Source organism: Lichenostomus cassidix, chromosome 5 (assembly GCF_008360975.1).
Source record: "Lichenostomus cassidix isolate B80296 chromosome 5, HeHo_3.0, whole genome shotgun sequence".
NCBI classification, from domain to species: Eukaryota; Metazoa; Chordata; class Aves; order Passeriformes; family Meliphagidae; genus Lichenostomus; species Lichenostomus cassidix.
The window spans coordinates 29,803,730-29,875,818 of NC_139486.1; the positions used below are offsets into that span (position 1 = coordinate 29,803,730).

The following is a 72,089-nucleotide window of genomic DNA, read 5'->3' on the forward strand; positions in this document are numbered from 1 at the left end:
GGCAAACTTATTCAGCAAATATAATGTTTTACAAGTCATATTTTTTATTTATATGTGTAGGTAATAACTTCTATTATGCAGTCTTCAACTTAGAAGCCTGTGTTTGCTGAGAAAAGTACTTTGAAACAGATTTAATTACATGGTGTGAGACTCCTTTTGGCAACAGCAAGAGGGAGAAAGTAACTTTTGTTTTAATGAAATGTTTTGAAGGAATAAAAAAAACTTTAGTTAAATACTCCACAAATTTCAAGATGTAGGAAGGGCATTTGGATTTCAGTTTGTTCTTCCTGACATACACCAGCATAAAAATGACTAAAAATATGCTATATTTACCACACTATGTAACATGACTGCACAATTTTTGTTTTCTCTATTCTTTGCTTCTCTTTTTGTTTTTTGTTATGGAAAGAGTAATGGCTTCCTGGAAGTGTGCTGCAGAGAGGAAAAGGTTCATTTTAAACAATCTCTACAATGCTTTTACAGCATTGTTAAACGAAGCAAGCGTAAGAGAACATAGGAACCTGAGACAAGGATGTAAGATGGACATATCCATCAGTATTTTGCCTTTTGTTAAAAAATTGACATAGTGCCCCATAAAGTGTGTGGAGAACAGCAGTGTCTGCATCCCTATCTCAACATTAATTATATTTGTTTTACAAATATGAGACTGATGAAGTCAGTATGTTGTTATCTTGGCTAAGGTCAACCTAATCTGGGTTTCTCAGGTAGTAATACTGGGGCTTGGCATCTGAAAACAATGTGATGGCTATAATATGAAAGGCTACAGTGAATTTCCTACAGTAGTGTCCATGCAGGATTCTACTCTCTCTTCTGTTGCTCACAGAAGAAGCTCGTAACAAGCCATATTGCTTCTCATTTCTAGCAGTCCTTTGCCCAAGTATCAGTTTCAGATGTTAAACACCTATGTTAATGAACTTTTGGAAGTAAAACCCATGTAAAAAAGTGTATTTGGTTTAGGATAGCAGGACCTTCCTCTATTGACTAACCACACCATCTTTCTTTTACTTTATATCAGCTTTAATTATCCTAAGAGATGTTGGAATAAGAGGCCTATTGTGAGGTAAGTGGGAGCAGCAGCAATATAAATTTTTTACACCATTCAAACCATCTGTTTCAATTCTGCTCTGACAACACCAGGCGATCAAGGGAAAGGTTAGTCCATTTTTCATGTCCTCCTATTTCTGAATGTTCTGCTATTTTATATGTTCTGAAATTTCAAATTTGTCATTTGGTGTTATCTCTGGAGGAAGCTCATGGTGTGGTGAGATGTGCAGTAGTAAATGCACCAACATCATCAGAAGATTTCATGAAACAACCAGAACAGATGGAAATAGTTTTCAATCACTACTTATTTATGCTGGCTTTGAACCACTGAGCTAAAAATAGGACCCCAGTTTCTGTAACTATTTAGTCTCCCTTAACATCCTTTTTTCCCATTTTTGCCTGTGTTTTTACTATGAAGAATAACTCAGTTTAAAAGTTTGTTGACTACAGCTGCCAATAAAAGTAGTTGTAAGAAGCTGGTTTAACTTTTTTTCTTCTTCCACCAGTACTTCTTTCTCCACTCACGTACTGTGCAGCCCTTCAGAAGGACCTTGACAGATTGGAGAGACGGGCAGAGAATCATAGAATGGTTTGGGTGGGAAAGGATCTCATCCAGTTCCAACCCATCTGCCATTGGTAGGGACACTTTTCACTAGACCAGGTTACTCAGAGCCTCATCCAGTCTGACTTTGAACATTCCCAGGGATGGAACATCAGCGACTTCTCTGGACAACCTATTCCAGTGCCTCACCACCCTCACAGCAAAGAACTCTGATCATCTTCAGGCCCTCCTCTGGACTCACTCCAACAGGTCCATGTCCTTCCTGTGCTGGGACCCCAGAGCTGGATGCAGCACTGCAGGAGGGATCTCACCAGCACAGAGCAGAGCAGAGCAGAGGTGCAGAATCCTCTCCATCTCCCTGCTGCCCACACGGCTTTGGATGCAGACCAGGACACATTTGGCTTTCTGGGCTGGGAGTGCACACTGACAGCTCATGTCCAGCCTCTCACTCAGCAGCACCCCCAAGTCCTTCTCCCCAGGCTGCTCTGATCTGCTCATCCCTAGTCTGTGCTGATACCAGGGATTGCCCCAACCCAGGTGTAGCACCTTGCCCTTGATCTTGTTAAACTTCAGGAGATTCCCATTCCTCCTCGAGCTTGTGCAGATCAGGAGACCCATATGCTCCCATATGGCAACAACAGCTGCTGAGGGGAAGCACAGGCTTCCCCAGTACTGAGTAGAGGGCATCTGCATCCTTCTCTCACAGGCCTCCTGTACAGCCCCAAACTTGGCCCTGCCTGTGGCCCTGACCTCCCATCCCAGAGTCGACCCTCAAGGCATGGCAGCAGCTCAGTCTCTCCGTAGAGGGGCAGCAGCTCACACAAACCAACCCTAACCTGCCCGCAGACCAGCAGGTGTGGAGAGCAGAGCTCATTGATATATAGCAAATAATGATGTCTTGGCTACCCAAACACATTTTGCATTTCATTTTTCGGCAGCTGACTTTTTTTTGTTTTTTAACAAATAAAACCAGTCTTAACATAAGAGAGAGGCAAGCCAATTAAACTATATGCTCACTTTAATCCTTTTCATTATTTCCAGGTAATTTTGGACTCATTTACTTCAGTTGGCCCATGAGAGAAATTTCTTGCAAAGCAGTTTATGTGGCCACCTCAGTTTCTTTTTCTTCTTTTTTTGTTCTCTGAGATTTTAAATGGTTTTAAATTAAGAATATCAGTTTTAAATTCATAGGAGTGGATTGCTGAATGTAGCCCAACATACCTGTATGCAATAGCTATTGAACATCATGCATGTATGCAACTATGTGCTATTAATTTCACTAAGGGTTCATTAGCTGTTGACTCTTCATTTGAAATACAGCCCTCACTAAAATTCTGTGGAAAAATGTGAAACTGTGTGGGCATGCACAAATGCTCACATGCACACACATGCATACACACATGCGGAGTGCCCATTTTGCATTTCTAGTATTTCATTTGTTCTCAGATCTCACTGCCATGCACTTTTGCATTAAGAAATAAACACTTTTTGAAGTTTCTTGGTTTCAGGTAAAAGAAACTTATTTTAAAATTACAAGGAAATGGTTGTGGCATTCCCATCTACTTTAAACATAGACTAAAAAGTGAAGATGTATGGGGGAAAATTTTCTGCTGGAAAAAGACCTACTGTGATTTTGCCAAGTTTTAACCCAGAGGAAATTTCTAGCCCTAAGTTATAAATTCCAGAAAATAGGGGCCTATAATAGAAACACTGACAGAACCTTAACTATAGCATTGCTAAAGGCAACACTGCAATAAAATGGAATGACCTGTGAGATAAAATGTTTAATCTTTTGAGTGAGATGTGGCCTAATAACTCAGAAGCAGAGATGGGGGATGATGCAGGCTCTTCCTCGCAGCCTCTTATATGCCCTTTATGAAATTCACTGTCACTCTCAGCTGCTTTTCCCTTTCAGGCTGAATCTTGTTTCACTTCATAGCCAAATGGACTAGAAGGGTCATAAAGAACCAATTTATGGTCCCTAACTTTTCAGCAAAAACTATTTTTCAAAATGTAAATTAATGGCAACAGAAGCGGAATGATCAGGAAAAACATCTTTGCACATGACACAAATAATAGAGAAATGGAAGGTACAGATATGGGTTTGCATTTCTGTACTATTTCTCAATAGTGTCTTTCCAAGAGAGAAAATCAGCATTTGAAGCTTTCTTTATTTCTCTGCAAACAGTTCTGTGAAGCTTTCTTCTCAAGATCTAACTCTTGTTTTTGTGCTATTTTTATATCACAGGAAGGGTAAACAAAACCCCTTCATACCAAAAGATTTTTGAATTACATGATTGATATTAATTTTATATGACATATTTGCCTGTGCTAGCAAGTGGAACTGGGCATAATGACTTAGGAGGTCTTTTCAAATGCTATGTCTCATCAAATAAAGAAAGATGTAATCACTGGGTCTGTAGTGATCTTTGTCTGGTCAAAAATCTCAAATTAGTTTGAATTTTGCTTATTCAAACAGTGCCCTAGGCCAGGATAAGGGAATGCCAGCCACATTACAGCATCAGAGTCAGATTTAAATTTTTTACTGTTCTAGAAGTAGGTAAAAGAAACCTACTCTGTCTTGGTTGCATCTTATTCACTGAATGCTTCTACCTGAAGAAGCAAGGTCATATGAAAGTAAATTCTTTGAAAGTTTGCGGGCAATGTTTCGGCTGAGTACATAAGGAATCATTATTATAATAATGATTCCATCCCATTAAGAACAGCTGGAATTATGTATGTAATTCCTTGCATACCACCCAGAACATTTACCCAGAGCCTCTAGTCACTTCTGTTCCCCAAACTTCCCTAAGGCTAAAATCACTCCGAAGAACATCTGGGATCTTTTCTTTGGGGATTTCTATTTTATTCTATCAATATTTTCCCTCATTTTAACAAATGAAAATTGTAATTAGATATTCCCATATTAGGTATATGGGAACATCCATTGCAGATGATGCTCCCAGAAAAATCTGGTTTGTGAATCTCCTGTGCTGGTCATTATTATATCTGTCATTTCTGATTCAGTAGCATTTTGCACCTGTCAGTCATAGCTAAATGAGGCACTACATGTTGAGGATTCATTTGGTTGCTGTCCGAATGCTTACATGTTGTTGGATTGCACTGGACTCCACAGGGGTGACTTAAAACTCCAAAAATATCTGACTCTCCAAATGCTCCCAAATATTTAAAACAAAAAAAAAAAAAAAGAACCCCAAAAAAACCAAACAAACCCAAACAAACAAATACAACAACAAAAAAACACCCCGTGGTATCTGTAAACGGGGAATGGAGTGAGGGTAAAGAGGTTAAAAACAAAGATTATATTAATGATTTTGTATTAACTGCAAGAGTAAATTTATAAAAAAGAATAACAAAGAGATGGAGGAAAAAATGGAGGATTCATCAGTAGTCAAAAAGAGTTGCTAAATATACATATACATGGAGGCATATATTTTATATATGTATTTGCAAGTATATATATGAAAATATGTTAAAATATATTTTCTTTATTTGAGCCCCTTTACTATAACTGACCTGTAATTAACTCTGATTGGAAATTGCTTTACTGCTATTATACTAATTTCTTCTGCTATTTGGTTAGACTCTACTGGACAGAATGTCAGTGGAAGGAGCCCAGGTTTTACCCTAAGCTCACTCAGAAAATAGAATTGGGTATTACTATACATAAGCAAAGGTAAGACTTCAGCTGTCTGAAAAGCAAATTTCTGCTGAAGGGAAAAGACAAATACATTGCAGCCAAACGTATGCTAACATTTGCCATTCTCTCAAATCTGCATAAGATAATTTCCAGTGTTGGAATTATGATTTAAAAGAAGTAGATGGACCTATTTTGGTCAGTATTCTGTGTTTTCTTGCTTTGTGAACTTAAAAATAAAGTAATGTCAAAAGCCAGTTCTAAGTATTGTCAATGTTTTTGTTTCGCAGTTATGCAGACCAGTGTGTTATTCATCTGTGAAGATCTGATTGGAAGTGATTTCCGATTTTACCTGATGCAAAGGCAAAAACACATAATTTATTTACTTTCAGATTACAGCTTTCAGATTGGTTATTGCTTTGCCTCTTGCTTTCATATTTAAAAAATACACATTTTGAAATTATGATTTAAAAGTATTCAAAATTTGTATCTAGAATTTCATCGCAGTTGACCTTGCAATAAAATGTAATCATTTTAAAACTAAACAGTTTACATTGATGGACATCTAATAACAAAATTCATTGTTGTCTGGAATAAGATTGGATGTCTTCAGTCAATCAATGTTGAATTATCATACCTGAACCTCAAAGTTCACCTCTAGTCTGACATGCCGTCCAAATTCTCTCAAAGTGTTGTACAGGTAAGTATAACATGTATACATACTGGTGCTATGTAAAAAGAGATTATTAGTATTGACTTCTACATCCAGTGACACTTTATTTGATATGCATGACTCTGAAATGAATACAGAAAAATACAGAACTATGGAAATAGATCATCACTGTAGCAGTCACAGCAGAAAATCTTGCAACCATATTTTGTAAAATTCCTCTGTTTAGCAAAGAGCTTGTGCAAGTGCAGCTCAATATATTCTCTACTTCAGAAAGCAGTTTTTATTAGGGTTACATGGAATCTTCTGAAATGAAGTGTGTATGTGTGTTTGCAGGTACAGTCATGTGCTACACAGACAGGTTTTTGTATGAGCTTGGCATATTGCTTGTGGCAAGCTGCTGAAACATGAATAAAGACAGTAGGAAAAAGGCAATGCACATCCTGCTGGTAATCTAGGGAAGGGATTGCTGCACATCTACCTTGTGCCAAATCTCAAGGTTCGCCCAGAAATTCCCAAGATCATTTCTCAGCTCCTAGATTTTCATGTTGAATTATCTGTCTTGTTTGCTAAATGAACCCACTTCTTATTTTATTTAAACCACATGAGGTAGGTGTATTTGACTTCCTAGTAGGGAATGCAATATTTAAGTAATTTTAGTATGCACAGCTGTGAAAAGGTGAAGTATATTTTGTGAACATAATTTGGGGGTAATTTTAAATGGCATACCTCTTCCTCCAACTCCTTTCCACAGCCTGGAGCTGGAAACATAAAGTGTAGCTCATATGCTCTCTACAATTTACTCCTGAGAAACACTGACCACAAAAGTCAGTAAACATTCATCATGAGCTTTAGGCTACTTTCCTTGGATTTGGCCTCAGGCTAAGCTGAGGGCTAAAAACATTTCATGAGGGGGTTACGGTTTTAAGAAAAATAAATATATTGCTAGTACAGCATGGTTACTCAGCTTGGTCTCATGCTGTAAAAATTCCTTCTCCTAATAAATACGCAAGATTTTATGTTATCCATCCACCACTTTATAACTGATACTGTGGTTTTAAATCACCAATATGCTAATCAACAGAGCTGTTGTGACCTACTTACCACATATTTCTGCCAGAGCTTCCCATAACATGTCACATTGAATCCTCTCTGAGAAGTACAAACCAAATCTACTTCAACCCATTTAGCACAAAGATTCTGGGGAAGGGAAGGAAAAAAAAAAGAAAAAAAAAGGAAAAAAAAAAAAGGAGCACAGCAAAGCAAAAAAAGCTGGGTCAAGTTCTCTTGTTTATCCTGGGTTTCTGTGACATAAAGCCATGTTTGCCACCATCTACTGTCATAAATAATGACATTATTTCTCATGAAAAGGGCTACAAATAGAGACGACAAAGCCCCCATTTAATACCATTTCCTGTATTGCAAGGCAAACTTGGAATATTCCTCACTAGGTGGTTGGCTGTCTTAGTGCAGTTACTGATCTCTTTCAGCTAAACAATGCTTGTAATAAAAGAATTGATGTTTTAAAAATATCATCTTCCTTGCAATATTTGTTTAATAAAAAAACCCCTATCTAAGGAAGGTCTTTTTTACCCCAATTTAAAAAAATAGGAAAAAAATATGTGAAAATATATACTTTTAACTTTTCTAGAGATTTTAATTATGTGTCCATAAGGTATTTTAATTGTTCTAGGGGGAGCTTAGCAATGCGTGTTTATTTTTAAGTCTAATATATTTTGGTTTCATAATGTATTATTAATATAGGAAAATAATGTCATTGAATATATTGATCAATACTAATTTTACTGTTAATATTCAATTTAGACAACAATGTCAGTACACTGACCTTGCATCATGAGGAAAATGAGATAAATTAAATTTTAACACCAAGTGTTACATCAGATCACCCAAATGATTTTGCTGGGGTATTTTTCTGTTTTCAATCACTGTCTAGGATATTACAGATGACTAGGATAGAATAACATTATCAGAGATGAAATGCAATGCCAGAACTTGAAAGTTTCTATCTGCAGGGAAGATTTCCTAGACCATTTTTACAGGACATGTCTTTAAACATGCTTCCCTAGACAAATTCTAACCTAGAGAATTACAGCCTCCTTTCCTGAGTTCTGAGTTTCCACTGTGCTCATGTAAGAAGTGCAGATTAGAATGTACTTACACAAAATTTTGTAGAACTGGAAATTCTGTTATTGGGTGAAGACTGCAGAAGAATATCTGAAAATACCAATTACAGCTTAAAGTTCACTATGTCTTGAAAAAGAGAACTAACTGATGCACAGTTCCTCTCCAAGTAATTTCTAGTTCTGGCCCTGATGGTCACCCTCAACATTGTGGGGTCAAATGCTGTTTTCCACGCAGACATGTGACTTCTAGTAAAAAGAAAGAGATATTTACTTAGGCAGCCAAAATGAAGAACTTATCTCTCTGTCTCAAATTGAGTGCTTTAAACTACACTGCAATAATCACAGATGCTCTGCTCTTGGCACAATGAGAAAAGCTTGATACAGATTCACAAAATAGCTCCATTAAGTAAAGACGCCATCAGTCTTTATTACCGCTATTATCATAAAGCAAATTTCACCTAACACAATATTGAATTAAACTTACAAAAAGACTGAGGAGGAAGCTATGAATTAATATAAAATGACTAAGGGCTGAGGCCCAGGGAGCTTAAACCCTAATCAACACCAAAGCAAAGAGTAGGAATCAAAGATGTAGAGCACTGTGGTAATTTGTTCCTGTGTTGACTAGAGCAGCAAATGTAACAGTCTATCATGTCAGCATGTGCTAGAGAGTTTAAATGCCTGTAAGCATAGTTTATAGTTGACATTTGTTCAAAGCAGCATTTTTTAAGGAGATAGTTTAATACTTCAACTTTGCCCTCCTAGCTTTATTTAATTTCACAGGTTATGTCCAACTTCATCATACCTTTTTCCCCCTCCACTTTAAAGACAAAACCGTATGGTATATTATTTTCAAAAACTCTAGTTATTTTTACAGGTAAAGAAAATTGCTGGTTTTTAGAAAGACCAATTTTTTCACTCCAATAGTCATAAGATAAATTACCATGTGACCTAAAAGAATGTTCTAGAATTTTCTGAACTATGGGACACTTGCCTATCTTGCCCTATTTTCTGAAAAGCAAGTAGCATGCCTTGTATCTGGTTTGATGGGGATTGGAAGATCCTTTGAAAGTGGAGGAAACACAAAACCAGTTGCGAAACACTGCCTTAAGATTCCATCATTTTCTGTTGCCATTAAAGAACCTCAAATAATAGAATTAAGTCATTGTAAGAATATAAACCTTCCCCCAGGACTTTGAATCCTAACTAACCTTTGTTATTTTTAAAAAATTAATTTATTTAAAACAGAGAAGAATAATTAACCTTTTTTTTTTTCCTGAAAGCAAAAGAAAAATATCATTTCCATTATCAAAGCACCATTTTACAGAGCATCAGCTGTGTCATACTTGGTATGGAGAGCAAGGATATATTTGAAATGTTGGATTAGCAAAGCCCTAGAACAACCCTGTTATGTGAAGTGCTTTCACTGCAGACAAGCTAGCCCAAGACAGTGAAATCTTCTGTCCTAAATCTGTGGCAGCCCCTTCGGCAAACTCAGCCCAGAGCTGTGGATCCTGAAAACCTGAAATCCTGGCTTTGGTTAAACCACAACACCTGCAAAATATGACAGGCAAACTGTAAAATCTAGATGTGACAGGATACCTTGAGGCTATGATATATTATTAAACCAAATCCTTAAACGACCATTCTCTGGCTTTTAAACCAAACACCAAACATGGCGTGGTGTGTGTTTATGAAACCAAACTCCCTGTCTTCTGCCTCAATAATTTGTCATCCACCACAGTGCCCAGCACACTCTGTGTTCCCTGGCCTAATGTGATTTTTGAACCTTGCCCAGATACTGACTAGGAAATTGCAGTTTACTTGGATTTCTGGATTATGTTCTTAATTAATTGTCTGACCTTAAAGAAGACCTAAACCATATGCACCAGCCTGGTGGCTCCTGGTAAAAGGACCAGGCTGGTTTCAAGGCTATTTAAACATTATCCAAAATCTTTAAAATTCTCAAACACTGCTGTTATCAGCCGGAAGGAAGGAAGGAAGGAAGGAAGGAAGGAAGGAAGGAAGGAAGGAAGGAAGGCAAAGGAAGGTGTCTCCCCTGTAAGCTGTCTCTCTGAGGAGAAAAGGCCTTTTCCCTAAGAGAAAATGTGTGGTTAATTTTTCCCAGTAGATCACTCCCAGAGCACGGAGGCGCCTGCAATATTGAGTACATACAACAGATTGGTTTCCCAACCAGCAGTGTTATCATATCATAGTCCAATGCTAGAAAGTACCTACAGTGATAATTTAGCTCATGCCCCAAGGGCAATAAACATCACCACAGGGAACACACACTGCAAGAAAAGTATTGCAGGTATTCCAGGACATAACGCTGAGAACAAACACAACTGTGAGAGCAAAGAAATCAACATTGTAACCAACATTGGTCTATTAAATCAACATTTATAACAAATCTGTTTCAACACACTCTAGTCAGATCTGTAGTTATCTCAACCCTTTTGCCAGCTAAGAACTACACAGCTGCTCACTGAGCTCAAACTCCACATCCCCTCTCAGTGGAATGGGGAGGAGAAGCAAAAGTAAAACTTGTAGGTTGAGATGACAGTTAAATAATTGAAACAAAGAAAAAAATATTATAATAGTAAAGTAAAAGAAAGATAACATTCAAGAAAAACAACTTAAGTGATGTACAATATAGTCGCTCACCACTTGCTGACTGATGCCAAACACTGATTGATTTATTACTCATTTCCATGCACCAAAGCTTTAAATAGACAACTCCCATTGAGTATAAAAGTTTTCCTAAGGTTTTGAAGGAGATCTCGGCTTTTGAGAACAAGGTTGGACAGACTGCAGTTCCATGGAACCTGTCAATCAAAGGGGCCAACACCTCTATTTTAGAAACCCTTTAACATTTTCACTGTCCAATTATAACAAGGAACTAAAGCTGTTGTTGTGAAGTGATTTGTGACAAATAACTGAAGTACTGCTGTGTTCTTTGGTTGTGACAATTGTTATTTTTAGGACTAAAGGAAGGAAGAGAAGGCGTTGCAGTTATTTTAAGACAGATTTAGTTTAAACAGTGAAGCTGTAGTTATATATGGATAATCCATTTTGCAGGTCTAAAAATAGCAAGGTCACATTAACCAGATATTTTTAATTAATGTACTTTAGTACAAAGAGCAGAAATTTATGGACAATTCCATTCTTTATAGAATGAAGGGGTCATTCAAAGAATGTGTGCATACATGTGCACACACTTCTTTTTAAGCTGTTCCCAGACTGGCCTAGGATTGCAGCACAGCCTTGAGAAATTTGAAAAATGTGTGTTTTGTTCGTCAAGATTAATAGACTGTTTTGAGAGATTTACACCATGGTACTGTGACACTTGATGTTGAATTTCCCTCCTTCAGGGATGCTAAAAAACAGGAGGAAGAACAGAGGTGTGCTTTTTGGTTTGGTTTGTTCTTCTTTAAAGAAACTCTTTTTCTGCACTTAGTGACATTATCTCTGTAATTCAGGGAAGAACATTTACTTTCATGTATCAGCCCAGCTGTAGAAATTCCCTGACTATGATCTGTTGCCTGCTGTACTTCTGCCTTTCAAGGAAGAAGATTTTCCAGGAAGAAATGTCAGGTGTTGTAAGGATGATATTTTTTTGATTCCTTCTTCATTCATGCAAAAAACTTGAAACCATTACTTTGAAGTAAACAAAGATGGGAAGTCTCTCTGAAAGCAAATAATTGCTGTTTTTCCTCACTGTACAGCATTTGCTCATCTTTGAAAGCAAATCATTCATGGGAACATTGTGCAGCTTAATGGCAAAAAGTAATTGGAGGGGTGGGTCAAGAAACTCCTATGGAATTTCAACATACCTGACTATGAGGATGTATTACATGCATTTGTAGCTTAAGGCAGGGAAAAATCAGTTCCTTCTAGGAAGAACCGAATTTAATAGGAATTCCTATTTTGCTTTGAGATAACATCTTTCATTGATTTAATCCCTTCCTGTATGTACTTGCATCATATGAGATAGTTGTGGTTTTCAATTTACATTCAAATCTACAGTATGATGAATAGCTATTGTCAGCTTTACTTCACCCTGACCAGTGGTTGCACCAGTGGAGGTAGGCTAGGGTCAAGGAGATGGCCTCAAATAATCTACAATTTTCCTAACCCTATCCTTATCCCCCTTTCCTTAGAGCCTTCCTTTATTTGTCTTTTTTTTTTCCCTTTTTTCCTCTTTTAGTGCCCCATCTATCTTGTGGTTTACTGAGGCTGGAACTCTGACTAGAAATGACAGATCACTTCATATGTCCCACTTTATTGTTTGCTGCACTATTATCACATTTCCAACATCTTCTTTCAAAATCAACCCTACCCTGACGTATGCGTTTCTAATTTGTATTTCAGAAAAATCTTTCCTCTTTTATTAACTCAGGTATTTCCTTTTGGTTAATGGATTATTTACAGTGTAGTAGAATCTAGCACTTCAAGCATTGACTTTGTATGATTTATTACACAGTAGTGTTATTACTGTATTAATATACTTTAAAACCTGGCCTTGATAGTATTTGATTGAAACTGATTTTGTCTGGAAGTTCTTGACCAAGAAAGTTACAGGTCTTCCCAGAATACAAGGAGGGATAAATTCACTGCATATAGCTATTGACAGTTTTCAATGGGAAACCAGGAACAAAAGCAGAAATATAACATAAAGCATAGACAGGTAGGAGTGGGAATGGGAGAGAATATTAGTTAAGGAACACAACTTGTTAGAGGAGATATAGGAATCTGAGACTGGAAATTCAGAAGGGTGAAGCTTGGACTTGTCTAGTGAGAAGGTTGGAAGTGAACAAGCCATTAAGAGTGGGTTGGACAGGTAAGACAACAGTGGAAAAGGCTGCAGTGCGGGAAAGCCTGAGCCCAGTGAAGAGCATGCTTCTTTTTATGCAGCTCAGGGTAAAATTTGCTTTCTGGGCTGCATGCACAAATTGCTGGCTCATATTTAATTTTTCATCCACCGGTATCCCTAGGTCCTTCTCCGCAGGGCTGCTCTCAATCCATTCACTACCCAGCCTATACTGAAACTGATGATTGCTCCGATCCAGGTGTGGGACCTTGCACTCGGCCTTGTTGAACTTCATGAACTTCACATTGGCCTACTTTTCAAGTCTGTGAAGGTATCTCTTCCCTAAAGTGGGTATCAGTTAGATGAGCAGTGATGCCCTGAGGCATAAAAAAGGGGCTCTTCAACTTCAGACCATCAGCACTCATTAGAGACAGACTTAAAAACAGACTTAGTTTAGCCTATTTGCCATTGTCAGGACTGGGATTTAAAGATGCACCTTAAACATAATAAGAAATAACTTGCATATACAGTGAAAAGATAATATTCTTTCATACATATGTAAACTGTGTCTACATACTAACCAGTAAGCACCCTTGTCAGGCTCAAACAGCCTATGTAAAAATGCTGAATATTAGAAGAGAAGCAAAAGGATTACTGGGAAATAACAGAAAGATAATTGGCTAAACATACCCCTGAGGCCTGCACCATAAGCATCACTATTTCATTGGATGAGTAAAATACCAGACCATGTCTATTTGAGCTACCTGATAAACTAGCTGTAGTTCTAGCTGATAATCACTGCCTTTAAAACTAATGGTTTTGATACAGATTCTCTCCTGCAGCCAATTGTTACAGATATTGAAACTGTTGAGCAGCTAGTCACATTTTCTGATTCTGAGGAACTTATTTGTTGCAGCTTTGGCCCAGACATGAGCAAAAACAGGCAAGGAGCTGCTTTAATTTATGCCACTGTCAGACTCTCTCACGGTCTCTCTACCACTGGAGTTCCTCTCTGCCACAACCTTTCATGCTCTGACTAGGGATTTCCCATGCAAAAATATACATATGTGCAATGCACAGATGGTTTGCATATGCGCAGTAGGCTTAACATAGCTGATTTACTGTGTACGCACGGACCATCTGTGCAGCACATGTGCAGCAGGTCTGATGTGTACTGGACACATTGGACTTACTGTGCATGTGCTACACAGTTAATCTGCACACACACAGTAGCCACAGCTCTGACTGAGTTGCCAGACATCCAGATGGCCAGAGTCCTTAAATCCCTTCCAGAGAAAAAATAAAGATGGAGTAAGGATGTTTGGTTTTGTTTGGGTTTTTTTCCTGGTGTATAACACAGCTTATCCTTTATTCTCAAATGTAAGAACACATTTAAGTGGATACACCACCTCATCACATTTTAGTCCAAAAAAGAATTTCCCCCTCTCAGAGAGCAATTCCCTCTTGTCATGTATGTCCAAAAACAACTACAGAAAACAAAACAGAGCTGTGGTAAAGATTCTTCTGTGTAAACTCTTACAGAACAAGCAAATCCATAACAAGTCAACTACACAGGCTTCTCTTAGAGAGTACTGGCAGTTGCTTCAGGTTTTCTGACAATAAAAAGCTTTTCAATCTGGAAATATTTAAATTATTCAGGTTAATGCTCAGAAAACTCAGCAACCAGATCGATCCCAAGTCACAGTCTCAGAGAGACAGTTGTCTCGGGCCTTGCCTTTTGGCTGGTTGAGATTCAGTGTCTTAGAGAGCACATGCTGCTTGCTTTCCCGTCCTTAAGACTGCAAGCTAATAACACTGTCACTAATATTTTTGACAGATTTCCCACCAATACCTCTTCCCTAAAACTAAGGGAAACTAAGATGCAAACTTAAATATGAAAATACCTTATCAGAGCCACCAGAATTTTTGATAATTGCTAAGCACGCTGGCAGTTACAGTGTATGGAGAATTTATCCATATTTACTTACTGGTGAGAAATCTGAAGAAACTCTGCATCTCTGGCTGGCATCCAGCTTTTTTTGCATGACCTGAGAATGCACACGGGAGTCTGCTCAGTTTCTTCTGCACTCTGGGGAAAGGCCTCTCTTGCCTTTATTTGCACACTCAGGCTGCCAAACTCCCAAAAGTGGCAGCACAGAGGTGTTCCTAAACATTACCTTCAACAGAAAATTCTGCTTACAAACACCAGGCCCAAATCAGGCTCTCCAGGAAAAATCATAAATTAAGGGACCACTGAAAAATAAGATATGAAACAGAAACTGGAGTTGTTCAAACATGCATTTATATTATGTGACCCAAAACTACAAGAACACACAGCTTTTAGGTTGACAAAATAATAATATTTTTTCTCTCATTGCATTTTTCTGCCTTGCAGACAACATCAAGGCCTGCTTGTTGTGTTTTCAAGAGCAAAACACATTAGGTGCTGTACCCACAGGCACCAGATTGTGCTGCGAGGTGCACCAGGGCCTTCTCTACCCCATTCTGAACCAGGCCCAGCCACGCAGGCCCTCCTTCCTCCCCTGAGCCTCCTAAGTTTGTCAGCCTGTCCCCAGGACCCCAAAGAGGACATAGTGCCTGAATGAGGCCTGATGGGTGCTGAGCAGAGGGGATCAGCCTTGAACCCTCTGGCAATAGGAGAAAATAGGAGGGGACCCATCTCAGCAAGCTCCTGCGTGGCACTGAGCCTGGCAGTGCTGTGATGCCAGGCTCCTGCTCTTCCCTTTGGTTGGCTTTGTAGCCACCAACATGGACAGAGCCCGGGTGGGCACCTGGAAGTTTCATCACCCTCGTGGCCACATCATGGCAGAGATCACCACCATGGGGTTTAAGCACACAATCCCTGAGACAACAGGTAAAACAGGAATCATGGAGGATGGGGTGGGGCAGGAGAGGGAACAGCTCGGGGGGTCACAGCACATCTGCTGCTTCGACTTAACAGACTCCATAAGTTTAACACACTGCAAGGGGCCAAACATCCCATTGCAGACAGCTGTTCTCCAGGTCCTCAGTACTACATTCATCCCTGCATCACCCTGAACAGGAAGCACTCAGCTCCAGCACTGCACATCTCTGGATGTCCCACGATGAGGTTCAAGATCACCCCTGGACAAAGTGAGCACTATTTCTCCAGCCCTTCTGGCAGGCAAGACAAGCACACCTTATTCATGGAGGCACAAAACCTGTCCAGAAAAAAGCTGTCCACTGCTGCCTCAACATTGTTCCCACAGAGCACAGCATTATTGACCTCATTTGTGAACACAGATAGGACATGGGGACGCAGAAGGGCGTAGCTTGATGTACAGAACATGGCATCACATATGGAGGGGATATCTTTCAAGTTCTGCTAGATATTTGGTTACAGACCTGTACCTTATGAATCTTCCATGCACAAACATGGGGACAGTCAAGGATATCCCTGCCCTCCACCCCATGATGTTCAGCAGATCTGTCCCTGCTCTCCAGGGGCACTGAGTTCTTGGGTCCCAAGCTGCTGAACAGTTCCATGATGGGGCTGCATGGGCCATGAGACACGAACAGACGTAAAGCATATTCCTTTCGAGTGTGGTAGAGCCTGAGGACACAGGTTGACTCAAATGGGTTGATCTGCAATGTGTAATTTCTATGCAGAGATCTTTTTAAGCCTTTCATGCACTTTAGGAAGGGTTTTGATAAAACTAGGCAATAAAACCAGACAAAAAAAATCAGACAAAAAGCCCACCATAAATGCACTTAACTGGGCACATGTGAACTGCAATACATTGCAATATGCCAAACAGAGAAGTTTTCACCTCCTCGGTGTTGTGTGGCTCCCACTCTTTACACGGGGCATCTCTCGTACTATGTGTGAATGCCGAAATGTCAAACATATGAACCATAATGGTCAATCAATTTATTAAATAATACTAAAACGAAATTTATTTTGTAGATTTAAAAAAGAAAAAAAATTCTAAAATTTTCCTACACCACAAAGGACTGAACATCCAGTCTGTTAATCAGAGCTTAATTTGCCTTAGTCCCTCCTTTTCAACAGCAACTTTTAACAAATATTTTCCTATTTTAACTTTGTGCTCTCCTGTAATCTTTCTAACTCATCTAGATCTTCATGTAATTTGAGTTAAAATACTTCCCACTAAGCACAGACGTTTCAAAATTAAGAGAAGGGCACCTGAAGCTCTGACAAGGAAGATGCCTGCTCGGGGTACGACTTTGAGGAGACGCTGGCAACCAAAGTCTCCACGACCCCTCCTCAGCAGGACGGCAGGGGCGGAAAACAAGGTAAACAAGCCCATGAGTAGAGATAACGACGCGTGAAACGGACTCGGCTGGGGGAAAATAGTGTAATTTACTTCTATTTATTCAGTGAGAATATTAAACCACTACCACCCACCCACCACTCGCCTTTCCCCCTCGGAGCTGCCCCCCACCGTTGCCGTCTCCCGCCCGGAGCTGCGCTCAGGAGCTCCCGGGCCCGCTCTGTGCGCTGCCGCGGCCGCAGCTCCTGGAGACACCATGTGCCAGCTCGGCAGCGCCGGACAAGAGGTACCAGGGGACGAGTGTCCCGGGTCTCGCGGTCGGCGTCTGCGTCTCGAGGTCCCGGGAATTCGTCTTCCGCCTGCCGCAGTCCGTCACACGCACACTTCCGCAGGCTATCCGGCACCTGGGCGCTGCCGGCGCAGAGTGCGGACTGCCCGCTGCTCTGTCCGAGTTGCAGCGCTGCCCTATTGCTTGCGGGGCTCCGATGGGGCTGCCCACGGGGCTGCCACGAAAGTGGCTCAGTGCGGCAGGGGAGAGCCCCAGCTGGTTCTCAAAAAGACCTCCTTGTGCCCCCCCTGGACAGAGACCCAGCACAGCCCTCTGATGTCCAGTGGTGCCTGAGCACTGGGCTTTTGTCAAATGGGTTGAGTCTGACTGAACTGCGGTTAGAGAGCTCAGAGACGCTCCTGCCTTGCAGTGCCTGTGCTCGCTGCCCAAATTCCCACCCTGTTCCCCAGAAATCAGGGACAAATCCTGTTGACATCACCACCTAGCCAGAGGGGGAGAAACAGCCTCCGCAGGGATGTAATAGAGTCCCATCACTGGAGGCAATCAAGTTGGCAGTTGGCTGGGAGCTGGCTAATCTCCTCCAGGCTGCCTTTCCCACACAAGGGCTGGATGAGGTCACCTTCCAAGGTCCCTACCCACCTGGGTGGTTGCAGGATCCTATGACGATTACATTTTCAGACTGGGAATAATGGTTCTTTCTCCTTAACTGTCAGTGGTTTGGGGACTTTGCCTGTGCCAATGAGCTCCTGCCTCTGGCAGGAGATAATGCAGGGCAGCTGTGTTTCTGGGCACACCCTGGGCAGATGCCACCTGTGTGCACTGAAAAGGGGGATGCTGAGATGGGTTGTGTCCATGGGGACCAGCATGGATCTGTGGGAATGCTCAGCCGTGGGGTGGGAGCAAGGTAGGACTGGAATGCTTTCACAGTGTTTTGCTCTGGCTGGGTGAAACAGTGCTGTTGGAGATGTTAGCCTTACTCAGGCTGTTACCTCGCTGCTCTCCCCTCACCCTACTACGTTTGACTGAAGCATAGACATGAAAGAGTGAGAGCCAATGGTCCACACCCACACGTGCCTAACCACTCCCTGCAGCAGAGGAGGAACAGAAGGAGGTCTCTGCAGGTATCTGGTTTTAATCGAGTGTTGAAGGTATTAAAGAAGCTTTGTAGATAGAATGTCGGAGTCCAAAAGTGTAAGCAGGATCCCGAGCCTTGATGAGCGACACCTGGATGGGGGAAGTGGGAAGAAAAAGAAAGGTGAAGATGGTTCCTTGTTCTCCAGACTTGTCCTCAAATGAAGGCTGTCTGTCATAACACATTGGTGGACAGGCTGCCTTACCTTTCCCACTCTGTAGTCTGCTGGGCCTGGCATCCGACCCCTGCCAGGAAGTTGGGTTTTCAGTCCCATTGAGTACTGGGGAGCCTTCTTCTTGTAGACATCCATTTCCACTTCGTCAAATGCCGCAGGACCTGGCGTCTGCAAGAGAAGCAATGAGGTTGGTGGGCACAAAAGGCGGTGTGGATTCTTGCTGGGCACCCATGAGTTCTGTGCTGCTTTAGGTGGCTGGCCAGAGGAGTGGTGTGGGAGATCTGGAGCCCTGGGAAGGAGGGCTCTTTGGGTGAAAGAACCTCCAGTTCCCCTGATGAGAGGTAGATATTACCGAGGAAGAGGGAGATGGCCCTTAGTGCCAGTGAGCTGTAGCCTGCCAGTGAGCTGTAGCATGCCAATGCTGTTAATGTTGAAAAGTGAGGGACTGCAGGTGTCAGTGTTGCTGGTTGCAGCAGAGAGCAAGAGGCCCTGTGGCTTCTCAGGTTTTGCTGCAGGTGCAGGGAAGCTCGCAGTGGGGATACAGCAGGCACTGGGGCCATTCTGCCCTGAGGAGAGCAGCTGAGCTTCTGCTGCTGCTGTGAGGGAACAGAGAAGCACATCTCACCTTTGCAAGGTCTTGAAAACAGCTCCCATATTGACTCTTCCATTTCATGGAGTAGCATGGGTTGGCATGGGTTACAGCTGTGTTGGGTCCCAGAATCCTGGGCAAGGTGTAGGTGCCAGGACCTGGAAAGGGAACAGGACGAGAGCATAGGTGAGTCCTGTGGGAAAGGCTGCACTGCCTGGGTGGGCGGGAATCAGCCTGGCAAGTGGGCTGTGAGGAGCAGGAAGAGTATCCTGCCCCTCATCCCGATGCCTGCGGCTTGTGTTGCATGCGGTGTGCATCAACTGTTTGAAGCCAGAGCTGCCAGTTCTCCTGTGAGATGGGAGAAGTTGGTGCTCCGGGGCAGCAAGAAGCTTGCTGAGTGCACACTGTGTCCTGCTGCCTAAGCTTTTTGCTAGGGCTGTTGAAAGAGCTGCAGACATTCCCTGGAGGACGAGCAGGCTGTAAGAGTGTCTTTTTCCCCAAGTTCCTGTACCTGGTGTTTGGAAAGGTTTTACGTCCTTCGGCCGGAAGACCATGCTCGGCATCGGTGCAGAGTAGAAGACAAATCTGTTAGCTGTTGCCGTGGTATAGTCACCTGGGAGAGAGGAGGAGAGAGGAGTGAAGCTGGGGACCTAACCACAAGCCAAAGAGGAGAGATCAGGAGGAAGTGCTCAGCCTTGTTTGTTTTCTGTCTGGAACTCTCTGATACTCATACTCATCCAGGGAAAGAGCTGAGGGTTTTGTGCCCCAGTGGCACAGGGAAACAGTAGGGTGTGCTTGCCTGGCCTGGAAGAAGGGCTGCAGAAATGCTACTCACTGGGTCCAGGGGTGACTTGAATCTTGGTCTTGGGACGTGCAGTCACAAGTGGCGATGGAGCCTTTTCCTTCCCAGTCTTGAGAATGGCTGGATTGAGGAAGTACCGAGGACCAGGTGAGCAGGTGTCTGCAAGGGGACACTTGGTCCCTCGAAATGTGTATGCAGGGGCTCTGTCTTTGGTGGGATCATGAGCCCTGTATCCTGGGGAGAAAAGACAGCGAAAGGACATGTGCCTGCAACTGTGTAGTGAAAGGCAGTTTCTAAGTGCAAGCAAGAGGTGTGCTGTGCCTCGTGCTGCTGTCACCTTCCCGTGATAGCTGGTGTACCTGTCGACCCAGGCAGCCAGTACTTGGGACCCGGGGTGCTGAACTCTGCAAGGATTGGGCCCCGTCGGGGATGAGGCCTCCAGCTGCCCACCCAGGGTCCCTCCATGCTGCTGGCTAGGGAATCTACAGGAAAAACAGGAGAGCTACCAAGGGGTAGCCCTGACACAGCCCTGGTGCAGAGCTTTCCTCTAGCCCAGAGCAGCAAGAAAGTGAAACTAACATCACGGAAGAAAGTGAAGGAAAGTGGAGGAAAGTGAAGAACAAGAAGAAGTAGAGACGGAGGAGAAGGAGGAATGGGGGAGAAGCAGCAAGTTAGAAGAAAAGATGCAGCAAAAACACCCTGCTGTGCCCTCGGGCAGTAACTGTTGGCCTGGCCAGCAGCTGCGTAGAAGTGCAGTGCTGGCCAGGCAGCCAGGTAGCCTCAGGCACGTGTACACATGAACTTGCTCAGCTGGAATTTGGCGCTGACTGGGTGAGACACAGGGAAGGACAACAGCTCCTCCGTGACTTCATAATCCATTGCTGGGTGGATCCCTCACTAGGTGACATCCCAAAGGGCCATTCTCACTCAGTGATGAGCGAGGCCCATTGTGATGTGAAGACCCCGATGATGTTGTTTGTGCTGCAGCGCTGCCCTATTGCCTGCGGGGCTCCGCTGGGGCTGCCCACGGGGCTGCCACGGAGTGGCTCAGTGCGGCAGGGACAGCCCCCGCTGGTTCTCACAAAGACTTGCTTGTGCCCCCATGGACAGACACCTAGCCCGGCCCTCTCGTGTCCAGTGGTGTCTGAGCACAGGGGTTTTGTCAAATGGGTTTGTTACCGGACAAGATGTAAGAGGCTTGTCCGATACCAATTTGTTGTGAATAAGCAGACGCTTATTTATTTCAGCGCCTGGCTTGCCGGGGATTAGTCCTTCAAACTTTTTAAGTTAGCAAATAAAATCCATCCACTTTATACCCTTTTTCTGCTGATCATTATTACATGAGTTCTTTTGCATACTGTGCATACTATCCCCATTCTTAAATTTAACAGTTAAAATTATTGGTTTCACTAGTTATGTAACGTCAATATTATTCCTACCCTAAGGCAGTCATTGTCCATCTCTAATGATATTTACTGATTGGAACACTTGAGATTCAAATTAAGATGGGAAGGGTAGAGTGTTTCCAAATAGCATGACGATATTGACAGATTCCTGAACAAAACTAGATATCCAGAAACATCTTGGTGAGTTGTCTCGGGTTGCATATTTTAAATGCAGCACTCCGAACATGCCTATACCTTATACTTCACGGTTTTCTACATTTATTCAAAACTAGCTTTTTTGCTTTTTTATGATTAAATCAAGTACTTTATCAGTACATATATAACAGGCTGAGTCTGACTGAACTGCTGACCACAGAGCCTGAGACAGGCTGATGCCTTGCAGTGCCTATGGGAGATGCCTGCTCAAATTCCCATCCTGCTCCCCAGAAATCAGGAACAAATCCTTTATGTATCACCACCTAGCCAGAGGGGGAACACCTCCCCAGGGATGCAATAGAGTCCCATCACTGGAGGCAATCAAGTTGGCAGTAGTCTCCTCCAGGCTGCCTTTCCCACACAAGGGCTGGATGAGGTCACCTTCCAAGGTCCCTACCCACCTGGGCGGTTGCAGGATCCTATGACGATTACATTTTCATACTGGGAATATTGGTTCTTTCTCCTTAACTGTCAGTGGTTTGGGGACTTTGCCTGTGCCAATGAGCTCCTGCCTCTGGCAGGAGATAATGCAGGGCAGCTGTGTTTCTGGGCACACCCTGGGCAGATGCCACCTGTGTGCACTGAAAAGGGGGATGCTGAGATGGGTTGTGTCCATGGGGACCAGCATGGATCTGTGGAAATGCTCAGCCGTGGGGTGGGAGCAAGGTAGGACTGGAATGCTTTCACAGTGTTTTGCTCTGGCTGGGTGAAACAGTGCTGTTGGAGATGTTAGCCTTACTCAGGCTGTTACCTCGCTGCTCTCCCCTCACCCTACTACGTTTGACTGAAGCATAGACATGAAAGAGTGAGAGCCAATGGTCCACACCCACACGTGCCTAACCACTCCCTGCAGCAGAGGAGGAACAGAAGGAGGTCTCTGCAGGTATCTGGTTTTAATCGAGTGTTGAAGGTATTAAAGAAGCTTTGTAGATAGAATGTCGGAGTCCAAAAGTGTAAGCAGGATCCCGAGCCTTGATGAGCGACACCTGGACGGGGGAAGTGGGAAGAAAAAGAAAGGTGAAGATGGTTCCTTGTTCTCCAGACTTGTCCTCAAATGAAGGCTGTCTGTCATAACACATTGGTGGACAGGCTGCCTTACCTTTCCCACTCTGTAGTCTGCTGGGCCTGGCATCCGACCCCTGCCAGGAAGTTGGGTTTTCAGTCCCATTGAGTACTGGGGAGCCTTCTTCTTGTAGACATCCATTTCCACTTCATCAAATGCCGCAGGACCTGGCGTCTGCAAGAGAAGCAATGAGGTTGGTGGGCACAAAAGGCGGTGTGGATTCTTGCTGGGCACCCATGAGTTCTGTGCTGCTTTAGGTGGCTGGCCAGAGGAGTGGTGTGGGAGATCTGGAGCCCTGGGAAGGAGGGCTCTTTGGGTGAAGGAACCTCCAGTTCCCCTGATGAGAGGTAGATATTACCAAGGAAGAGGGAGATGGCCCTTAGTGCCAGTGAGCTGTAGCCTGCCAGTGAGCTGTAGCATGCCAACGCTGTTAATGTTGAAAAGTGAGGGACTGCAGGTGTCAGTGTTGCTGGTTGCAGCAGAGAGCAAGAGGCCCTGTGGCTTCTCAGGCTTTGCTGCAGGTGTAGGGAAGCTTGCAGTGGGGATACAGCAGGCACTGGGGCCCTTCTGCCCTGAGGAGAGCAGCTGAGCTGCTGCTGCTGCTGTGAGAGAACAGAGAAACACATCTCACCTTTGCAAGGTCTTGAAAACAGCTCCCATATTGACTCTTCCATTTCATGGAGTAGCATGGGTTGGCATGGGTTACAGCTGTGTTGGGTCCCAGAATCCTGGGCAAGGTGTAGGTGCCAGGACCTGGAAAGGGAACAGGACGAGAGCATAGGTGAGTCCTGTGGGAAAGGCTGCACTGCCTGGGTGGGCGGGAATCAGCCTGGCAAGTGGGCTGTGAGGAGCAGGAAGAGTATCCTGCCCCTCATCCCGATGCCTGCGGCTTGTGTTGCATGCGGTGTGCATCAACTGTTTGAAGCCAGAGCTGCCAGTTCTCCTGTGAGATGGGAGAAGTTGGTGCTCCGGGGCAGCAAGAAGCTTGCTGAGTGCACACTGTGTCCTGCTGCCTAAGCTTTTTGCTAGGGCTGTTGAAAGAGCTGCAGACATTCCCTGGAGGACAAGCAGGCTGTAAGAGTGTCTTTTTCCCCAAGTTCCTGTACCTGGTGTTTGGAAAGGTTTTACGTCCTTCGGCCGGAAGACCATGCTCGGCATCGGTGCAGAGTAGAAGACAAATCTGTTAGCTGTTGCCGTGGTATAGTCACCTGGGAGAGAGGAGGAGAGAGGAGTGAAGCTGGGGACCTAACCACAAGCCAAAGAGGAGAGATCAGGAGGAAGTGCTCAGCCTTGTTTGTTTTCTGTCTGGAACTCTCTGATACTCATACTCATCCAGGGAAAGAGCTGAGGGTTTTGTGCCCCAGTGGCACAGGGAAACAGTAGGGTGTGCTTGCCTGGCCTGGAAGAAGGGCTGCAGAAATGCTACTCACTGGGTCCAGGGGTGACTTGAATCTTGGTCTTGGGACGTGCAGTCACAAGTGGCGATGGAGCCTTTTCCTTCCCAGTCTTGAGAATGGCTGGATTGAGGAAGTACCGAGGACCAGGTGAGCAGGTGTCTGCAAGGGGACACTTGGTCCCTCGAAATGTGTATGCAGGCGCTCTGTCTTTGGTGGGATCATGAGCCCTGTATCCTGGGGAGAAAAGACAGCGAAAGGACATGTGCCTGCAACTGTGTAGTGAAAGGCAGTTTCTAAGTGCAAGCAAGAGGTGTGCTGTGCCTCGTGCTGCTTTCACCTTCCCATGATAGCTGGTGTACCTGTTGACCCAGGCAGCCAGTACTTGGGACCCGGGGTGCTGAACTCTGCAAGGATTGGGCCCCGTCGGGGATGAGGCCTCCAGCTGCCCACCCAGGGTCCCTCCATGCTGCTGGCTAGGGAATCTACAGGAAAAACAGGAGAGCTACCAAGGGGTAGCCCTGACACAGCCCTGGTGCGGAGCTTTCCTCTAGCCCAGAGCAGCAAGAAAGTGAAACTAACATCACGGAAGAAAGTGAAGGAAAGTGGAGGAAAGTGAAGAACAAGAAGAAGTAGAGACGGAGGAGAAGGAGGAATGGGGGAGAAGCAGCAAGTTAGAAGAAAAGATGCAGCAAAAACACCCTGCTGTGCCCTCGGGCAGTAACTGTTGGCCTGGCCAGCAGCTGCGTAGAAGTGCAGTGCTGGCCAGGCAGCCAGGTAGCCTCAGGCACGTGTACACATGAACTTGCTCAGCTGGAATTTGGCGCTGACTGGGTGAGACACAGGGAAGGACAACAGCTCCTCCGTGACTTCATAATCCATTGCTGGGTGGATCCCTCACTAGGTGACATCCCAAAGGGCCATTCTCACCCAGTGATGAGCGAGGCCCATTGTGATGTGAAGAGCCCGATGATGTTGTTTGTGCTGCAGCGCTGCCCTATTGCCTGCGGGGCTCCGCTGGGGCTGCCCACGGGGCTGCCACGGAGTGGCTCAGTGCGGCAGGGGACAGCCCCCGCTGGTTCTCACAAAGACCTGCTTGTGCCCCCATGGACAGACACCTAGCCCGGCCCTCTCGTGTCCAGTGGTGTCTGAGCACAGGGCTTCTGTCAAATGCGTGGAGTCTGACTGATCTGCTGACCACAGAGCTGAGAGAGGCTCCTGCCTTAGAGCGCCTGTGGGAGCTCGCTACTCCACTTCCCGCCCCATTCCCTAGAAACCAGGGGAGAATCCTTTTGACATCACCACTTAGCTGGAGGGGAGAAACACTTTCACCACGTAGCTAGAGGGGATAAACAACCTCTCCAAGGACCAGAAGAATTAAGTTTTTTGTCTGAGACTTCCGCTCTTCTTGCTTTTGCCCTTCCATTCACTCCTGCTCGGGGTGGGGCGTGGGGGAAGGAGTGAGTAAACAGTGGATTTGGCTTAGCTTCGGTCCAGGCTCAGCCACTGTGTTTCTAATCTTATTTAAGCGACAAAGAAAGAATGGCCATCTTTGGGGGTGAATAAATGTGAGTTGGCTGTAACTGCCACTTACTATGCCTGCAGGCATTTGCAATGGGAGATCCCCCAAAGTGAACTGGGAAGTTGAGAATGTTCAGTGCCCAGCTTGTGCTTTGTATCTATTGATGCTTTTCTAAGGTCTCTATGCTACGGTCTTACTTTTAGAGGGAAGGGAGGGAGCAAAACTGTGAATCATCTCAGTTGTTCTGGCCTCTCCATTTGAGGGCCCCCAGTGTCTGCATCACTCCTCAGACACTACTGATGTCTTCAAGCAGGTTTGTCCCTTTCTATGCCCACTTCTCCAGGTTGCTTTGGGAGTTCGTGGTCACAAGTTTTTTCAATGTTGATACTTCAGGAACACATGAACCCTTTCAAGGTTACTCTGGGAGTGTTGGACAGGGTTAAGCATTATTCTGATTTTGCCAGTAGTGTGTGTGTCTACACCTGCAATGTGAGTGCCCCTGCCAGATTTGTCTCCAGATTTCTTTACACTTTGTTAATGATACCAGTCATTACCCATGCTTTGTTTGGTGACCCCGTAAAGCTTTCAATCTCCAAGTTTTTATGGTTTGAGATCCTTATGGCTTTTCTTTCATTGCTGTGCTCCATGGGCTGTGGTTAATATAGCACCAGATAGGAAATACATTCTGAAGCTTACAAATTGTGATTTGAATAGAGATGGTGTGGGTGAGGTAAAACAATGGAGTGGCAAACCAGTTTAGAAGAGATAAGAGTCCTTTAACACAAGCTGATTTATATAGTGAAGGGCACTTAAACTTCAAAGGCACACACAGACAGCATTTTCTCCCACTGGTCAAGTACTCGTGCAGTATAATCAGCAGTTTTCATAACACTTTCAGTCTTTGATACACTAACAAAATTGTATATAAATGAGCTTGCTCTCTTTGAGTGGGTAAAGCAGATACTGAGAAGGCTTGCAAGTGTTAATGCATCACCAGTGCAGCTGGCTAATCGTGTTTCTTGTTGGATTACGTTAGAAATGCGAGCATTAGTTGATGAGGCTTAACTAGTTCTTTTGTTCTTGGCGGCATTCACCTGAATCTTCCACATCCATTTTTTTCCTCCCGCTTTCCCCTGTGTCCTTTATCAGTGCAAAGCTATCAATTAGGTTCTGTTTAGATGATACTTTGGAGCCTACTGATGGCAGCTCCCCTAGCCTTTTGGGGCGTTGTTTGCACTCTGGAGACTTAAAAACAGCCATTACAGTAAAAAGCCTTCTTGGGTGTTGGTATGTTAACTTTGAAACCTACTGATAACAGCTACAGAGGAAAGCTTATCAGTGGTTTGGAGATGTTAAAACTGGAGCCTAATGATCACAGCCCCCACAAGAATCCCACAGAGGCGTGCATTTACCCTGGAGCATATTGATAGCAATCCCAAGAAGTATCCCTGGTGCAGAGCATTCAAAAAATGAAGGTGACAGCCCTCAGCCAAAAGGCTGTTTCCCAGAGCTGCCATCAGTAGGCTCCAGAGCCTAGAATGAATGAAAGCTAGTGGTTTATTCACATAGTCTGTAAATAGCAATAGGCAATGACTTGCAAAACAGGATAATTTACTAATATTGAAACTGGCAGTGGGCGTAACATACTTGGCACATTTTTAATATACTTAGCATATTTTATTTCAAACTTCTTAAAAGGATATGCTGTAATTGATCTGTGTTTAGAGAGAGTATAGAAGAATGTTGCTGGAAGTTGTAGCCTGTGTCAACACAAAAGGATGGCCAAATTAAAAGATGCCTATTAAAATTGATTAAACTCTTCAGTAGTACTGTGTATGATATATTATTCACAAATAAGTGGATACCTATACATTTTCACTACACGTCACAAGATCTTTGTACAGTGCACTTTAGGAAATGACCCCATTGGTTTAATTAAAACAAAAATTAGTACAGCAGATTTTACCTATATGTTCCAGAGATAATTTGGGTGATGTGGAGGATCCTTGCTGTACCCAGAGCTCCCAGCATAATACATGCTGGTGCAATCAAATACCAAATTGTATGAGCTCTAGTGTATGCCACACTAGATATGTTCTTTTCTTTTGACAATTAAAAAAAAAAATTTAAAATGTCAGCAGTTAAGTTTGATCTAGTTTCAACACTTGGTTTTAAAAGAGATGGAGGCTTAAATACCTATAATTTTGAGGGCTTTCATATATGTGCAGTTTCCATTCTGAGTCAGTTAAGGACAGAATTTGAGTCTTTGTGTCTCATCAGCAGGATCATCTTAACAATTAATGAAAATGCTTAGATAAATTTGTCTGTTTTTCTTCTTTTTGGTACTCCACTGTGGACCTTTAACAGTACTGTTCCAATGCTGAGATATACTACTCAAAAGTTTAATTATATGGAAGTGGCAAGAAGGCACCCACCATGAGCATTTTTTTGGTTCAGAGAACATGGACTAGACTTATCAGACCCTGCAGTACTTCTGTTTTTAAGAAGAATGTTAAGCATTTTCATGGACATCAATTCGAGTGTGTAAATGCACTTAGAGATCCTGAGGCTGTCTCTATAAACCCTTCAAAACTGTAGAACTGCTGCTTCAGTCTGGGGACTCATACATGGAAAGCTTGCTGGACTAAACAGTATGACAGATGCTTTTTGATGTAAAAATGAAAAATAAAAGAGAGACCTCAAATCACTAATTACATTTTTTTCTTAGAATATATAATGATAATTATATGTTCATAGGAGAAAATTAATTTGATTTACAGCTCTAGCAATTAAATAAATCCCATGTATTAAATAAATCCAAACCAAACTTTTAAAACAAAAAATTGAGATCCCACAGGCATCAAAATCCATGAAATCACATAACGTATGTTTTATACAATCAGGAAATGGCTTGTACAGCTCTAATCCATCAAGGGGGATCATGGTATATGTGGAATCACTATGAAAGACAGCATGGGATGGGAGAATGTTTTCTATAGAAGGGTTTGTTTTGTGTGTTTCTAGTCACCCTGTACAGGTGAGTAGCCTAGAGAAAGGTGTAATTCTGGCCCCTTCCTCTCAACCCTTTATTGAGCTGAACAGAGTTGCTCACTAAGGAAAGAAATGCATGCCAAGTACAGCTTGGCTCCAGTTTATCCCAGAGCAAGGGAATAATCCATGGACAGATCTGGAGTCTCACTGTGCAGCATCTTCCTCAGGGCTTCTAGCTAGTTTATACCAAAGAAACCAATATATTAATTTTACACCAGTTAACATTTCAACTTAAATTCTTTATCTACCTTAGTGGAAAAAAATATTATTTTCATGTAAGATATCACAGGCATGAAATTAAGTCTGTGATAGGTAATTTGTTTTTTGTTTTTAATAATCATAGATTTATTTATGAACTTCTCAAATCAAATACCTAAAGCAGAGAAAGGATAATATCTTATAAAGTAAAGAATATTATCTAAAGAAAAAAATTAGTTTGCAAGGAGAGTATTACCTCCTATTTTTGGAATTTCTCTAAGATTCCTGTTTCGGCTGTATTTCAAGAATCTGTCCATAGGTTGCATTCCTGAGCATATCAGCCTTACAAATCGCTTAATAAAAGTCAATCAGTGATTGTTTAATGTGCCTGCTAGTGCCTGAAGCAGAATTACAAAAGCTAAATGTGTTCAAAACTCCACCAGGAGTTTCTGTCATCTAAAAACTCCAAGTGTATGACCTCATGGCAACTAAAAAATAAATATTCCACAACAGCTTGAAGAAACTTGCAGTTACTATGCATTCATGTCAACAAAATAAGAAATCATGCTTGAGGAATAGCAATGTTTTCACTTTCTGCTCATAGAATGATTCATTTAAAAATGGAAACTAACTGGAAAAAGTACCGTGAATATGAAACAATTGACAAGGAGAAACTAACATATTCAATTAATTAGAAAATAGTAATTTGATTGCTAAGTGAAAAGGTTTATAAGCAACATAGATTGTCATGTACATTAATCGTGTTCACTGCAGTTGCAATTAACTGTTCAATACTAAGCTTCCTCACATCTTCTGAATATCCTGACTGATTTACTACGAATTTCTATGTAGTTCTGACTTTGAACTTTCATTAGTGTTCATTCTCCTGCATACTCAGCTGGGGTATATTTTGTGTCATGACTTTCAAATGCACTGAAATAATTTGTTAATGCAAATTGTTTTTCTTTCATGAAATCACACACAATTTTTGTTAAATGTGAGGAGAAACACTATAAGTAATTGCTATAGAAACCAATCTGCAATGAGCTTTCATTAGTTTTTAAGTGAATTTGAGGTATTATTCTTATAATGAAACAGTATTATATCTTCTTAATCCATTGCTCCAATTTGTAAATTTGACCTGAGAATTACTGAAAATATTTTACTCATGTAATGGGAATTAGAGTTAGCAAATAAAGTGATTTCTTTTCAGTTGGGTCAGGAATTTTCAACTATTTTAGCAGTAGTATTTTCGTATGCATTTTCTTTCAAAACTAATAGCATTTAATCTCACCAATACATGTTCTAGACCCTTTAAGGTTATATAAATATAGCTTTAAGATGTCAAAATGTGGAAGAAATTCTGTGTCCTGGTTCTACAATCAGAAACCTACATGCTGTTTACCTCAAAGTCTAACAAAATTAGATGCTGACCATTTTACAGTAACCTAAGCAGTACAATTGTGGGAGATTGGGCAATAACACAACAATTAATCCAATTTGTACACTGTCTTCCCTCAAAGATTAAGCAGCTTTTGCAACATGAGGGGTCTATGTGCCTAACACTGGGGATGTGGCACCATTGCAAAATAGTTTGGGAAATGCAGCAGTGAACTTGACCAGGGAGATGTACATAGTCTTGGCCAGTCCAGCCCAGCAATACTATCACTAGGAGAATATTAGGCATATTTTACAACACAATCTCAGCTCAATTTCTTAAAACCACATCACATGCTGTTCCTGTTTCTCAAAGCTTATGATGGACAATAGTCTCGAGTTTAAAGGACATATACGTGAGAAGAGCTGAAGTTTTAGAAGAGGCATGGATCTCAGCTTACATTAGAAAAATACGGTAGAAGTCTGTGTTGATTTTAATTAGCATAGATTATTTAATCTGTGAACAGTTAGAGTTTAATACAAGAAAAGTGAGACTTAAATACCTACACTGCTGTGAAATTCTGTTAAATGAAGAGTCAGTTTTGGGCTTCAATGTTTCATAATCAGTTTCTCATTGATAGGCACAGTGATTTCCACAGTCAACGTGGGCTTATTTATAGATGCAGTTTAATTTCAGAATGCATAGTTGAATGCAAAAGAATATTAAGAACACCAATTGGTATCAGTACAGTTTTATTCTGTTCAGAATAGTCAGCTTGTTATGAGTAGTATTTTTGAAAAAAATTCTTACAGTAAGCATCTCAGTAAGTAAACTCATGAAGGCTATAAAGAAATAGCCTTACACTTTGATAGAATTATTTTCATTTGCTCTGGTAATCAGGCTAACCCCTCGGAAGGCCTCAGAATCCATTCTGCTAGCTTTTCTCTTTCCTCTGGTTCATTCATCAGGAATTTTGAGGGAGTATCACCCAAATAGGTGTTACTGGTTCATTTTCCCCTTAAGCTTTCAAAGGAAACTGTTGAAATAGATCAGGCCATGTGCAGTCTTGTTTTACACAGTTACCAGACTTGTACCATTAGAAAATGTGGTGAATTTATTTTAAAGCATCCTTTCCACTGCAGTTGTGTGGAACAATGATCTGCTGAATTTAATTCACAGATCAAAGAGGGAGGAAATTAACCAACACAGTAAATTGATTATTTCATGGGTGACATAACCAAGGCAATGATTTATCTTAATAAAGAGCAACATCCCTCTAGTCCTTAACTGAATTCCAGCCAATGCAATAATACTCAGTTGTTAATGACTTTGATGTTGATGTGGAAAAGTGAATGACTGTATAATCACTGAAATGAGACCTCATCACAGTTGGAAATGTTTAAGCCAAATCATTTTGGACTGTGAAAAGAGCCCTGAGTGGTGTAGATTGGCTGGGTCCCAGATTTTCAGCCTTAACTAAACAGGGCCTGAAAACTTTATCATACTGCCATGCCTCAGGCTGGTCTGCAGTTCTGACAGCCCCAGAGAATTGCAGTTTAATGTATATGTGTGGACTCACTGTGGAAAAAGAATTCAGGATTTACAGAATGCCACGGAGGTGCACGAAACCCACGTCACAGGTAATGAACTCAAACTTTGACTTCCAAGCAAAACCAATGGCCAAGACTGACAAAGAGGGGTGACTGTGACACCCTGACGAGACTGAACAGGCTGCAGGCTCGGGGTGGTGGTAGTTCAGGCACTGAATCCCAGGAAGCCCCAGTGGTGGCAGCCCAGTCCCAGGGCAGATCTTCCCTGCGCCACCGCTGCCAGCAAAGGCACAGCCCGAGACAAGCACTGCCAGTGGGGCTCAGCACAGCCTGCTCAGGGCTAATAAATGCTTGTCTATCAGCTGCTATCTTTAGGATAGAGCACACAAGAAAGGAAACAGAAGCAAATAGGAAAAATTGTACTGAAAACTTATGTTTATATCCCACATCACTAAATATGGCTTAGGAGGCTGAAATGCAGCATTAGTCATTTGTAGCAGCCTTCACCTCCCCCTTTACCCTTTCCTAGGAACTCTTACAATAACAAACCAGGCTAAAATTAGAGTTGCTTTATAGTACATTAATTTGATTATCATTGTCTTGGCACTGATTGAAGAACTCACATCAGTAGGAGGGTTACCCTTTGCATCAAGCCCAGCTTCCCTAATGCTGATGTTCTGCTCTTGGATCCAAGAAGGAAGTCAGGTCATTTTTTTCTGTTCAGGTTTCCTTCGCAACCACTCAATTCCCAGAGAAGGATTCCTTGCATTGACATTGCCCCATCCATGCCTTGTTAACTTTTCTTCCTTTTTAAAAAGACAGGAAGAACAATTTGCATCCTCCCAGCCTGGCTTTGCCCTGTGCACACTATGAGAAATCAAGAGGAGATGAGGGAGGAAGAAGATTATTGCAAATCACAATGTTTGCAAGTCCAGCTTTTCTAAACTCAGCAAAAAGGCAGAGGCAGCTGCAGGTAGGTTTGGAGGAATTTCAAGAACTCACCCTATTTGAATACTACACAGCCTCCAGGCCCCAGAAACATGATACTCTGGTGCTGATCATTAAAAAAAAAAAAAAAAGGCTAAGGATTATTAAACTGCTCATCCAGGCCTGCAGCTGGGGGTGACTCAGAGTGCAGAGCTGGAAATATGCCCATGTGGCAAGATTAGAAACTCATTTGTGTAGTTTATGTGGCCTTGCCAGGAGCCTCTGTTTTTTCCAAACCTTCAGTTTATTAACTTTAAAAGCACTCCTTTCCTGTTGGGGATCTGGCATGGCTGCAGCCCGGCAGCTCTTTCTCCTTTTGCATTAACAACACTTAAAGGCTTTCTTTCCTTTTCAAAATCGACTGTGTGAGATCATCTGTGGAATTTTCGAATGTGCTTGCTCTTTCTTTTCATTTCTTTCTTTGTCCCAGGGTTCAATTTAAATCCAAGTGCTTTTAAACTAACTGTATTCAGCCAGCCAGCACTTTCAGGAGTATATGTTATGAAAGCAGGAAAAGAAAAGGCCTTCTTGTCATCAAAACCATAATAATTATGTGTCAAATATAATTACTGCTCTGTGGGTAATACATCTAATACTCGGTGACAGAGTAAGCAGCCTGCAGAAGTAGAAAGTAACTGGTGGCAAGATCAAATCTGATATAAAATTAACCATCATGCTTAAATACTCATAAAGTTCTACCAAAAATGCAAAGGCAAGAAAAAAGGGTTCTTTTCTTCATCTAAAATTGTTAATGTGCAAAAGCTTCTCAGTTCTCTCCACCTCCATACAATGAATCACAGTTCTTGTAAAATAAGAAATACTGTGCTATAAATGTGTACATTACAAGGATCACACTCTGGTGAAGGAGCTCATCTAACAGGAAGGAATTAAGTGTGGGAGTTCTCTCCTCTTAACCCATTATGTTTCCTCATTATTAGCTTCACACTGCACACTTGATTCACTCGATAAGAAACAAGCTTTCTGCATTTCCCTACCTTCTTTAAAATACACAAACTAATGAGCAGCTGGTGAAGCTGACATGTGCCTGTGAATTTGAAGACTACTGAAATGTGTAGTCATATTCTGAAGGAGGAAAAAGATGCTACGTCAGGAAACAATATTCTAAATATGACAGCATGTGTGAGAAACTTGTCCAGTTCAAAAAAATATATGTCCTCTCCTACCTAACACTCTTCTAAATAGACTTAACAAAATCTAAAATATTCAAAAAACACTTTATAACCTAATGATTTGCTAATGTGAGTCTAGATCCTGAAAATAATCTTCAATAACTGTGTTTAGGAATTATATTATGAGTAAAATTAATTAATCTAATTATTACTTAAAGGCATAAGTTTTTTGTACAATTGATGTATTTTACTGGAGCTAACAGTATGCATGTGTCTTTACTAATTTGAGTAGGACCACACAATAGTAAAATTAAGAAAATAAGAATACACTGAGTGGCTCTACATTCTAGTCCTCAGTTTTACATGCTCCTGCATGATACTCAGAAAAACGGGGTTTCTCTACATTTTAATTTCAGCTTTATTAACATGCTTTGATTTTCTTACATTTGCTTTCTCTTTTTCTCCCAGGAATATTATGTTTGCTAGCAGATATATTTAATGAAATATTAATAGCATTAGAGATCTTTGAAAAGTTTGAAAGATTTTAACAATGATTGTGCATCAGAATTAATTTTTCAATCTAAAGTTTCTTTCAAATTTTGAAACTTGAAATACTCATAAAGTAACTCTAATGGTTCATTATATCAGCAAAATTAAGCTTATAATTTATTACATTGAAAGGCTGATTATAAAGATCACAGTCATCCAATTAAATAACAATATTCAGTCACAGAATTAAAATCACGTTTTTAAAAATCCAGTACTTAAAAAGGTGCTCCCAAATAAGGAATTGACTAAGAAACATTTGGCAATTTTTTCAATGACAGACTTGGGGGAAAAGAAACCCTGGAAAATTCTGGACAATCCACTAGCTTTTAAGGATTCAGTTTGGGATATTTATTCTCTTCTCTCTAAGCTTATTCTCCTTTTTCCACACGTCAAAAACAAAGCCTAGAGTTTTGGTTTTTTTCTGATTTTTGAATGCTCTGAGGGTTCTAGTGGAAACTATTTGTTAAGCCCAAGGTTTTTCTACAATATTAGGTGTGAGAAAATGAAGGCATATCACGAACTTGTTTCTGCCTACTGAATAGGCATGTTCAAATACTATACTGCTTTTTAATAAGACTTTGGAACACATTTCCTTGACCACCAGACTATGCATATGCAGACATATTTAGCAGCATTTGCTATCAGTGTCAGAGCAAGGGTGTTTCTTAAAGTTATTGGTATTACCAAAACCAGCTGGATCATAGGAAAGTAATGCTACTAATTAGCCTCACTGTTCTCATGTGTTTATTTCTTGAAAAGATGTCACAAGTCTGTCTCCTATAAATGGCTAATTGGCACCAACTTTAATTTATGGAAAGTAGGCACTAGAAGAGCTCCACATTCACGTTAGCAATGAAAAACTGATTGTACCATAATGAAAGAGCAGTGGTGATTAACAAGGGTAAGTTCCTCAAAACCAAAATTCATACTAATGGATGAAATGTTTGTGGTTTTCCTGGTACACTTCTCAAGGGTGGTTCCTTTAAATTTCGGTAGCATTCCCAGTCTCACTGGGTGTACTATGTAATACAAGCAGCTCTGTCTATACACATAATTATCAACACTTGAGGAACACAGGCCCAAAAACATTCCCTGACTTTCTTTTGATAAATAAGACTGATGAAATGAATGGCTCAGAACTGCCAGGTTTGGTTATGGTTTCTGAAAAATTAAGTCAACATGAAAGAAATCATGTTTTCAAACAGTACTGTTCTCTGTAGACTGATCCTCCAATTTATTGAACTGTACTTATTGGGTCCCAGGTTCAAATACTACCTCTGCTCATCAGTCACCACTTGTCTCTTGAACTAAACAACACATCTGTAATTTTCAACTTGACTAGAATTAGCTCCCTAAAGGAAAAAAAGTTTCAAATACTTCTGACTGGCTTCTAAATTGGAAACACCTGTAAGAGTTATATCTTTTCCTGATATAAATTAGTGACAAGGAGCTCATATAAGAGGTGCAGACAGAAAAATAAAATAGTGTAATAAGTATTTCAGGTACCAGAAAAAGGATTGTTGCAACTAGGTAGGTATAAGATAAAAAAAATGTGACCCCAGCCTGCTGACTTCCTATAATTCCAAAATAGATGCTTTATACCTCTGTTGTGTTAACCAGAAAATGACTGCCTGAAGCAAGATCAAATGTCTCATTAGCACTTATAATCGCTTCCATAAGATGAAAACAGATGAAAGAAGAAAGGATGAAATTCAAAGAGTAGATAAAAAAAAAATGGATCCCTTTTGTTCTGTGGTGTGCCTTCTCTCTCAGATGGGCCGCCCTCATAATTAACCTGAGTTCAACAAAGTCATTATAGAGTTCCAGAAAACCTGATCCTACTTTTCATAGTGTTCATAAATACAGTGGATGGTTCTTTGTATAACCACCAGTAATCACAATAAAGCATAAAATTTCTTCCTGAACAAAATTTAAATAGTAAATTTATTACTGCCCTCTAAACTGATGACAGCATGTTCTCTCACCTCCCTATCTCTATGTTTCCAATGTGGGAAAAAAATCTGCCTTAACCATTAGAAAAGTAATGCTCGTCCAGAATTCTAGAAATCCACCTTGATTACATCTCATCAGGGATATTATCACATAATTTATTCTAACCTATGAGCTGTGCTAGCCTATGAGATTTCTGTTGGTAATGCATGAGGAATAATATTGATTCATATTACAGTTGCATAAATTTGATACATGGATAGACCTACATACACACTGAATACATGGAGTAAGGGATAACTACATGCAGTTGCTTGGCTACATTTAATGACTTCTGACATGTGTTCAGGAGCAGAATGCTAACAAGAATTTATTTTTAAGAAGTGATACTAAAGAGGTGGAGGCTATTGTAGTCACTCTGCCTAGTGCAACTTTGTAAGGACCAACAGATTTCATCTTTCAGAAAGGATGACTGACAGACCAAAGAATATGCTAGGTCATGCAAGGTGATGTTAAGATTTTTTTCCATAATTGTGTTTCTCTGAACTATAACATGCAGTATCTAGTGAGGAAGCAAAATTTGTGATATTAATTACCAGAAAGTACAGAGTTGTAATTATCAACAATTTCTTCCCTTCTATTTTGTTATGATTTACTAACACACTATATGTTTAGATGAATGTAGATACTGTTTTACTTTGCTGGTGTTTAGATTGCTGGTATTACTTTCTATCCACAAGTATAATAATTCAAATCTACTGACTTGAAAATGTGAAAGTATTGTGTATTTGGACTGAAGTGCATTAAGAACAAGAAAGATCAGAAACAGTTTGAATATTACCATTTTCTTACAATTTCCCTGTCTTCCACTTAAAACAAACAAACAAACAAACAAACAAACAAAAAAACCCCAAACCCTCAGATACCTCAGATATCTCTCTTCCACTTAAAACAAACAAACAAAAAAAAAAAAAAACAAACAAAAAAACCCCAAACCCTCAGATACCTCAGATATCTCTGATAGGGGACAACAAGGAAGAAGGTCTAGGAAAATCAAAATAAGTAATTTGCATTTAAGGATAAGTCTAACATAAGAAAAAGATAGAAACCTTCATATATGATTTCCTTGGTGATGGTGGAATTTACCTCCAGGTTCTCTAAATAAGTGTTGTTGTGAGTGATTTATGAACATAATGAACTGTATAACGGGGAGCTTGCACTACCACAAAAATCTACTGGAAAACAGATTCGGTTTTTGTGATTTCTGTGGCAACAAGTCTCCATTTAAATTATGAAATTTAAATAGGGATATCTTCTCTTAGCCTTCAGATAAAGCAAAGTAGGTGTTGTGAAGCAGGAGCACTTGTTACAGGATATTAAGTCCCCAGGTCCCAGTTTATAACTTTGGGGAAGGGATCACTAAATTACTAAGTTATGCTTAAATGAAGTCGGCTTAAGGTAGATAGGTAGATATGGATGTATCTATGCATAAGCAAATAAATGCATTTATTCAAGACACTTAAACCACACAACTTCTACAGGTACATTAATGTCTCATTGTTACTCTAAGAATTTCCTAATCTCAGCTGGATAGTGAACAGTAAAAAATGTAAAGCTCTTTACCTTTGGTGGATCACTGGTATTCTTCAGTAGGAAATGCATCTTCTTCCCTGAACAGATGCAAAACATCTATCTATAATAAATGTATAGGACATTGACTTTTAAACTGCCTAACTGTACTCAGCTTATCAACAGCTTGCAACTGAGACCAACTGCAGTATCACTGTCTGTCCCTTGGCACTGTGGGGTAACAACAGGATTGTACACGAAATTTAGAAAACTGATTTCCAACTTCTCCCAGAATACAAGTAGTAAATTCCCTGAGATGATCACTAACTAGTCTTAGGTTAGTGGATTTTTTCCCAGCTTCCTAAAGAGCCAGTTGCTCTCAGAGCAACTGAAAGATCAGGCTGTAACTACAGTGACCAGAGCTAAATTTAAGTTACAAAACTCTTGCCTCTCTTCTCCACAAACAAGGAAATGTTGATTTTAAATGTCCTCTTCAGTTCATATTTTCCACTCTCTCACCACTATTTGAATTTTCTAAAACCCCCTTCCTTCCATGTGCAATTCTTTAGAATTCCTTCTATCCACTTTCCTCCTAGGTACAACAAATATGGCTTTAATACAGAATTTGCTGTACTTAATAAAACAAAGTGGAACTTAAAAGATACATTTTGATCATCAAATTATTTTTCTTTCACAATTGTCTTAAAATTTTTCCTACCTCCCTTTCATCCCTTTAAAATATTCTTGTTTATGAGAAATTGTATCTATATAATAACAAAATCAAGACAGAGATGTCTATAAGGCATTAAGCATATATCATCTTTGTCCCTTAGTTCCACCCTCTGCTGTGATACACACAGCGCACTTCCAAAAGAAAAATATTTTCTGCTTTAAGCTCATTGTAGAACTGGCAAACGTAGATAGGAAAATAATAATTCTTGCTAGTCCAACACTTACTATCAACTGCTACTTTAATTCAGCCTATTACAAAGCACACTGCACAATCTATTACACAAAAATACACATGCCAGCATTCAATCAGTTTGGTTTGAAGTAAGAAAAATAAAGGACTACCAAGATATACCTTCAACTGTAAAACCAGGATTCTCAGGTTTATAGGAAAACGAAGTTAATTACATTTCTTAGAATGTTCTGCATCTTTCTTCAAATGCAGAAAATTAACACAATTTAAAAACCATGAATATGTGTTAAATCTACAAAAGTAATAGAGATCTATACCTTGCATATGAGAAAAAGATATGTTTTTCCACAAAGAAGCTATGGTCTCATTTTTATGGAGCTAATATCTGAAGAACAACAGTACTGCCTTAACAGAACAAGCAAGAAAAAATACTGACACTGCTAAGCATGATAAAATATTACTACCATACTCTATTTTGGTACAACAGCAGTATATTACAAACACATAAAATTAACTTAACCAGGAAGGCACTTTTTTCAGAAGTTCAGGAAAGCAAATTCAGTTTTATAAATAGTATGATCATGAAGTCATTCAAAACAATGGACCTTTCTCTCAACTATAAAAAGTTTCTAGATGTGTTTTCTAATGTATCTTTATTAGACTAGGTTAAAAAAAAAGGGAGAAGGAAAAATCCTTTTCATTGAACATATGCTATTCATGCTGCTTCTTTTACCTTTGTAGATATACCATGTTCATATGAAGATAAATTATAACACATGGAGATGCACAGTGACCAACAATTAATTATTATTAATATTAATCACATACTTTGGTAAAAGCACTGGTTTCACTTTTTGTGGGGTGACATTTTGTGCTCTGTCTGGAATTCACCCCAAACTTTAGGAAATGCTGAAAAACACGTGGTTACTAACCATCGAGTTTAAATAACCTTGCCCAGCATAAGAACTGCAACTGTCCCCTCCAAAATAAAAACAAAATAAGGAAGGGATGCAGGGGTTCCCCTCCCCCTTTGCCAAATGGATATGTTTCTGTGTCCTGTCCAGGCTCCAAGAGAAGGAAGTTGGGTTCAGTTGTCAGAGTGCCAGCATCATGGCCCAGGAGAATAGTGCTCCATTGCCTGTTCTTGCACTGATGTCCTGTGTGAACCCAGGCAGCTCACAGTTCCCTCCCTGCCCCTGAAAAATGAGAATAGCACTGTCCTAAAGCCAGCTGTGCCACTGATAAATACACGGCTGCAAAATATCCAGACTGTAGGAGGGGTGAGAGCACAGGCACAGCAATACAATAATTTCTGTTCTTCAGTGGCCTCACAGAGGTATTGCTGCACAGCATACCTGGAATATACAAATACACTTTCAAATTATCTAACTTAATCAAAGCAACATTTCTTTTTCCACCTTTCTTCCTGGTTCTTCTCCAAAGTTTGCAGGCATGAGGGCCACTGAACATGGATTAAACACTAGCAGAGCTAAGATCATAGCTTGTTTGCTTTTCCTTCTGAACATAATCAGTCTCCCTGAAATAGAGATAAACAAAGATAAAGATGTCTGATTCTAACCATTTCAACATTTTTCTTTTCAAAAAACTGAGAATAACAAAGTCTGGTAGTTTGGCATTGTGACATCACAGCCTAATATTACCCATCCATTTAACCATTGTTATTAGACAAAAAATGTTACATCTCTTTTTACTGGAATTGCCACAGACATGGCTATGTTAGGGTATCCTAAACCAAAATATTTGGATCTAGGTATTTGAGCTATTTTTTTAATGCTTAAGGGAATAGTACTGGGAGGGTAGTGGCACTGCTTGTACATAACATACACTTGATGGTATGTGTTGTACTGTTCGAGGCAGAACTGCTCTACTGAACTCAGTGATCCATATTCCATTTTTGTGATTCTGTCTTTCCTTCGACATATTCTCATTTCAATTTATTGAAAAAACTAGTACCTGAATGTATAATTGAAACATATTCCTTTGATTAAACGTGGAAATACTCTTGAGACTGGAAATACTCTTAAGAGTACTAACCATATTTCCTTGATTAGTATATTACATTTTATGGGAACTTGCAAAAAAGGACAAAAAACCTGACTAACAAACATTTGAAATAAAATCACTTGGTCTTAATGGAACAGTATTTTCCTGCAAATATTTGATTCTCCATTTACCCTCCACATGTCCAGAAAAAAAAAAGGGATGGAAAGTCACCATTTCAGTGACCTTGTGTCCCTCCCTTAGAGGAAGACAGCTGACAGGTAGATATATGAACAGTTTGTTGTTGTAGATTTCAGATCTTGTGATTATCTCTGACTCAACTTCTGGGGTTTTATCTGGAATTCCTGTGGCAGGTCAAGTTGTGTACTACTCCTTGTCCTCACCTTGTAGCGACCCCAGGTTAAAAATACACCTTACAATAACACACAGCAGTTTCCAAAATTTCTGTTTGAGTTCAAATAATGATGGCAAATTCCAGACTTAGAATGGTCCAAAAGATATGTCTCTAAAGGTAGCCTTCAGTTTAACTGTGAAGATGTTAGTATGAATTTATCTATACTTTCTTGGTTCAGTTTTCAACTTTACTTGACGCAGTAGATACAGTAAATAATTGTCATTCATTTTCTTAATGAATAAGCCATATCAATTTTATAATTTTTCCCATATACAAGTTGATCCTGCCAGATGATATATTTTTTAAATGTCTCATTAGAATTGATTGGGATTTATTTGATGAAGAAAGGTACGTATTTACATCTAAATCTCTTAAATATGTTTAGAATATATGTCTATATTTATTCATTTTAAAATAAGCAAAATATAACTTATGAATCAGTGTCACTAACATTTATAAAATACACTAAGATCCTCTGGCAAAAAATTTTGAGAGAGACTGACACATATTGTCAAATTTTGTCTAAATCTTCCTGCTCCTTCATCCAACATCAGGTTATCTTTCCTTGTCTTCCCTAAATAAATTTCAAATTCTACTGATGTCATGCTCTTTGCTAATAATTTTTGCTACATTAGGCCTCTTCAAAAGTTTTATTATTTTTATGATCAACAGCAAACAAAAATGTGAACTTTTAATCTTTGAGAGCTATGAATAAGTATGTCTCATTCCTGAACACATCCCACTAACCTAGGATAAGGTCACCTCTGGCCTTCTTACAGCAAAAAATAAACACACTTTATCCCTTTTCCCCATCATTCACATCCTCCTGTACATAGCATAGATGTTCTGCCAGAGACTTGCTGACATTTTGCTTCCTTTTCATTAATCTCTATCTTCTGACCCCTCACGATAGCACACCTATCATTCTCAGTGTAGTGTTACAGGATTTCTCCAATTTCCTGTGGGAATATCTTTCAAACTAGATGCAGAAGCCAGGAGAGAATTGTGACAATGCATTGTAAAATGAACAATGCCCATGTTATTGGAGGATTAAGGGAAGAATGGGGAACAAGAGTTCTGCTATTTTTTCTCATGTCTCAACACAAGATTAGCTTTACCTGCACCTAAACTCAGGAAAACAGGACATCTTCTCCTTCAAACTGGGACTTCAAACTGCAAGTTAGAGCAAGGACCTAATTTTGGGTGGTTTGCAATGGCTCCCTCCTGTCCCTGTGCTATAATTTGTTGTTTCCAGTAGTACTGCCTCACTGGGATTTCATGAAAGGTGCACAAGTACCAAGAAATACAACAAAATAAATGGATCTGAAAAACAATAAATAGCACTTCATTAGAGATTACATTTAAAATGCAGCAATATATTTTTCTTTTCCAGTTACAGTGGTGCACCAACTTTCTAACCAGGCTTGGATTAAAGATGAAGGAATTACATGAAGTGGTCTACTGCCTAAAAAAAGGCATTTGGATGTAGCTGTTGAGTAGATCTCTACCATTTTAGAAGCTCTATGCTATCAGCCTTGCCTCCAGCCACCACTCCAGAAGCAGTTAATATTTCCATAAGACTTGAAGCACATGTTCCATCTCCACATGAATATTCCAGGTATCTTGGAACATCTCAGATGACACCAGATGTGTAACTTAGAAACTGGGGACCACCCTTCACACCTGCATGCTGTGAGCCTGTTGATCTGAAAGTAGTTAATACCCTACAACCCTGTCCTACCGTGCAGGCAATGTACACCCAAATTCAGACTCAGTGTTGTTATGCTTCTCTGTTGGCATTTGATGAGGCCACTGTCAGAGGACAAAAGAATAATTCCCTCACTGCAAAGCTTTAGACTGATATTCTTTATCTTCTTAGGTTAGGAGCATAATGTAATTCTAAAAGATGTAATACATGATAAAGCAGCAATGCTTTGGAAATGGATACAGAGAAGGCGAAGTCCATGCTCCTTAAACTTCCCTTCATTGTTTCCTGTTTTCTCAGCAGCCAAACAGGACAGATTTTTTTACCTCCTCCCCATTTTTTCCATATGCCTGTGCATTATACTATCTATACGACAACAAATTTGAAGTGCATAAAAGGAATTAACATAGTTAGTTTTAAGAAAATACACATATAACAATTCTTTGTTTGATTTAGAAGAATGTTCGTAGGCAAAGTCACATTGTACCAATTACTAGCTCTTTCCCAGGAGAAGAAGCAATAGATTATAATCCAAACTGTTTAGAGAAAACACATTGCTAGGTGACCTGGGAAGTTCACTGTTGTGCATGTGGCTCTAGAAATTGTTTCCTTTTGACACCATACTTAAGTGGAGAAGTTAAAGTGCTGTAATGTCATGGATGTTGACATAAGTGTAAAAATGAAAAATTAGCCTATGAAACAAGTTATCTGGCATTTAAGGGTAAATGGTGAAAGGTTAAAGATGTTAAGATCATTGCTGATAATGGAAAACTAGAAAACAAAAGAAGTAGCCTATGAGCTATGGCTTTTAAACATATAGAAAAAAATAATCTCTGAATTGAAAGGTTTAATCCTAAGGGAAGCTGCTTATAGTTGGACATTTTGAGTCTCCACTCAATAGGCCAACATGCTGGCATACAGTGGCTGACTCAGAAACATGGATTCACTGTCTAACCAAAATGTACTGCTCAACATAAGGATCCTTGATTCCGGTCGTTACTGATTTCTTTTAAGTGTATTGTTTGTTACACCCATGGAAACACTAAGCTATTGTATCAATAGTATTATTCTAATGATGAAAGGGAAAAATTGAACAATCATCACGAAAATAAACAATTACAAAAAGACTGTCTACAGGGAAGGAAATAAAACACCATATAAATAATGATTACATAACATCTTCTGTTTGATAGCCTGAGTTGCTGCTCTTACTTCACCCATAAAATGCTCTCCCCAGTTTTTTCCTTCATACAAAACATCCTAACAGTCTGTTTGTAGAAGAAATAATTCAGTTTACATTGTAACTGCCAGCTTCTTCCACAAATGTCTATAGTGCACATATTCACATAACTCTGCATGTTTTCAGGTGCAAAACATTATGGCTTCGGAATCAAAACACCACCTAACAAATGCTTAAGACTATCCTTACCCAAGAAATATCTTCACTGAGGTCGAAATATAAGGAAACAGGAAGTATTTTATAAATTGAAGCATGGCACTTACACTTTTTTAAAAAAATTGGATAACAAATACAAATGCAAATAAAAAAATAGGACATTTTCTTATTGACATATGTTATGCTGTCATCGTTTCAAAATGCCTCATTGAGCTGAGGAGCCTGTTGCTACAGATAATATGCAGATGAAGTAAGAAGCAGACATATCTCACGTCTGCTTAAGCAAAGCAGACTATACAGAAATATATAGAAATAGCTGCATGGAATCATTAAGTACCTTACCAGCACGACAGTGAAAAAGTAAGCTTAAAATGGTGAGGTACATAGTGAGAATACTGAAGTTTAAAGTCTTACACCTAGCTAGATATATGCTTTTCCTGTACATTCAAGAATTTTCTCTACTTTTATCTGTCTGTCATACAGCACACAAAACATGGAAAACAATGTCTCCATTCTGGTCAACAGAACAATTAAATAATTGCTGTACATGTGAAATAAATGTTTCTCCAAAGGTTGTGTTTCTTATGGTTGTATCTGTTCTTTCAGAGTCACCACTAAGGTCATAAGAATTGTCAACTTACTTTTGTCAAGAATTACAAATGAAAGATGAACAGAGTGCCCAGACTCTTTTACAGAGTACAGAGGTTTCTCAGTATTATCGACACAGCTGGGTAAAAGACTAATGATCAGAAGGCACTAAACACCTGCTTCTGGGAAACAGGTTTATCCAAGGCAAGGCAAGATCAGACACCTTGCAAATAATTTCTTAAACCTTGTTGAAACTAACTTTTAACACAAATCACAAAAAAAAAATTCTGTTTGTGTAGTACAACAGCAAGAGATGCTTAACAAACTCACATGAAAGCTACTTTTGTTGCTGCACACTAAATTTAACTAAGTGCAGAAAATCTGGAGTGGCTTCTCTCCAGTGTATAACAATGTATGTTATGTTAATTTATTAATCACTCTTCTTTTGCTAACATAATCCACAGGACATTACACCCCCCATATTCTTAAACAGGTGAGGGAGACTTTAACTGCACAATGTATGTGGTAGCTAACAAAATAATTCATGAATTGCATTAGAAGAAACAGATTTAAATAGATGGTATCCAACAGAGAAAGGAGTTGACAAAATATGGATTTTGCAAGCAACCATTAATCAAATAAATGCAAATATTTGGTTAGAAAATTGTCTTTCACAGTTCAAAAAGAGTGAACAGTATCCTCAAATAACACAAGTTGAACATTTGGCTTGACATCAAAACAATTACTGAGAAATATCAGTATCAATTCTAGTCATCTTTCTCTTTCTGAAGTCCCATTACTGTTTCTAGGATCATCCACAGAGGCAGGTGCAATGCAAAGGAAATGCTCCTTAGCTGATATTTGGCGTGCCTTTAATTTATACTAGAAAACAAATCAAAACAGGACATTTTGCCAGCAGATGGTTTCATAGTTAAAGAAATAGCTAACAGTGGTAAGATGTATATCAGCTCTGCTTGATCATACTGCAGATGTATCCATACTTTCTGTCATACTAGCTTCTCTCTATTTTTTTACTGTAATGCGGTGTAGACGTCCCAATGGTCAGGGTTCCCTGTGCCAGGAAATTATAAATTATATTCTTAAAATAAATAAATATTGAATGACAAGAAGCAGTAGAAATCCCTATGCTACCCAGAGGATAATGTACCAGTGTTTCCTGAATAGCCTCCGTGCTCCTTTATGGCAGAGATTAGATGGAACTAGAATTTAATCTGCCTGGCAGCAATCACAAATGAGGGATTCAGCAAAAATGCGGCTGTTCAAAATAGAGAATTATGCTTTCACATGTGTATATACTCAGTGGAAAAAAAAAGAACTTACAGTATGTAATATATGTGCTTTAAAAATTAGTCATTCTTTAAAATATGTTACAGTCTTTTTTCCCCATAATTTCTTCTTTTCAGCTGGCATTCCTTCTGTATAAAAGTACTAGAAAACTTGTAAAAAAATCGAAAGTCTACATCCTCTATTTTTTATATTTTGTCTTTCTTTCTGAGAATGTCTTTACCTCAAAATGCCTCTAGTGAAAGTTCCTCTAGGTTGTTACATAATCCCTATACATAAAGCTTGATTTTAACAGACCTGAAATAAATGTAAGTTATTTTAAGTGTTTCTGCTTTTTTGATTCATTATGCTAGAAAAGTTAACTATTACACTTGAATTTTTAAAAAGGTTGTTAATAAATATTTAGATTGATAAAAAAAAATACAAGGTTCAAAATTTACAAGATTTTATTTTGAAAACAAATTCTTCAAGAGTTACCTCTTGTGAACCCATGTTGTCTGTGCCTGATAACTGCATTGTTCTGTTGTTTCTAGACATTTGATACCATAAGCATACATAAAGATGTGTAATGTACTATTTTGGCCTTGTACCAGCTCTTGTCAAACATGCAACTGGAGCATCTCTATATTCCATTTGTTAAAAAAAAGCATTGGTCTTTATGATTAACATAAAGAACCAACACTTGTTAACTAAAGGGACTGGTTAAAACCAGATACAGACCTGTTAGTCTAAGCTCAGTTCCTGTAAAAAACATTCAGGACAGAAAAAAAATGGAGGAGAGACCTGCCTTGAACACCTTAAGTCTGGAAGAGTAAAATAATTTTTAGATTATTCCACAGGTTAAATGAGGTTTCATATGAACTGCATCTATAGATTACAGTTTATCAAATGACAAAACTGGAACTACACCTGCAGAGAGTACAAGAGCCTTTTCTTCTCCATATAAAGCAGGAACTGGAGTGCCAGCCGTAGGGGTGGGTACTCAGCCCACAGTAGGTACTTTCACATGGCTTCTTCTTCTCCCTCTGACCATTGATTATTTCTGTAAAACTACAGAAGCAAGTCAATGACAAGATCCAGCAGAATAAAGTAGAATTGGCCAACGTAGGTAATTTTCTTTGGCTAAAAATATGGTTAATTGTCAGGTTCTAACTCGTCTTTTCATTACAGTGGTTTCATCTCAGCTTTTCTTGACACCCATATCAGTAACCCTTTTCTTCATTTCTGCACCATTCCAGTCCCCCAAACAGAGCTGCAGGAGCAATTTGGAGGTGGGGAAGGAAGCGTGCAGCCATGAGCCTGCTTCCCAATGTCATCACTGAAGGTATACACAGCGCTGTAAAGTGCCAACATCACAGTCACCATGTGAGACCTAATGCAGCAGTAAACATGATAACCCCTCCCTCCTTGCTTTCAGCAAGAAATTATCAAACTAATGCAACGTTTGCTGCCATCACGTTGTTCACACTACCGTTTTACGTTCTGCCTCATCATTCACCCTGTTGATTCAGATTATAAACTCTCTAGAGGTGGGACCATCTGGTATTCTCTGTTTGTAAAGAGCCTAGCACAATAAGGTCTTGTTCTGGGCTGGCACACACAATCATAACAAAAACAACCAACAATAAATAGTTTTATCTCACCAGTTGATTTCTTTTTTAATTCCCAGTGGACCTTTTGCTGTAATATGGATATTCAAAACAAAAGGGAAAATGAAAAGACAAGATGAGGAACAAATCCAGATTATCCTCCATCTAGTCAGTTTTTAACCTATGAAGTCTCATTTTTTCTATTTACACAATAAATAACAGCTTTAATATATGGGTAGGATTAAATCAGATATGAGTGTATTTCCTCTATTTTTTACATACAGAGATGAAGACCTAACTAAAACACATAGAAACTGCACTGAAAAATACAGCGATGAGTAATTAATTACAGCATAAGGTTAGACAATAATATAATTTTGCTAATTACAGCTTGGGGCTGATATTTTCAGTGCAGCGGACAACAGCATGTGTTTATTCCCCATAATAACAATAATGGGATACATCATTAACCCTATTTTATTCTTTCTTAATTTTTATAAGACAAATAACAAAGATCATTAACCTCTGTTCTGTTTAACATCTAATCAGCCATTTTACTTAAATAAATATAATATGAAACATTAAACATCACTTTGTTTATCTAGATTTCCTCTCAAGAGGGGAAATTTTCCCAATGTTGTATTAATACCTGTTGACTCAACAAGTGTTAAAATATCAGGGGCAAGAAAAACAATCCATTGCAACATTCAGTGTTTATATGAAATCTGTTTAACCATGTTTATTTGATAAATATTTTCTTGAAAAAAGGGCAACTTTTCTGTTAAAACATATATTAAACAGGTTTGATAAAATTTCTTTCTATCATTCTGTTATGTTCTGGAATTCAAATATCACTTAGATTCAGGTATTTATAGATGTAAGGTTTTTGTTCTACAAAGCCCTATAAATCATCCTTTCATTACAAAGGTAAAAGTAAAATCTACCTCTGATAGTGAAAGTAAGCTGAATTAAGAAGGGGGAAAAGAATATATTTCTGCTGACGAGTGTCCATTTTGCATAAATGTCCCAAGGAGCAACATAATAATACAAGTAAAACCATATAACCAGCATTTTTAATCTCCATTTCTAGTGACTTATAATACATATAAGAGCAAAATGATGATATACTAGTAAGCAAGAGGTATGGCTTTGAATTTCAAGCTTGGCTATTGAAATATATTTGTTTACACAGGTATAAGGTAAACAATAAAAGACCTTAGTTTTTTACGTGAGTAACCATAACAAGAGAGTTAGGAGGATGTAAGCTAAAACAGGGGTGAAATTACATAAATTTGGAAATGACAAGGACAATCGTACTAAAAAAGGTAAGAGAAGTTCTGAATATCACTGTTGAAACTGGTGGACCCCAACTCTCTTCTTGTATTTATTTATGTATGAGTGTTGCAAGCCAAGATCATCTTTTAGAGTGATGTCATGTACAGATCGATAATCAGTTGATTTGAAGGGAGCATCTGTGAAGCCTACACGTTTAATATAAGGGTTATGGGATATTACTTATTTAGAAGTGATCCAACAGGAATACATAACCATTCGTCATTTTAAGGCCATAGAGAGTTCCCAAATGCTCAGATCTATGGCAACATGCTGATGTTAAAATCCTATTTGATTTTTGATGAATATCTGTTGGGTCTGTATGCAGTACCTCACTGCCTTAAATTAGATATATTGATTTTTTTTCACACTTCTTCAGAACTTCTGTAGTATTTATTCTGTATTAGGCACAAACAGTCCTCTTCCCTCTAAATTAAGCATCCAGAAAACCAAAAATTGTTATAAGAAGTCACAATTAGGGAAGAAAAAAAAGAGCATCAGGAAGTACAAACTTATATTTTGAGCTTCATTCTCCTATATTTAAGAATACTAAGGCAGCACCTAACTTTGACTTAAGCTATGAATCACAAAATAAAGATTTGCCTATTTGTCTACATTTCTTGAATTTATGGAGATTTGTAACTAATTTCAGTCTAACTTTTAAACACTTGCACTGCAAGTCGTGTATATTCTGAACCGTTACAAGTAAGATTTTAGATTCGGAAGGATGACATTTTCAATTAGATCAACATAAGGAGACACTGCTTTAATTCTGTCACAAATGTTCACACTGCTACAAACCTTAAGAGAAACGAGAGAGAAGACATTCTCTCTAACTGAAAGATAATATTTAGCTCAAGATGCCATTTAACAATGCCATTCAACAATGCCATTCAGCGGCCATTGAGGTAGAGTTCTCTTCAAGATGGTGCTGTTTTACCCTTACATTAGGTTAAAGATATCCTATCCATTTTACTGCAATTCCTTGGTCCAAAATGTTTTTCCAAGGAATAATGAAAACTGCCTTCTTACCTCTATTGAACAATTGAAAATACACATAGCAATCCTCAAAATTGCCATGAAAAGGGCAGATAGGTGATTATTAAGAAAATATGCATTTAGAAAGAATGAAGAATCAGAACTTTCAGTGTATTTCTAAAGCAAGAGAGACATAGGTATAGAGACATATCTAAAGCAAGAGAGACATGTATATTTTTCCTGTGAATGAGATTCCCCTAACAGTAAATCGCCATTTTTGCACAGAAAAGGGACAATCCAGCTTTTCTCCAACTCTACCAATTGATTCCTAGTTATTCTAAACACTGTTATGGGAGAAAATAATTTGTCTTCTCCTACTTTACAACATAACTTTATCCACAACTTATAACTTAACGCAAGCAGACAACTGACTTAGAAGTCATCAAATGTCTAGAAGATCATTATACACTATGATTGTGCTGAGCCAAATACAAGCTGATTCCCAAATGGGAGAGGTTCTAAGTGTTCTTGGTTTTCTTAATTTTTATGGTATTTCATACAAATCCCAGGAGATAACTTTATGCAGAGCCATGATTCTATGCTAACCATTTTTGATTCTCCCACTACTCTGCACATCTACTACACTGGAAGAAACATCAAGCTACAATAAAGCTAAAAGGACAGTTGTGTATCTTGTCTTCTGCTTTTTCTTTCTTAAAAGAATAAGAATTGCAATCTCCATCTTCAACTGGACAGTTTTTCTTGTCAGTTTTAGCTTTGTGAACAGCTTGTGAGAAAATATTAAACAGCATTTGTATTACAGGTTAAACTACATGTAAAGAAAATTGTAATTTCTGCTCTTATTAGGAGGAAAGCCGGAACAAGAGTTTCTGCTAAATAAAATGAAAAGAAAAAGTAAACTTCAAATGTTTTGTTATTAGAAACTAAATATTAAGCAAGTATTATGGGTTTAGTTGGTGGGTTGGAATATTTTTCTAGTTTTTTGTTTGTTGATGACTCAGCATTCTTCTGTAAATCCATACTCCCTCACCTTTGCATTATAAGAGAAGATTATGAACAGCTGTCTGATAGAAAAGCGGTTTGGAATGCTTTGTTTATACTGTATTTCAAAGAAAGAAGAAAGGATTAAGAGCTGGCTGTGATTTAATACAGCCCCAAGCTCTATCAATCAATGATAGTCACTATTAATGTGAAAAAGCAAAGGCAACAAAGCCTTTACAATTGGTATAATTTAATTAATTTCTGTCTCTTGTAAAAAATCTGTTACAAGAAGTTTTCTTAAAAGTGGAACTTAGGAATAAAAGGAAATCCTAAGTGTTCTTTAGACTTTAAAGTTGCCAAAAATTGAGAATTAAATGGAGACATTACATACACATAAAATAGAAAATATTTTCAATCAAAAAGAAGAAACCTAGAAAATTAAAAGCATTATATAAACCACATTTTAGAAATAAAAATGTAAACTACCAACTTTTATAAGAAAATTATTTTTATAACATTGTGATCGATCCTCACAGCTGAAAATCACACTTCAAAAAATTACGTTGTACATTAAATTATGCAATACACCCCCAAAAAAGGGGTAATTAAGCATGAAGGCAATCTGTCTAAATGGTTCTCTGAATGAACCAGTACTCATTGGTTTAGTTAATAAGGGGAATACATATCTCTGTATTTGCAAGCAGTAACTATTTTTGCTTTTATTCTGGGGAGTATCAGCATTTGGATCAGTTCTCTCTAGGAAAGACAGTAAAGTGGGTATGTCTATACATCAAGTGCAGTTTGCTTTGTTTACACATAGCCATCTCTCCTGCAGTGGAGATGTACACACAGCATTTAAACTATTTTTTAACAAGAATTATAGGATGACATAAATGGCCAGTTTCTCAAGGGCCAGGCTCAACATCAAGGTCAAACCCAAATCTTACATGATTCTCTCTGTAGAAGATAGGGCAAAAAGTTGCAAGTACATACATTTCTTCTCAGTTCTGTTTGCCCAATTGTTTTGAAAAGATATGAAGCAACCACAAAATTTATTTTATACTATCTGAGAAGTCCAGTTAGGCATGAAGTGTGCTTATCCATCTACACTGCTCCACTCAGCCATGCTTTTTTTAAAGAAGGCTTGCTTCTGTCTTTGCATTTTCATTCATTTACCTGGATGTGCCCTTTACACATACAACAAAGCTGACAAGCAGGTGCAACTGGATTTCCCACATATCATCAAAACTGTAGTCCTAGTTTCCAAAATAAGGGCAGATGAAAGGCAAGCAGCACCTCTGCACCATTTTTCTATTGTAGAATAAAATACAAAATACTGCGAAGAAAATTATGCACATCAATTATCATGGAAGATTCATAGAACTATTGTGCAGAATCAGTACCTTGTGTTTATTTTAATGGGTGTATGTTTCATATTTAACAGCAAATTTACAAAAATGCAGTATTCATGCTGATAAAGAAAGATTTTGTAAAGAAAGAAGCTAGTGTTAGCAAAAATTGGCTTCTTTGTTAAATAGTTTCACACTTGCTGAGGAGGGGAAAAACTGAAAGTGAATGGACACAAATGGGGGAGTCAGTGATAGAAGATGCACTAAATACCGCTAAACTGCTGAAATAACTGTAGCAATGGCAGGAGCAGAGTTTTAGGGCTCATTGCAAGCACTATTACCATTATCGCTCAATGGAAGAATATAAATGAAAGAAATCATACATTCTAAACCTATGAAAATACAATTAACCTAGCTCCCTATTTACATAGAAGGAATAAAATACTTCTTGAATCTTTTTTGTTCAGTTTGTGTAAAATCATAAGTATGTAATCCAGTGTTTTTAATGTGATACATTGTTTTATTTGCTTACTCTCTCCTTAGCTTAGTCACTTGTGCATTTGACCTGAATAAACTACAGCTACTGAGGCTTAGTATCTTCTTTGAGGGTGATAAATCCCTTTCCATTTGTTTCACTAAGGACAACTGTCATGCATACCTTAGAAAGGATCACCTTCCTGAGCTCAATATACAATTATTCTCTTTCTTCAAAAATCTATGTAGATTTATGAATCTGCTTGCATATAATTCAATCTCTTTCTACTACGTATTTTTTTTATCTCCACATACAAAACTATATGTTATGACATTAATTCTTTTCATGGTAGATTATAAGTTTCATGCATTATACTAATCTTTCAGAGCAGCTTGTCTTCCATCTCTGCCATAGAAGAAAGAAAACAGTCCATAGTTTGTAGTAACTTTTCTAGTGAAGACTTCCTATTTTTAATTGTAGTAATGCATAAGGAGTAAAATAGGAAGTTCATTGTCTGTTTTGCCTATGGAAGCTTACTGTATTTGTTGCAGCCTTAATTTTGTCTATATGTGAGTTAATATACAATAATTTTCTTTACGTTTCCTATTTACTTCATCACAACTGTATTCCTATCTTGAACAGACTGCAGATTACTCTGATGCATTTTATAGTACTGAAATTTTTATTGAAATTTATAAACTGGGAAAATTACAGTTGACTTGACCTATGAATCGAAAACTCTTATCAAATTCCTCTGGGCAAATTTACTAAGGTCTCTCCAAAAGTTATTTTACTTGGTGGGAGGCATTGTTAAGCAGTATAGATGTTGTTAAGCAGTACCTACATAGGGATGCTTACATTGAACTCTCCTAAAGAGAGATTAGCATAATTTTATAAATTATTTTCTCATTATTTTTAATTTATTGTTATTTTCAATTTTATGAGTAATATTCTATCTTATGAAATAAGAGAAATTTCCTAGAAATTGTGTGGGTTTACTTAAAAAGCTCCCCATCACTAACCTGCATTAGTTATGTACTGTTGAACAATGTGGACTGAGATGGAGATCTACCTTATTATTGTATCCATAAGTGTCCAAAAATGGAAATATTTCTAAATTAATAAGATATTATAGATGTTAAAAATGAAGATGTGACAAATGAAAATATTTGTCTGTTCTTGGTAGGAAAGCAAACACAAGTACCTCATAGTCATAACACAGATAGTAAATAGCGTTTATGAAAAAATTTTCAAGATGCAGGTATGTAAATCCAAGGGCTTAAAATTATGAAAGAATGTTCTCAAAAATACCACTGTAGATCAAATTTTTCTCTAATCCTAAAGTTATTTGATTGATTCATATCACAGAAAAATATGTTTCATTACTTAGTATTTACTGCCTTACTATTTTTATTATCATTCTGGTCCTGAAATAAAAGATAAGCAATAGTCAACAATAGCTCACAAAGAGTTCTTTCAAATCTTGGGCAAAGTCTATAAATAGACACAAATAACAGAAAAATCTCCTTCTTTTTCTTTGAAATGCTGTACATAATGACCTAAATAACACATGTGGAAGTAATTTCAGTATTTTATATTTGTAGCTCTTTATAGATGCACCCTTTGGGCGCAATCCAGCAAAGCTTTGCACATATGCTTAAGTTTATGCATTTTGAGTAGTCCCAAGGCTTTTGTTTGTACTGTTTGTACAAATGCCACATGATTGTTCTCTTTCATGTAATACCTTTAAGATAAAAAAAGGAAAGGAAAGAAAGGAAAGAAGAGGCTCACTTAATCTTGGTCCACACTAGTTTGATACCTCTGACACTCGTAGTTGCTCAGGTTATCATAAAATTTTGGGGGTGTTAAGAAAATGAAAGAAACTTCTTTATGGCCAACAATGCGAAAGATCAGACTTGATTTTGATTAATTTTCTGTGTCTTATTCAAGCTAATTTAATTAACTGCAGTATTGGCCTAGCAACTCAATGCGAACAGACTCCATGTGAGATTTCTTATGCTCATTGAGGCACTGTATGTACAAGATGCAAGACCAGCACTTTTAATTTTGCCTTGGCCCTTGACTCAGAGAACCAAATCCAACTAGGAAGTGCAGAAGAACAAGAAAATAGGAAATGTATTTTGAAGCCTTTGACAAGTTCACTTCTGCTTTGGTTTGAATTCTGGGCACTAATTCAGATCACCTCTTATTTTAGCCAGATCTGGAGGCCAAACCTTTGCCGGTTTTGTTCAACCTCTGGCCTTTCATCCTGTCCCACAGTCCCCAATTCACACACTACCTGTGAATCTATTTTGACAGCTGTATTTTTCCAACAGGAAAATACTTTACACATATGTGGTAATTTGGGACTCAGTACATGCAGCTCCCTCTCTTACCTCAATATGCCTCCCCTTCTATTCAGTTATGCTTGTGCAGACTCAGCCTAGTACACAGCAGATAATCTCATCAGTGTTAAAACACACAGAAGACAAACAGTGTATCTAATTATTTTTGTGTATTGCCTATACTTGTAATATATTGCCTTGGGTGCATCTTGGAGTCAGGGAAAGGAAGTTAAAAAAAACAGGCTTTTCCTCTTGGAATCTCTTCCAAAGGTTTTAGACAGCTTTTGGTGTAAAATAAAAAGATGTTATTGCAAAAATGGTGGGAAATGAGCAGTGATTTTAATTTACTTTCATGTTGTTTCCCCACTAAGTTCAATCTAAGGTGAAACATCATGTTGATGTCAAATTTTGCTTCAAGCAAAACAATAGAAGAGCTCTAAAATTAATGTAGGTGTCCAGTCAGAGGCCTTATACAGCCATTAACGGCAGTACCAGCTTGAGATAATGCATTATAAGCATGAAAAATTCAACAGTCATTGCTGTGTTCTGATCTCTCTCCCTTTTTCTTACTTTGTTTTCTACAGAATCTACTGCACATTCCCAAACTGGTCTTTCTGCTAGTTTACCCCACAGAAATGCACTGGATCTGGATCATTATGACTAATGAAATTGCTGAGAAGTGATTTTTTTTTGTCAAAATATAATGCCACTCTAGAACTTTCACCATACATTAGGACTCTGTAACAAGGGCTTATGGTTGCCTGAGGCATAACTTTGATTCAGCTTCACTCCATCTTTAGCCACCCAGTTCAATGCACTATTGTAAGATGAGCTGAATACTGAAATTCAGTGCAACTGGGAGATGAATGCTATTTTATAGCTATATACTGTAAAATTGTTAGGTCTTTTGTTATCATCTATTAACTTTCAAAAAAAGTAAAAAAGGTCTCTGAGCCCATTTAGAGCATAAAACAAATTATAACAGCATTAAGGCACAGAGTGCTGAGTTAAAATGAGCTGTTGTGCACACTGTTCCCCAAATTCCACTGTAAATTTGCAACCCACATGTTGTGGTTTAAGATTCAAACCTGTGGACGCAATTACTGTTAGCCAGTGCTTTTACCAGACAAATGACTTGGCTGATTTAAAAATCAGATCATATAGTCTCCAGAGGACAAGATACTCTTATCCATGAGTTTTCAGCTCTTGGATATTTCACATACAGTTTTCACAAAAGAAACACCTGAGGTGCATTGATGCTTCACATAATGAAATCCTTCATAAGAGCAAAAAAAAAAAAACCAACAAAAACCCAAAGTAATTATTTTGTTTTAGATACAGGTGTACATAAAAACATTTAATTTTAAGTCAATAGGTTTGCCTGACATTAGCATTTACAGGATTAAAGACAGGAATAATTTGGTGTCACTGAATGTATTGTTATCATTATCAATTCCTGCAGCCTCACAATAAGTTTTCCATAAATCTGAGATTAACTATTATTTTCTCACCTATAAATAAAATATAATCATCTTAAAAATCAATGAAGGAAGAACCATCAAATCCATTAACCTGACTAAGAATTCCTTCAGGCCAATAATACGAACTGCAGTGCACTGGATCTTTCATTTTATTGAGCTATATCTCTTTGTATGGCAACCAGCAGGGGAAAAAAATCAAATCTAAAATCAAAGACTAAGGGGTTTTGTTCTGGAAACCAGTGAGGTAAGGCTTGAATATTCTTTTATGCCTGGAGTTAATTTTTTTCACCTTAATTTGCAATCAGACACAATAAAAAAAAGATATTGCCCCTGGAAGGAAGAAACTTTATTACCATTCCAACTATTTTCTGTACTTTTTATCACTTCTAAATCCTTTGTTTTTGAGTTCACCTTCATAACCTTGCAACAGTAAACACGTTTACTCGTCTTTGCTGACTGTCAACCAATACCATCTGCTCTTTGGAGCCTTAAAAATAGTAACACATATATGGGTCACAACTGTAGTCTCTAGATAACCATGTAGCAGATCCAGGTGATTAATTTTTCCACAACCTTTATCTTACCCAGGGGCAGACTTTTGCTTTGTCTTTCCCTAGTGAACATTTCTCATAAAATGTGAAATTAACAAAAATGCAATCTTACCGAAAACAGTATTTCATAGAGGACCCATGTCAACTAACAGAAGGGGTTGTTAGTCAGCTGCCTTGTTTGAACTTGATCCAAAGGCATTTCTACTCTCTTTCATAAACAAAAGTGGTTCAAGCCATAAAACTGAAACTGGGACAAACCAACAGGGGTATTTTTTCTGTAAAAGAAAGGAAAAATAGCAGCATTAGCTGCTGCTTTCAGGATACCTTGGCAGTGTTGCTTCTCTTAAATACCACTTTTTCTGTCTGTGAGCTGGTATTCTGCTTATACTGTTCCTCACAACTCACATACTCAAGCTTTTCAATCCCTGACCATACAGGATAGTTTGATGAGCTAATTGACAAGATGATGATTGATATGATATGATATGATATGATATGATATATGCCCTAGTGATCTATTTCAAACTCAGATTAGATGGAAAACACCAATGTTAAAAAGGCTAAGAAAATTATAAAAGCAAGCACTGGTTTCCTCTTTGATTTCATACGCATAAATTACATATACATATGTACTACTGTAATCCCTTACAAATGTTTTAAAGACACAGCAGATAATATTTGCTTAATAATAAAAGACAAAGTTGTATAAAGGTTCAATTAGACCTATAAAATCCTTCAGAAATAAACAGTTGACAAAGACTGGATCCAGACACACCCAGAGTCCTTTCTGAGAAGGAGTTTAGGAAGCAAAGGGGTCCTTTTTGCACCTCACGACTCAGTGGAAGGGATTCACTAATAAACTTTGTTTGAAACTCCCACTCTGCCCACAAGTGAAAATAACCTGTTTTACAAACGAGAACTAAGCAACACAGAGTAACATAAAAATCCACAATGATTTTCAAATGCTTGAAATTTTCAAAATATTTGAAATGTGATAGAAATGGATACATTCAAATCACAGCCTTCATGTACTGAACCTTCAACAGTCAGTTTCAGAAGTTTCAAACTAAGCAACCAAAAATTTGGCATAATCACTAATATAAAAAACTCCCACAAACCAACACTGCTAAATACTTGGTTTAGATGGTTTATTAAACAGTCCATTGCTTGTATGTACTAAAATCAGGAAAAAACTCTAAATCCCTACAGCAGCATCAAATTGCCTTGACAACAGAAACTACCTTTTTATTTATGAGCTGTCTTGACTCAATAATTACCTGTTTTTCTATTTATGAACAGGTGAATCAAAGGTCCTACAAACAATTATACCCTTCACTATAGTCTTTTTTCACTCTACAAATCCATTCTAGTCACTGAAGAGACAAGATTTGGTGAAATAAACTGCAATTACAGATATGTAACAGGACTTGATTGAAGCTTACTGATGCAATCTAATCTGTCTTTTCTTAACTTCTGGGTACATTAAATTTTACTCCTAGTTCTGTCTTTTAACCCTTTCATATGTAACGTCCCACCTTGGGGGTATTTTAAGTTGTTAGCATAGTTGAAATCTTTAAAATTGCCATCATGTAGGCTGAGTAGTGGATGATAATGGTAGGTTAATATCTTTCGTATAAAAGAGCAGGAGGAAGAAATGGATTTGAGAGATACTTGATAAATGCAGAAAAATGTTTTGACTTGGTAACGAGTTCTATTCCCCTTGGAAACAGAAAGTTCCAGAGCAATGGTTCTCCAGTACTGATACATGTGTCACTGGTGATCTACTTAGGGACTAAATAAACTACATAAAATTATTTTTAAAATATTTTCATATAATGCACACACACAGAGACAGTCATAAGCAAGTGTACAGTCAGAGGAACTTACAAACTTGGTGAAAATGAAGGTAACGTGCTTTCCACCCTACTATAAAGCATGAATAGAATGGCAATACTACTTTCTTGAATATAGCCCTGAGATTTCCAGGAGAACATTTTACAACAAGGTGAGACATGGTGAATTAATTTTTTTCTAATGAATGTGTGGAAATACGTTTTGGGTTTTTTCTTGGGCACACTGGAATACTATATGAGAGAACTGGAGGCCCAGTGATTTGCCAGTGGGTTGAATCTGAGTCCATACTACAGTGCTGGTTTCATCTTGAATTTGATTCTTATTAATTTCTTGGACATATTGCTTTCTCAAATGGTACTTAATATACTACAGGAATCAAACTATTGTTCACAGAATGCTACTTCGTTCTGTATGAAACAAGAAAAAGCTTTCATTATTTGAAGACTTAAATATATCAGATAGGAAAAGTACTACTCATACCTGTGTAGCTGATTTTTCTCCTGCTGGATTTGAAAGTGCCATATTATAGAAACAGTGGCCATGGAAGATCAATACACCGATGCAGTGTTAACCTAGTACATTCAAATAAATAACTGAAATTATTATGGATTCATATTGACACGACTGAAAGCAGATTTGGCTGCTTGTTCTAAAGGATAACTTCCATGTTATTCTTAATTCATTAAATAGGTTATTCATTTACTGTTTGACTAACATGATCTTGGTTTATGTCCATTCCTCTACGACTTTAGAAGGGCTCTTAAGATTAGTGCTATTGTTTTTGTCTCATTTTTCAAGTTTTCCTCTTGCTATTACAGTTCTAGTCTATTTGACTTTTGCCCCCTAAAGCTAATGAAGCTGCACTGTTGTACTCAACCTTCCTCTAAGCAAAGCAAAAAGATTTTAGTGTTAAGGGCATTCACTTACCCAGAGAAACAAATCTGGTAACATATGTTTGTAGTGATGTCCTGCTGCTTCACCCATTGTGCCAGCAGAGCTGACTGAATCCAAAAGAGGTTGAGGAACTTCCCGAAAAATCACATAATAAACAAAACCATTTAGACTAGAAGCTCAAAGTAAAGATTCTCTTGCCTTTGAATTTATCCCTAAGCACTGGACCATATGGTTTTATATCTCAGCAGTGCTTAAGTGAGTTGTTGCTGGATTTTCTCTGTTTTGTTCTTTTTCTCCAATAATTTTTCTTTTTTTTCCCCCAGAGAATGACTAGTGAAATGAAACTGCTGAAATGTACTCTTTGGACTCAAAGTTGTGTGTGATGTACAGTATTCATTTGATAGTGGCATTAAGTAAAATAAATGGCCAGTCAGTAAGAAGAATGAAGAAGCAAAATCACTATTTTTGACATTTAACACATTTTTTGATATAGGTATATGATTATCTTCTCTCCAACAAATTCAGATAGTCTATATTCACAATGTTGTAAAGCATTCTTCCTGAGAAGAAGAAGATCCTGATCCTTCAGTTTAATTTCTAGAACAAAACTACTAGCCATGACTACTAAGAAGGGAGGCAGGAAAACTGCAATAAATTTTAATCTGATTTTAGTTTTAATTCTTTCATATGCTTGTAATTTCTTTTTTCCAAATTAAAGTTCTACTTTTTAAAAAAGATTAGTTCATAGCAAGGGAAACATAAGCTGGGAATTTAAACTGTCCTACCCTTTTACAGCTATGTACTAATATATGGAAAGGTTCTTTCCTATTAAAATTATAAGCATTAGAAACAAACTGTCTTATTCCGCCATGTCCTGCTCAATAAACCATTTTTCATTCCTGACAAAAATTCAAAGATTTAAGAAACTATTTTTAATTTGGTTGTAATAGGAGATACATACAGCCCTAAAAAAAAATATTACTTTGTGAAAGTAGTATTCACATAATTCTGTCACTTGTAAACAGTAGAGAACTGAAATAAAGGATCTCCATTATTAATTATACTCCAATAAATGTTTTCTACAAAATTCTTTTTCTTCACCCTCAACTTCAGAGACAAGATACAGGGAAAGATGTGATTAAAAGCTGTAATATAAATATTTCCTCTTCCTTGGCCTGCCCATGCACATGTATTAATGGACATACACACTGTGCTGTGCCTACAATATAGTATAAGACCTCGTAGCTAATGACAGGGTTCATCTAACATTCTGTTAAATGACAATATCAAAATCAGGAATATATACTCATACAATAAATCTAATTTAAATTGTTTGCAAATTTAAAAAAATACAAATTATTTAGATTGCAGGTGCTCCCTTTAAATTTTTTGGTGTTTTGTTTTACTCAGTTTGGTCAATAATTTGTAATGAGAAATACATGTGTTCTGACACAGAGTAGTGGGAAATTTGCTTACGTTTGCAAAATAGGGTTTAAAACGATCTCAGGAGGTAATTTTATAACCATTTATATCAAAATTATGCCATGATTAGAAAAACATTAAAAAAAATGATAAGGCTAACACAAAGAAATTGATATGGAAATAACTGCAAGAGTAATATCAAGGGTCTTTTAACCTGAATGTCTTCAGAAGCAAACATATGCTTTGTCGTTTCCAAAGCAGCATTTTCAAATAATCCAGTAACATAATAATAGTATAACTTCTTTAAATTCCTACAGAAGTTTAAGTTTTGTCATCAACCTGTTATGTTATTAAAATTTGTTGCATTGGTGCAAAAATACAAAATTTTGCATGACCCCCATTACTAGTGTGTCTTACCATTCCTTTGCCACCTATTATTTCTTAGTGTGTCCCTAATACTGCAAAATTCACCACACCACTTTATTTTTACAAACATTAATGTTCATACATTAATTCAGATTTAAAACAATGAGAATTCTCAAAAATCTTACTTTTAAAATTAACTTAAAGAAATAAAATTATTTTTAATAAAATTAATTAAATATAGTACATGAACCATTATATCTGAAATCAAAATTTGGCATAGCTTTATAATTCTTAAAAAACTACAGCCAAAATGCTCTCAAAACCAGTATTGATTCTTTTAGCTCATGAACTAGAAAATTAGGAAAAATTATCAGGAGTACAAAAGAGTATCTTGTTTTTGTTGTGTATATGCTACATTGCAGTTGCTTCCAAAATTATTTGGGAATAAATTTATATCATAAAGGGCATTAAAAAATCATAAATATCACTTCTTTAGGAAGATGACCCTAAAAAATTACACAGAAGCCACATCCAAATGGAACAGAAAGTGACATTCAAAGCCACATTCACCTGTGTGGCTATAAAACACTGCGATATCCCTTAAGACTCTCGTTCCTAATGGTATGTTACACCTCTTCCAGAATATATTAGTAAGTAGCAGTAACACAGGGAAATATGGAATTCTTTTTGGTTGAGTTTTTGCTGATATGGGCCAATCAAAAAACATCAAAACCAAACAATCTAAAAGCTTTTTTTTTGGGTACCATAATGTACTAACCAAAAAATCCAGATCTTAGTTTTCTAACTGTATCACACAGGAAATTACTTTGATTTTCCTACTATTAAAGACTATTACCTACGTTTTAATATAAACTAGACACTAAAAGAAATTATAATGAAGTACTCTGAGTTTTATCTTTGGGGCCAATCTAAATTATCTAGTTTTGGTATTAGATGTTAAACACAGGACATTCAAAATTTTTTCATCTTGTTTATGCTGTTGGAATAGAAGATCTGGTCATATAAAAAATCATAACAGATTGCAGGTCTTTTTTCTATTTTCTTCATAATTTCATGTTGGCACATCCATGAAATATGACACAATAATTAATTAGCTTTCAGGATAAAATAAGAGCACAAGCTTTCTACACTGAATGTACATGCAAAAATGCAGAGCTATTATCAGCAACAGAATTCTAGCAAAATGTGTGGCATTAAATAATAAAATAAACTTCATAATTGTGTCATAAATGTATTTTAAATTATTACTTGCCAACCTAAAATGATACAAGTTTCATTACTAAAGCTGTTATATTATTGTGCTGCTATGTATATTGACAGAGTATAATTTTATCATTAACAGTACTAAGCCAAAATTTAATTTTATAACATAATTTCTTATTGGCAAGTGTCTCCAAATTCTACTGCAGAACAAATTCTAGCATGTGACATCCATTCAGTGAATACTCTATCATTAGTGTTCCTTTTTATCATTTCTGTGTGCAAAACTTTATGGATGTTTATAAAACTATACTGACAAGGCATGATGGAAACAAGACAATGTCAAATATTTATTTCTGATGTGACACCCAGCTCTTCATGCCAGAAACAATTTTCTTCAGAGCTGCTGAAACAACGTATTACAGTCAAATAATGTCTTTGGTAAGTGCTTAATAGTGACTGTAGCATTTCTATGTGATACACTTCTGGCTCACTTGTGGAAGAGCTGCTATATTTATCATTTTAAGATTTATCTAGCAGTACTGTGAAAGATAAAATGGCAAGTTATACAGCTCTGGGAGAGAAAAAAATATTCTGTAATACAAATGATGGAATAACCAGCCCTCAATAATGACCTTTTTTTTGGTTGGTTGGTTGTCTTTTCTTTCCTAAACCAAGAAGTAATAATCTCTTTTCCAAAGTTTTGGTACCATTATCAGAAATTTTAGTTGGGCAAATTACGAATGTTGTTTTTTTGGTGTCAGTAATATTTTGAATGAAGAAGTTTTAAATCAATCTGTTTTAAATATAAAGACTATAAAATCCAATGCTGTATTTACTCTCCTACAATTCAGATTTTCACTGAGTTCATTTAAAGCAGGATTAGCTCCAAAATTTTAGATCTCGTGCCTTTCCACTGAACAGTTCTACATCAGATTCTGGGTTGAGAGCAATAGTTACTAGTATACAATAGACCATGAAAATTCTTGAAGGTACATGTGTTAAAGCTGTTCCTAACTCATCAGTGAAAAGAAAAATACTTCATTCTTCACATTTTCATGTAGTATAGTTGTTGATCTGCATTAGTGCGAAGGAAAAGAGAACAGGCCATCTGGAACATCTACCTGTTTGAAATTACTTTATCTTCCATTATCCTACAAAACCAGGAAACACATGTGAAGGTGTGCGTAGCAGGAATATGTATGGGACATCAATGGAAAACTCTGAAAAATCAAGAAATATCTTCCTTTAACTATAAAGACTGAGTTGGTTCTCATTTTGCTGGTTCCTTTACTAGAACTGGAAAGTCACAACAGTGGAGATGGTGTAAGGCTTGACAACTCCAATCATGACCATGGGGGATGACTAACTAAGTTGGGAGCTAACTTTCAGTGTGTTGAGATTTTCATGGTACAGCAAGGAAAACAGTATCATATTTGTGTGTGAAAATTCTGATTTTAGAAAGGTCTGGAGGAAAATTATTTCTTCTGTTTTACGTATTAGAATGCATACATGCACATTACACACTAAAAGAAACCAAAGCCAACCTGAAATATTTCTGTTGTAGAAGAAAACTTGTGAACAATGACAGTGGAACTCAGTCTAGTCAGAGATACACAGATGTATTTTCAATAAAGAAGATAGAAAATCCTTTATGTAAAAAATTTCACTGATAAATAACAGCGTACATGTTATTGCATGTGTATGTTTCATATAAAGCTTTCCATCTGATCCAGTCTGCTAGAAATAGGTGGCTTTGGCACAAATACAGGTAGTTTTTCAAAGATGCACTGTCAACTGCAATAATTCTATATGTAATTAATTTTGTATTAGAATTCTTCCTATGCAAATTTCACACCATTATTATGCAAAAGAAACCAAAACCCAAACAAATAGCACCGTATTTGTATGTAATTTAAAATTTCAGTTGATATAAGCAAGGATTCAATATTCGTCATGCCAGAGGTAGTGTTGGCTTGAAGTTTTCCCATATTTATTTATAATTAGATGTCCTCCTCTGCAGCAAGAAAACAAAGGTTAACATATAGGTGTAATTTAGCAGACTCTTACAGTTTACTTCCTGTAATTCCCTGAGCTTGTTTGTTGCATGTCTGCATTTTTTATTTCCTTTCCCTCTTCCTGCTGCTGCTGCTGCTGCTGCTGCAGTTAGCAGAACAGAGCCCAGTTGTCAGTCCCAGTAGTGAACCAATCTTTGCCATATGCCTCTGTTTAAATTTTAAAGTGAATAAACAATTTCTGCCTGGCTTAATTAAAAACCTCAGTATTCTGTTCTCCAATGCGTTTTGGGGTTTGCAAGTATTTTTTGGGTTTTGGGTTTTTTTTTCTGATAGATCAATCAAATTATAGTAAGAAAAATGCAGAAACATCCCTTGAAGAAAACCAAAAACTAATTCTGATTGGCACATTCTTAGTTTTTCTGTTTTCATGTGGCAATCTTTCATGGTCTTAACACCAAAACTCTTCTGAACAGCTTTCCATAAAGCCCATGAACATTAATCTATGATATAAAGTATCACATGTGTGGAAGCATGAAAGCAGAGAGGTGAAGGGATATGTTGCACCATAGGACAAATACACCTTGCAGTCATACAAGGCAATATGTGTTCAAACTGCACGGTTTGTTTTATGGCAGCTCTCTACATGGGCTCACAAAAAGAGCAGGGAATGAAAGGCATCCTGCCATCCAGTGCACCTGTTCAGGCAACAGAGTTCTCTACCATCCCTCATGGAGGGGCTGTATAGCTTTCAGGTGTTAAAGGCAAAGTTGGAGAGTGTTTCCTTTGTGTTTATACAGCACTCTGCAACCTATACAGGCTCATAAAATAACAGGACTAAGCACAATCTTATGCTTTTCTGGTACATTTTTGATTGCAGAATTTTAGACATTCAATTTTTAAGCAAAATTCTCCATTCCACTGCCTGACAAACATTACACCTCTTTCCACGCTCTTTGCAATTGAGGTTTTCATCACCACTTGAGAACATTGGTACTATTTGACCTTCCCTGAACCATCTTATTTACTTACTTCTGACCTGGAATCCACCATGATTTTCAGTTCTACTAATCTGGTTTTCACACAGGTGTTTCTCATTGCGTTTCCATTTAAGAATATCAGCAGTGCTTTAGTAACAGTGACTTTGTTCAGCTAAACAGTTTATGACAGCTCATGCACAGAATTTTTATCTCTTTACATAAAACCCCATCAGTGGTGCTGGCTCACAAGCACACCTGGAAAAGCATATGTTTTTGATTTATAAGTATATCTAGGCAAGCTAAATGAAAGACATGGATAAGCTTGAATCTATGAGAGATAGCCCATCCAGGCGCCAAGAAGCTCTGTTCTGAACTTTCAAAAAGCATATAGTTTTTGAAATATTTTTAGTGATTATAAATAAGGAAAACAAAGCCTATCACTGACTTTTTAAAAAGAAATATGAAAATTAAATTCTACATTAAACTTTCTGCTCTCTATGTTAACAAGCATTTTAGAAAAACTGAAACTAGATGCTATTTCAAGTCCTTTAAATGAAGAGGTTTTGGAATAATATATTATACAGAGCACCAGCAACACACACAAAAAAAAGCAAACAAGCAAACTTCAAAGCTCATAGATTAATTGTTTTTTCCACCATGTAATTTTAGACTTTAACATAAATTGAGTTTTTCCACATTACTAATAGTGGTGACTAGTTCAATCCAAGAAAGTAGAATCATGGAAATTTCAAAGCAAATCTAACAGGCAGTTTCCAGATTACTTCTAAGTCTTACCAGGTTTTTGCATAACAAAGAGAGGACTCTTTCCCTATGAAAATTCCTTTTTTAGATGTTTTTATCCTTAACCAGCTGTTATTGGTATAATTTCCAGAATGATAAGCCAGCTGTCAGCCTATAACCCATATAACATGATCGGATGAAGTTAAAAAAATGTGCAAAATTAAGCGGCATTTGTTTCAGATAACAGCAATTAGCAGAAGTTGGGCCTATGCAAATCACTTGGAATTTTCTGAGGCTTAGAGATTTTCAGCTCAAAGTTCAGATTTAAACATATTCTTACAAATTTGTGGTACACCATATCAACAACCCAAGCCTATACATTAGTTCAAATTGAAAGTGTTTGAGAGTATGAAAGTTAATGAAACTTTAAAGTACAAGAGAGTTAAACTTGAAGTCAACAGCTATTAAGTCTGAAATTCAGTGAGAAAACTTTATGACTTTGCTGTTCTTGAATCTGGACCCTAACTCTAATTTTGCCTGAAATCATACAGAATGTTTAAAGATAATGAGATACTATTGTTCTGTTTTGCATGGCAATTGACAGATTCTGAAGCCCTGATTGAGGCCATATTCCAATATCTCAAAGGATGTCACCTGTCTGTATTTAGCACCAGCCACTCACTGTGATTTTAAACATTCCTTCATCCCTTAATCTTTACAGGTCTTTGGTATGAAATTGAGATCAGATCATAATTTGGTGGCCTTATCTTCAATAAAGTCAAATCAATCAAACAATAATTTGCACTGCAACAAGTTTTTTTTCCTACAAGCATTTCAAAGGGCTTTACAAGACCTGGTAGGGTATCCCTACCTTTTAGGAAAAGAGGGGGAAAAAGGTAGTAGATAAGTAAGTACACTAGACTCATAGTAAGTTAGAGGCATAGAATAGAACAGAATTTAGATTTTTCCATATTTCAGTGCTCTTATGCTCAGAAAATAAACATTCTCTGCCTCTGTCTTTTCTGGTGTGTTTTTATTTCATGTCACAAGTACTAACGATCATTGCACAACCTGAGTATGACAACCCTTCTTTTAGAGACACAGATATCCAAAAACTACTTTATATTACTGGCAGAATTTAACAAAATAGCTCTTCTTATTAAGGTGAAAAAAGAGAAGTGGTTAATTTTTAAAGCAACTAACTTCCTGTACATGGGATCTTATGCTGTCATTTAATGATGGATGCTTGAAGATACAGCCCAGTGAAAGCCACACTGCATTCAGAGTCAAAAAGGCAACCAATGGCAGAGAGCTGCTGTTTTGGAAAACATCTATTCACCGTTCTAAAATTTCAATTGCTCTAACTACAGAAGCCACTTTAAAGAAATGCAGTGTTTCTTCCACTTTACACATATCAATTAACTTTGGTAAAGAAAAATCAAATGTGAAGTTTCTAAAGTTCTACCACAAAAGTGCAAGGGGAGGAAACATGTACAGAAAATTAATTTGGATTAGTCAGATTTCACAACTACTGTGTGACCTGATTTCTAGCACACTGAATACTTCCCCAGACAACTTCAATGAAAGATGAAGATAGCCCTTGAGACAATGAGATCCAAAGACAATGCTATTTACATACAGACCCTAAGGAATAATTTTTTGTTTTTTCAAAAAATACATCCTTCTGCCATGTATTTAATTTTTGATGAAAATATCATAAAGCAATATAATTTAGCATATTTGAAGCAATATCATACAGCATATTTAAGTCAGAAAGCACAAAATATTAATGTTTAATAGTTAATGAAATCCATAGATATCTTCATATCAGTGCAGTGCTACACAGGTAAGACCAAAGAAGAACAGTAGAGAATCCATTTTGCATCATAACACATAACCACAAAGCACTGGCTAATGTGTTCTTTTCCCTTGGTTTAAGAAAAGCAAGTGTATTCATTAACAGCTTTTCACTTAGTATGACTTGTGTGTATTACACTCAAACACTCAGCTGTCATATGAAATGATGGGAGCTGACAGTTTGGAATTTGAAAGGTTTGACTCCTTTTGAATGTACTAAATGAACAAGTGCTGTCTAATTTTGGTTGAATTGAACCCAACAAAAATCCCCTGCAAGGATGCAAGATTTTATTATACCTTTTCAAGTTTAATATGCACAGTGAATATTCAGAGCTTTTCGGCTAGATACTCAGTTAATTCTATGACTAAGAAAGATGTCATTAGGTAGGCTTCAGGCAACAGTGAACTACAAATGGAATTCCTTCCTTATTTTCTGAAACTCAGAGTTTATGATCCATATCCAATGATGAATGGTCTATAAACTCTCTTATGGTATTTAATTGCATAAACTTTACATTATAGACTTACATTAGCTTGTGAACATTTTTGCTACAAGATGTAGAAAAACAGTAAAAGCAGAAGTTCCCTCAGCTCTTACACAAATAGACTACGTAATTCTTCAGAATAATTTGTTCAGTACTTATGTTCTTTGTTTGAATTTGTACTCTTCTACAAATGCAGAGAAATAAGGCTTTGCTTATAAAATCTTAAAAATTTACATTTTTTAATGCTTAATTCCTGAAACTCATGCTGTCTAGTTAGCACTCAGTGTTCTATCTCAACATGAATTGGTCCTAACTCTGTGAAACTATTTTATCTTGTAGTTGCTGCTTATATTGGTGTATTAATGAATGGCTTCCCTAAGAGCAGCATTTATGCTTCCTGAGCGGTGCACTCCCCCACTAGATTCTACTGACATTTTGACTTGTTTTAGAAAGCATTAAATAAATAAATAAGCAATAAAAGTTGACACAAAGTATTTGATAAGCATTACAGAGAAAAGAGGCTCAGTTAGATTGTTTATATACACCCTCTATGAAGATAAAACACAATCACCTAGAATTTAAATTTTGAACTGCAATTTATTAGAAAACAAAAAGAGATTTTTCAACCTAGGTTATTATTAGAACTACAGGCTTTGTCTCCTAAAGTGATGTGTGTTTTGCCCCTACATTACTGTCCACTAGCATGGCAACTATTTGAACCCAGTGCTATACATCACATATAGCATACTCCTACTATATGGAATACTGATAACACTGCTTCAATCCTTGTCTCAACCACTAACCAAGCACAAAAGTGTTAGGGAAAAAAAAAGAAATTACATAATTTCAAAACTAAAATAGCTATATTTGGTACTGCCAATGCTTTCAGCTTGGAGAAGAGAAGACTCTGAGGAGCCATTACCACAGCCTTCCAGCATCAAAAGGGGCTACAAGAAAGCTGGAGAGGGACTTTCCACAGAACATGCAGTGATAGGACAAAGGGGAATGGCTTCAAACTGAATTTTTGAATGAAGATTTGTGGACAAACATAATGGTATCAGGAAAGTAATTGTGCGAATTGTCATAATGTCATTTGTTTTACTCAACTGTATTGAAAAATCAACATAAATCACAGATATTGAAATTAAATAGAACAACCTCATATGGAGAAATGGCTGCTAGGAATTTTTTTCTGTCATGTTTTGCAGTTCTGCTTAATATGACTAACAGCATATCTTTAATTCCACATCCATTGTCAAATAATGGAGTCCACATCAAATAGATTTTAGACTCACGTAAGTCTGAGTTTTGAAATAATTTTGCAAAAGAAGATATTATTTAAACTTTAATAAACTCAAAAAATATCATTAATTTTACTTCTATATGTACTTTCAGCATACTGTGCTAATGGGTATTAAGCAGATCAAAGAAATAAACTCGATCTCACAAATATCTCTTCATTATCAACTATCATAATATTAGTAAGTATGACAGTAAAAGCATGCTTGGAGTATTATTTGAAGTAAACATGCCTCACTATTGCACAAAAGACAACCACGTTATATTCACAGTTTAACTCTCATGTTGCTTTAGAAAATTTGAATGGTTTGGTTAGCTACAATACAATTTCAATCTTTTCAGTACGTTAACCAATTGTTATTTGGAACTCTGACTTAATCTACACATAGAGGATCATACAGTCTGGATTTAGGACTGGTTATTGACTGTCATTAAATGTCTGCCAATAAAAATGTTTTCAAATAATCGTATATACGAATGTATGCGTTTTAACAAATCTTGATTTCTCTTTTCAGTATTTAGTAAATGGAGATGGCTTGCCTGCTAAATGTTTTAGTTAATCATTTTCTGTAATTAAATGATCTCCGATGATTCAGGAAATGAAGATGTGTAATAAACTTAAGGAAATTGAACAGTCAATAACTGGAATAGATGACAGCAGTTAACTACTGTATGGGGAGTTAAAAATTCCCATGCTTTATCTAATTGTATGCCTCCAGCCGCTGTCTCTTCCAACACAGTGAGAATCTGCAATGTGTTGGGTATGAACAGGTCCATAAAAAAGCAGCTGCATTTGGGGCCTCTCTCACCCATGGTAGGCTAAAGTAGAATTAGGATGAAACTATAACGGTTAGAATTTCTTTTCTGCGGCTTTGAGATCCTTCTCTGCATACACTATTTATAAACATAGGTCATGAGGAGCTACCCCCATTCCCACATTTCCACCCTTAATAGCTGTCGCCATCCACATCCTTTCCTCAGAAAAGAGCAGGGCTACTGAAGCCATGTACTGAAGGATTTCCTGTAGACCATGGATAGTATGGAAGGAATTGGAAGAAGATGAAAGAGTAACATCAATGGGACACGAGGGAAGTACTCCAGGTCTCCCAGGCATTTCCACAAAATGTCATAAATCAAACAAATGTAAATGATTGGAAGGAACATTCTTTAGTCAAGGAGCTATTTAGGAATAAAGTGTCACACATTTTCCTATACTTGCTAGTACAGACTTCAGCCTGGAACCAATCCCATTTTCTCATGATTTCTATTTTGGAAAATAACAGTACAAATTTGAATAGGCACTTGTGTTCAAATGTTCTTTATGCTAATGACTCCCCAATGTTTTGTACAGTTGCGTGACATTAAAACAAATTACTTCATTCCTAATGTAATGTATTTGTAGT

At 38.1% G+C, this 72,089-nt stretch overlaps 2 protein-coding genes and 1 long non-coding RNA gene across 3 annotated transcripts; 1 reads left to right on the forward strand and 2 right to left on the reverse strand.

The window, feature by feature from the left end:
* Nucleotides 1-18,594: 18,594 nt before the first annotated feature.
* LOC146436242 (ciliary microtubule associated protein 1A-like) lies at nucleotides 18,595-21,012 on the reverse strand. Its single transcript, XM_085062010.1, has 6 exons — nucleotides 20,536-21,012; nucleotides 20,210-20,410; nucleotides 19,886-19,987; nucleotides 19,411-19,532; nucleotides 18,816-18,953; nucleotides 18,595-18,702 (listed from the first exon to the last, which is right to left on the reverse strand). Exons 1-6 carry the CDS (start codon nucleotides 20,639-20,641, stop codon nucleotides 18,610-18,612), a joined length of 762 nt encoding a protein of 253 aa, XP_084918136.1. The 5' UTR covers nucleotides 20,642-21,012; the 3' UTR covers nucleotides 18,595-18,609.
* Nucleotides 21,013-22,655: 1,643 nt separating this feature from the next.
* On the reverse strand, nucleotides 22,656-25,077 carry LOC146436243 (ciliary microtubule associated protein 1A-like). Its single transcript, XM_085062011.1, has 6 exons — nucleotides 24,597-25,077; nucleotides 24,271-24,471; nucleotides 23,947-24,048; nucleotides 23,472-23,593; nucleotides 22,877-23,014; nucleotides 22,656-22,763 (listed from the first exon to the last, which is right to left on the reverse strand). Exons 1-6 carry the CDS (start codon nucleotides 24,700-24,702, stop codon nucleotides 22,671-22,673), a joined length of 762 nt encoding a protein of 253 aa, XP_084918137.1. The 5' UTR covers nucleotides 24,703-25,077; the 3' UTR covers nucleotides 22,656-22,670.
* Nucleotides 25,078-32,580: 7,503 nt separating this feature from the next.
* Nucleotides 32,581-45,116, forward strand: LOC146436244 (uncharacterized). Its single transcript, XR_014852896.1, has 2 exons — nucleotides 32,581-32,906; nucleotides 42,850-45,116. It is a non-coding gene; the product is annotated as an uncharacterized LOC146436244 (long non-coding RNA).
* Nucleotides 45,117-72,089: the final 26,973 nt, after the last annotated feature.

Excerpts from the sequence above, each read along its gene's own strand:
- LOC146436242 (XM_085062010.1), bottom strand. The coding sequence starts at position 20,641 with ATGGAGGGACCCTGGGTGGGCAGCTGGAGGCCTCATCCCCGACGGGGC. Across the intron at positions 20,411-20,535 it reads CTGGCTGCCTGGGTCGACAG|GATACAGGGCTCATGATCCC; the intron begins GTACACCAGCTA and ends TTTTCTCCCCAG. Across the intron at positions 19,988-20,209 it reads TCAAGTCACCCCTGGACCCA|GTGACTATACCACGGCAACA; the intron begins GTGAGTAGCATT and ends CCTCTCTCCCAG.
- LOC146436243 (XM_085062011.1), bottom strand. The coding sequence starts at position 24,702 with ATGGAGGGACCCTGGGTGGGCAGCTGGAGGCCTCATCCCCGACGGGGC. Across the intron at positions 24,472-24,596 it reads CTGGCTGCCTGGGTCAACAG|GATACAGGGCTCATGATCCC; the intron begins GTACACCAGCTA and ends TTTTCTCCCCAG. Across the intron at positions 23,015-23,471 it reads GTTTTCAAGACCTTGCAAAG|ACGCCAGGTCCTGCGGCATT; the intron begins GTGAGATGTGTT and ends CTTCTCTTGCAG.